General features: G+C 43.5%; 1 pseudogene; it reads right to left on the bottom strand.

Moving 5' to 3' along the window:
- Positions 1–10142: 10142 nt before the first annotated feature.
- Positions 10143–36622, bottom strand: LOC131409936 (guanylate cyclase soluble subunit beta-2-like; annotated as a pseudogene).
- Between the last annotated feature and the right edge of the window lie 28566 nt (positions 36623–65188).

Here is a 65188-nt window from a genome sequence, read left to right as displayed (position 1 = left end):
GTGTCTTTGTAATTGTACCAAAAGTAGGGGTTATCCTAACAAAAATAAAACTAAACAAGAAGGGGTTGGAGTTGCTAAAAAAAGAGGGATTACAGCAAAGGAAACATTTCCCTTCACCTATCAACAGGCGGACTGTGTTTATGACATGCTCCCGCTTCCAGACAGCACCATGATTTCTCTGTAACCAAGATGAATCATCTACTTTCTGGCTAACCTCTCACAAAGAATTTTGGAAGTAAACTCAACACTAGGAAATACTATTTCTCAGATCTCTTAGTTTCCCCTTTATCCAACACTTTTTCATGTTTTTCTTCCTTCTAATTTCTCTTCTCAAAAATTTCTCAACTTAGCTTTTCAATTGCTGATTCATTTCTCTTGCCTCCACAGCACACTTTTCTCTCTTCTAACCTGGCCATTTTTCATTTTCTCACTTGGATCTTAACTATGGTTGTCCTTCTCCTCCATCTCTACTTCCACTTCCCTTGCACTTCTATTAAAGTCATTTTCCTCTTTTTCTTTTCTCCCCTTGAGGAAAAATTCCGTGATCAACAGGGAGAAAAAGATGACTAGCTAGGACTGTGTTGGGAAGAGAGCTGAGACAGCATATTGAAAGCTGGACAGGCCAAATATGACTCCGTCAATCTGAGTCGATGCCGCCGGACAAGTCAAACAAGACCTGGTCAGCATAGAGTTGCAAGACTCTCTTGGAATTTCTACACATATATATTTGACATTTTACCCCAATCCAATTCCACAATCCAGATGGTGGAAGAATTTCCTTGTTTACTTGAGATGAATTCTCATCCATCATCTTTCACTCCCACAAGACCATTGCTCACAACCCCCAAGGACCATCTATTTGTACCATCATTTCGCTACAGTTAATGCTCATTATTGTGCACAGTTGGGAAATGTAGCGTTCTGGTTCATTAAGTTTTCTGATTAATTGAGAATTGCAATGCACATCTTCCATAGATTACTAATATCTGGACACCTGGAAAAATCTAAACACCAAAGCTAAATTGAACTAGGTTAATCTTTCTTGGAAAATTCAGAGGAAACTTCAGGACCCACAGAATATCACGGACATCACAGATGAGTTGTAAATGTGCAGAAGTACAAGAAAATTGGGGTTTCCATTTGATACAATGTAAATGTGGCTTTTGGTGTGTAGCAGTACAAGTCTTGTGGGAAACCAGTGTACTCCGTCAAGCACATCATGTCTTTTAAAAAATTTCCCTCCTCTGTTTTGAAATGTGTTTAAATGTGCAAAGGAAAGAAACTCATGACCCGCCAAGTTACAAAACAGTGTATGTATGACCATTCCAATCTGGTAAGAAAAAGTGTATAAGTAAGAGATACACACTCACCCTAACACACACAAGTCAGGGAAGATGGGCACCAAGATTTTAATAGTCTCTCTGAATGATGCAATTACAGGTGCTTTTACTTTCTTCTTTTGGTTTATCTGCACTTTCTGGTTTTAAAAAATAATAATAATTAAATATTCCTTCTACAATATAAATGAATAAACAAATAAATTCTTTTTAGTTGAGCAAACCAACACAGCCCAGTAAAAAATTAAAAGCAACACAAAAACCCACTTCAATATAGATTAAGAATTGATTAAATGAAAAGAATGGTTGCAGAAGAAATCTTCCCCTGTTTGGAAAACAACCATCACATGAGCCGGATTGCCAAATGTGTACTTGGGGGTGCCGGAGTGCAGGAGGGATGGCCACGTGGAGTTTTGGGAAATGCTGTTACCTTGAGGAAAATAGGTGGGATTTGGGTTGGTGCCTGGTTATCAGTGCTCTGGGAGTCTTAAAGGATATGATTTGGGGTTACAAGAAGAGATTCTTACATTTGCGATTAAAATAATTCCTTGTCTGCATTTCCGCATCTGTATCTGACCTCCTAGATAGAATAAGATCTGGGAAACCACATCTTGATTTCAATACTGATTCTCCATGACTGGGGCCGGGAGTTTGGCTTGAGGCTGAAATCAGACTCTCAGTCGAGTCTTCTCAGCTGTCCTCAAGGCTTCAGCCCGTCCTGGTGCTTCCCAGCACAGGGCCTGTTGTTGGGCGAACCGTCCCAACTGTACTTCTCAGCCTGCCCCCACCCTGGCCTTTACTCTATGTGGTCTCCACATGTGTGGAACACTTTATCTCCCTCCACTTGGTTCCATCTGGGTTAATTTTCCAATGACTCCACCTGCTCTGGAGGAAGGGCAGGCTGACCATACAAGAAGTGTGAACAGAGAAAGGAGCCACACGTTTTAGAAGTGATATTTTTGGAAGGGAACTCCACCAGTGAGAGAATTTTATCCTAGTAACAAAAAGGGTACAATGGAGTCTCCAGGTGTCAGGAGGGGTTGCCATTCCAGAATCACCCACCCCCCTCACCTTCTATATCTTTCCATGGGCAAAAGAGGCCACACCCTGAAGGGACTAGATCTCTAGCTTCTGGAAGCCCCTGCATTCTACAGAGATCAGAGCAGAGGCCACATCTTTGCTATGCCCGTTCCTGCCATCACCGGCACCTCCTCTTAGAGGTTTTCCGAGTCCTCCGTGTGTATCCAGCGTCACCTGTGCTCGCTTTCGGCTCTGTAACACCCTGCACTAGGTTGGGGTCCTGACTTCGGTGTGGATCTCCCTGCTGCCCACTGACCTACAGCTCCTGTGTGCAGCAGATCATTCTCATCTTTTTAAAACCTCCATAGTGCCTCTTACAGTTTTGTGCCAAGACCCACATATTTGTTAAGTGAATCAATTCCCAACAGTAGGGTCCCTGAGTGATTAAGTGGTTGGCATAACTGACATGTCTTCAGCACTTGACAGTTTTCTGATGATATATAGTATCTCATATATTCCTCAAAGTGACCCTGTAAAGCAGGTACTCTAGTACCTCTGCTTTCAGGATTAAAAAAAAAAAAAAAGCAAAGAGGACTTGCCCAAAGTGACACAGCTGGTTACTGGGTGCCAGGACCTGGACGTAGGCCCAGGAATTCTGATTTCAAGCTAATGCTCTTTCCACCATGATGGTGTTTCCCGAGCCTGGCGGCCGGTGAGAAAGCCCTGTGGAGATGGTTAACAAACCAGAGTCGAAGCCCCTCTCCGCCCCCTGACCTACTGAGTCACTCTCAGGGTGAGGCCCAGCCACCTGCGTTGTCAACCACAGATGATTCAGATGCACTCCTACCTGCTGCCCTCCCACGCCGACCAGCTCTGAGGCTACAGCCCAGCCAATGATATCAGGGCTGACAGTGACTTTAGAGGCTAGTCCTAACACTGAAAATCATATGCTCCTCTGTTAGTAACCTCCTTATTTCTAAAGAGTTCATTTATACCTCCCAGGGCACTGCTATAGAACACTGCTGTGTTAACAGCTCAACTTCTAGAAAGTCCAAGGTTAACAACAGCTGTGCCATTCATCAGCCCCAAGGAGAAAAGGTCAGGAAGGTTTAACAGCCAGGCTTATGAAGGCCTCAGAAAGGCTGTTGAAAGGCCTCGGGGCTGAGAAGAGGGGCCCAGGCTCCTATGCCTGGCTCCAAACCAGCTGGACCCCAGCTCGTTGGACACGCCTGGGAAAGGCGCTTGTGTTGTCAAGACTCGGCAAAGTGAGGGGCAAGGACCTGGCAATTAAGTGACCACAAACCTATCCAAGAATCACCCATCAGGGGATTGCAAATAGTGGGAAAGTTCTTCCTGTTGGGAAGATTGAGGCAAATTTGGAGGGATTGGGCAAACCCCCCAGCAGGCAGGACCACTAAACCCTAAACTCAGTCAAGAGAGAGACCCTCGCCACTAATGTTCTCCAGAGGAACAATCAGGAGTTGGTGTAAGGAGTCCTCCAAACTGACTTAACCTGCCTTGAACCCAGCCAGCAGACACCCTTGGACTGTGATTTATAAGGAAGGGTCACCTCCAGAGAGGAGCCTGGGCTACTTGCCTAAGTGCTGTATGCAGGTCAGCCTGGAACCCATTATTATAATCGCTGGGAGAATCAGCTAGGAGACAAGTTGGAGCAAGCCGAAATTTGAAAAACACATTAACAGTGGTCTGACAAGATGCCAGAAGAGCCTGCCAGCAGGGACAGCTGGAAGGCCAATTTTTTAGTCAATACTGAAAGGTGGTTGCTTAAATATCCGAGTCAACACACACTGATTTCTCTCCGGCTCAATACTCCCGTTTAATTGCACTGGGGAGTCTCTCCACTGACACAGCTAACACCCAAATACAGAGTAGAATGAAAGAAAAGCACGTTATTGAAGTGCAAATGAGGTCCTGGGTGCAGCCTGCAGGCCTGGGTCCTGCTGGAGTGTTTCCTATTGCCCTGGCAGATGTTGGCTGGGCCCCACAGTGATTCAATGAGGCCCCCTTTTTAAGAGAGCCGAAGGAAGGGGTGAGCATCACATCTCAGCTGGCCCTCAGAGAGGGGTCCATGTGGTGTGCTCCTTGCCACTGCAGCTCCATGTGCTGCCAGGGCTCTGAGATACTTTTCAGGAAAGATGGTCCTCACAGGGGGAGGGAGGCAGTGGGGAGCCTGCTTCCCACACCTGGAGCCAAATCAAATGGAAATGTGTGCCCCCAGAGAGGGAGATTAGTTTAGCAACCAAGTGATAACCGGGTGAGGTTGACGGCAGATGTGATCGATGAGGTGAGTCTTGAGTGTCCTCTGACTGCCTAGAGATTGGGAAGCAGGCAGATCTCTGAGTAGCAAGATCCAACAGCCTAATCTTCCAAGTCCTGACAGGTTTTGGCTACTGATGGAAACACTTTCCCATAAAGACGCCCACATAGGGGCCAGGTGGAATGGCCCCGGGGCTGGAGGTGAGAGTGCTCCTACAGTGGCCCTCTGCAGCCTTCACCCACCTCCAAGCTAAGCAGGACGTTATCAGGATGTAGCCGAAAACCTATGAGAACTGGGATCTAAACCACCATGAAAAGGCAGGCCTTAGGAGCAGGGGACATGAATCCTTCAAGGCTAAATTCTATGTCTGCTGCCAACCATCGGAGATAAGTAGCCTGAATCGCAGTAAACTCAAACTCAAATTACTTGGGGAAGTTGTTAAAAGCAATTTCTGATTCGGTAGGTCTGGGTTTGGGTAGCTAGAGTGAGGTCCAATGGCCCAGCTGGCTTGGTCCTCATTTCTCCAAGCTCCTGGCTCACATTACATAGTGTATCATTCACCTACAGTGTGTCAGCTACTCCTCATTAATACACCTACTAATCACATCCAACAATCAGATATCTGTTCAGATGGAGCCCAGAGAATCTGAGAGAAACATGGCTGGGCCATCGTGAAGCCAAGAAGCCCAAGTGCAGCAGGCTACCACTTGGGGAAACTAGAAAATTGTTTTGGTCTGTTACTCAAAGACGGCTCCGCAGGGACATGGTGTGCCCAAGACAAACAAGCCTGAAGATCAAGTCCTACTTCTTCTACTTCCCAGTTGTGGGACCTTAAATAAATTATACAACCTTTCTGAACTCTAAGTTTCCTACCTCTGTTATGGAGACAGTCATGTGACTGTTGTATCAAGTGAGATAATGTGGGTCAAATGCCCACCACAAAGTAGCTGTCCAACAAATACCAGTTCTCCACCTTTCCAGCTTTCCCACCCAAACTGGCCTCAGTTTCTCCTTCTCTAGTGGTTGGTGTTGGTTTTTGTCGAGGAAAGTAACAGTTAGATGGGTACTGAATTAGGGGCCCCGTTGCGAAACTTGTCTCCCACCTCTAAGCAAGATACCCAGCCCTGCCCAGCCCTGCCCAGCCCTGTTAGGTTTCTCCTGTGGAGGGACCCCCCATGCAGCAGAAGTTTGAAAAATGAATTTGTTCACCTCCCTGGAGCAATAGTTCTTAGGCCTCCCCTTCTGAGCTGTGTATAGAGCAGCCATTTAGGAATTCTAATGGCAGAGACCTTCTCCCTATGAATGTTCCTGTGGACTCCAGCAGCTCCTCATCTTGCCCCATACTTCATGCTCATACTTTTTGTGTGTGGATAGGGAAATTCAAGGCCAGACTGTCCAAAGCTCCTGCCCACCTCTCTGACCTCATCCCTTACTGCTCCCTTCCTCTTCCACCCCTCTCTAGACTCACTGGCCTTCTTATTCTTCTTTGAACTTGCCGAGCTTACATCTGCTTTAGGGCATGAAGCTGCCTGGAAGCCCCTGCCCAGATAGCCATGTGGCTGGCTCTTTCCCTTCGTACACAGTGCAGCTTAAATGCTCCCTCCCCAAAGAAGCCTTCCCTGGCCCTCTTCTCCATTATTCAGTCTTATTTTCTTCTTAACGTGTATTACTACCTCAAATGATCTTATTTATTTTGTTACATGTTGTCTGTCTTCCGCTACTAAACTGCAAGCTGTATGAAAGCAGGGACCACATGGTTTTAGTTCAACGAGCATCGAGCATCAACAGATCCTAACATAGTGCGTGGCCTTGACACTCTGTATTCTAGGAGCAGCAACAGTTTTCCAAGAAATGTTGTTGAATGAATCTATGAACATTACAATTTCATACCACAATAATATTAGATGACTATTCAGGGCTTGAACGTCATCAGAAACATGCAGATGTAGGAAGGTAGGTAATGGGGAGGGGAGGGAAATGCCTCTGGGTAATGGCAGAAAGTTTGCTGAGAGCTTCTCATGTTCCAGAATCCAATATTCCACCTGATGCCGGATCAGAGCAAGGGAAGTTTTGCTCTGTCTCCTCTCACCAGAACTGAACAGAAAGGTGCTGATCATTCCCTCAACCTCAGATTCTGGGGAATCTGAAAAGTCTTCAGGCATTGGGCCAGTGCCCAATGCCAAGGGCTCAAGTGACACTCAACTAAGAGATATAGTCCAATAAAAATAACAATGGCTAAGCTCTTTATTTAGATTATTAAACTGTTCTAACTCTTCAAATGGATTGTTTCATTTGTCTTAAGAAATTGTCTCAGTGACCAGGGATGGTTTTTAGAAAATCCTTGGGAGATGGTCCTCTGTAGCAGACATACACTACTCCTTGTCTCAAAAGCTTAACTCCATCTGGATCACCTAACATGGGGTTTCCAGAAAGGCAGAGAGTGGCAGTGGCTGCACAAAGCCAGAAAGGAGAGGGGGAGGGGGGTTGCTGCTCCAGTGATTCATCCTGCAGGCCCATCCCTGGTCCTTCACCACTCCTCTGTGACCCCATACTCAAAACCCAGCTGTGTCAGTCCTGAGAATGGCTCTGGAGGGAGCTGAATGGCTCACTAGGGCAGTCAAGATTAAGCATGAATTGAGAGAAACCTCTCATCCCCACCACCTTCAGGGACAAAGCAGAGAAGAGGGCCACTGGGCCTATGCTTTGTGGCAGTGTCAATGCTCTGTGGTCCCTATGAGGCACCATCTGACGGGAACAGTGAGGAGGTACCCAGCCCTCCTCATTAACAGGTGGCATGCTACCAAGGGCACCATGGTCCAGAGAAACTGCATTCTATGGGTATTAATAAGTTCTGAGTATTAGAGATTCTTTTGGGGGTGGTGCATACAGGTCTCTTTCAGAATGAAGGGCCCCCTGGGACACTTGGGGTGGGGAGGTGGGTGGATTGGGGAGCATTAAAAAAGAGTTTATTCAAAATACAGTGAGCAACGAGCAGAAGCATCCTGCCCTAGGGCCCCAAACTCCACCTGCGCTGTCCCTTTCTGGCTCTTTCCCATCCCCCGTGAGCCATACCTCTGAACCCACTGATTCTGTTCACATGCAACGCAGCACTGGGAGTCTTTGTAACCGGTCTGGTGTACTCGCCATCTGCTGCGTCACTCTTGGGGAGCAGCTGTCGGCTGTCCGCGTACCTCATGACTGCAACAGGTGTGCTGTCTTGACTTTCTTGAGCACTTGCTTCTGCAAAAAAGCATGAGGGGAAGGAAAAGTAAGAACATTCATGCAAGCAGGCTTCATGAGCGGCAGAAGTGGGGGCCTTTGATGTATCTGAACATCAGCGGCCCCTTGGGGCTCTCACCTGCAAGGGCACAGAAAGGACACAGCTGAGGTCCCCTCCCCCTGCATTGCTGCAGTCTTAAGACATAGTTCTTGGTGCTGGCTGCACGTTCGAATTGCCTCAAGTTCATCTTCTCAGTCTCCCTCCCTCGCCTCCCCCAAATCATCCAAAGAGCCAGTGTGTGTGCCCCATGAGAGACATTCTGAGGGAAGAGGCCAATTTAGGAAGAGCATTAGTGTGCTATTAGTGTTTCTGTATCTCTCTCCTCCATCCCTGGCGTTGAAAGACTCCATCTTGCTGTATGGGAGAAAGTCTCTTGGCCCCTGGAGGTTAACGGGGTCAGATTCTCAAGCCACTTCGACACTTACGGAGCAGTGTCAGCATGGGGTCTCCTATGAGGGATCCTGGCCTTCCTGTTCCTGCTGGAGCTGCCAGTGCTGCGCTCTGTGGGGATGGGAGGGCCAGGCACAGAGAGACAGACACCTCCTTCCCTAGAGCCTGACAGGTGAGGCTCCCCACAGGAAATCCTAGGCTGATGGAGAAAGAGGTGAGGGAAATGTAAAGAAGGATGAAAAGGAAAGAGGCCGAGACCCCCCTTCTAGGATCCACACACCAGGGTTGTGCCATTTCTCTGCACAGAGATACCTGGCCAAGGGGGTGGGGCTGGGGGCTGACATCAGCCCAGAGGAAGAGGTGGCTTTCCTCTAAGATAAGCCACGCCTGGGTGCTGCCTACCAAAGGGGTGCCTTTTCCAAGATTGCACAGGGACACTGTTTAGGGTCTGGGAGGGGCTATCTCCTCCCCCTCTTTCCACATCCTTTCTCCCTCCTCTTTCTCAGCATCCATATTGAGATCTTCAGTTGAGACACTTCCTCATTTTCTATTCTCGGTTGTTTATGTTTTGTTTTGTTTCCAGCTCAGAACTGAAAGTGGATTAGATGCTACTGACTCAGACCATGTTCCAGAATCCTGTTTCTCAAACTGGAATGTTTGGGAACCCCTTGCAGGGGGAATGGGAGAAAGTAGCATTGGCTTTGGGCTAGGCACACCTTCTGAGCAAGATTCTGCCCCGTTCTGGTGCTGAAGCCTCCCTCTCTGCCTTCCTCTCTCCCACAATCAAGTGACAAAACACCCTCCTCCCTCTTTACTTTGTCTATTTCTAACAAAGAAAAGGAAAAACTGTTTGTTTACCCCTCTCTAGCAACTCTCCGTACCGTGGGGAGGACATGGTGGGAGGAAGCGAATGATGGTGGGCAAGGCACCCAGATCCTAGAAATTCAGGGGAAAATCTCTAATGAGGGTGGCTCCTGGTCTTCATTAGCCAAAGCTATTTCTAGTTTTTCACTTAGATCTTCCCATCTCAGTGTCTCCATCAGTAAAATGTGGCCCAAAACAATTGCAGGTCTCGGGGATACTAAGGTAAGCTGATATTAGAACGAAAGCACGATGAAAACAATCTTCAAAGTTCTTCAAATACCCATCTCTTCATTGGGATAACCCCACTTTAAAAAATAGTAACCATAATTCACGTGTCCCAAAGAGACATCCTGCATGTATTAGCTATGTAAACATGGAACCTCTGGATTTAGAGATTTTCCTTTTCAGGCCTCTGGAGCAGCTAAAGATTAGCTCCTGTCAGAATGAATCCATTTCCTTCTCCAGTTTGCTTCAAGGGTTCAGAAAGGTTTGCCTCCTGCTACTAGGTTTCCCCCTCAGGTCAGCATTTCCCAGCATTAACCAGGGTGGTTGTTAAGGGGCCCTGACCACGTGGGGTGGATGGATCCGCCTTGCCGCTGACGGAGACCTTGTTGTTGGATTCCAGCTGCTGCTTTTTTTTGAGCCCTGTGCGCCAAATGGTGATCCCTGGTTCAGCTTAGCACTAGATTGTTTTACCCTAAACTCACTCATGTCATTCCTGGAGTTGAGTGAGTCATGGATTTTGTACTGATTCCCGGTTTTGGAAGCCGGCAAAAAATGAGGACGGTGGAAGGTTCCAGTGTGTGAGGAAAGCCTGTTCTGGAGCCTCCTTGGAGGCTGAGGAGCAGGGGGAGACTCTGAAATCATCCCCCTCGGCTGATGGAAAAAGCCCCTTTCTTGGACAGGGAAGAATCTTGAAAATGAATGCATGAGGGACCCTTTAGGCTGGATCCATCAGCCCAGCTCCAGGATGTCATAATATCCAGGAGGCAAGAAAAGAGCATTTAGGGCAAAATGGTTGAGCTGATCCCCGGGAGCTCTCACCGAATGGAAGGTAGCAGCTTGGTGGTGGGTGGGGATGACACCCGTGTTGACCCTGCAAACCCAAGGACCACTCTAAACACATCCAAAGTTGTTAGCGGAAAAAATATTCAACACTAATGACGAGGCTTCTCTTTTTCACCCAGCCTTGTGATCCAGCAGAGTTTGAGGTCTCCTCACGATCTCATCCTCTGAAGCATTCAAGTTCTGGATCAGAAAGTATGTGGTCATCTTCACTTTATCTTTCACTTCAATTTCACCCCTTTCAATTATTTCAAACCCTTGATTTTCCAGGGCTCTGCACAGAGAAAAAAATGCACCAGATATCCAAGACCAAAGGTTTGTAACTCGAGAGTTGGCTACAACGTTAAGGATGATGGGAGAGGAGAAGTCTGGGACCCAGGACACCCAGGAGGACAGGGGCTCCAAGACATCAGCCCGGGCCTGCTGAGGGGGCCAAAGAGGCATGAAGCTCAGACATTCTGAACAGGGTGCCAAAGGCAGAGGGAGAGCACAGGGGACCCACCAAAACCCTGTGCCCTGTCACCACATTTTCTCCTCCAACACAGCGCTCATCCCCATAGCCCTCACACTTCTACAACCACGTCCCCAATGCCTCTGCGTGCACCATCCCTGCATGATTCTGAAACAGCAGGCTCCTTGCATATCAGCCCGCTTCTTTCCATCTCCCCCAAGCTCCTGATATACCCTACAGTTGTCATCATGCTCATCCTAACTACCTAAGAATTTCCATGATTTCTGGCTGCCAAGGAACTGAAGAAGAAGAGTATAGGGACGGGACCATGAAAAGAGACAGAGCTATGGGTAATTATACAATGTTTACCTGTTTATTTATTTACTGGCAGCTGAGAGATGTTGGAGAAAAAACACAGAACCGTGCAGACTAGCAATGTTTCAAATTCATGGTCAGCTGCCTCAACCGGGTCTTGGCACTTCATCAGCCTTCCCTTGTCCTTGGCTGGTTCCATGGAGATTCCAGACCTTTGCCACACTCCTCGTGTTCCCCCATTTGGCACCTGCTCCCCCTACTCTCAAGCTGCTGACCGTGCCTCCTTCTTCGTGGCTTTATCTACAAAATTATAACCATTATAGGTGAGACCCTGCAACTTCTCACTCCATTGACCACACTCACCCTTTCCCCTAATCTCAGAGGATGAGATGTCTTGTTCAAGGACATCCCATTCATGCCCGCTTGCCCCCTCCTCAGGGCCTGGGCCCACCAGTCACCCCCTCCGCTTATCTTCAGCTTCCTCTCCATTTGCATCCTCCCCTCAGCCTACTAGCATGCTGAGGTCTCTTCCAACCGAAGTAGAAGCAAACAACTTCTCACTTGATTATCTCCTGCTTTAATCCCATACAAACACTCTCTTCCTTTTATCCTTCAACCCACAATCCAGTGTCTATGCCCACCGTTCTACCACAAGCGCTCTGACAACGTTCCAAAAAACTCTGGTGAATATTTTTCAGTCCTTGTTACTATATTTGACATTTTCGTTCAATTCTTCCTCCCTAACAATATTCACAAGGGTGCTTCTCACCCCAAACTCTTCTGGTTTTTTTCTGTTTCTTCCTCCTCTTACATGGGCTCCTCTTCCTCCCACCGCAACCTAAATGTTAGTTCTGTGCAGGATTCTGTTGTCTTTCCACTGTTCTTCTCACACTGCATCATTCTCCATGTGATTTCATCAACTCTGATGGCTTAATTACCACCTATATGTTGCTGACTCCAAGTCTAGATCCCCAACCAACAACTTGACTCCAAATTTCATCCATCCATTTAACAACACAACTTAGAGGCTCCACAATTCCTTTGAATTCAACATGTCCAGAACTCATCATCTGCCCGTATGAATGGAATCTCTCTTGTCTTATCTCAGTTGGCAATATCACCATTCAGGTCCTAGTCATCCAGGATGGAGACCTGGGAGACATTCAAAGCTCCTCCCTCTTTATCATCCCCCATTTCTAGTAATTACCAAGTTTAGCTGATTTTACTTTCCCCCAAATTTCCACTGACAAGTGTTCTGCTTCAAACCAAACTCCTAACAGTTCTTCTCTTTCCCATTTCCTGATTCTCAAATCTATCCTGACAGTATCTCTAGAGTGATCAGTGTCAGATAGGACCCTAACCTTGGCATTGTCTCTGATCTCACACTCCTTAGGCTCTCTTCCTCACCTACAGTGTAAGTCCTGGCCCTTCGATAGGGCACACACAGCTCTCACCACTTTCTGCTTCCTATTTTCTGCTCCAGCAAAGCTAAATTGTTTGTAGTTCTCTGCACTTATTCTACATCTGTGCTGTACTGCTTGTTTTTCACTCCCAATACCCCGGTTTTGGCTAAATCCTACTCTGGAACTCCTTGTTCAACATTTAGCTCAGGAATCTCCTCCTCCACAAAGAATTTCTTTCCTGAGTTAGGCACCCTTGCCCGGGCTCCTATAACACACACTATAGTTCCCTCAGCCACGAGAGTGCAGTGGTTAACTCAGTACAGATTCTGAGCCTGTCCTCCAGGTTGTATCCAGGCTCTTTCTTTCCTAGCCTGCTTGTGACCTGAGGCAAGTTATTAACCTGATTTTTTCTCACCTGTAGATAAGAATAAAAATAGTCTATCTTCACTGAGTTGTTGCAACAGTAAATGAATTAACATATGTAAAAGAGCTTAGAACAGAATGTGGCCTATTGTAAGTGCTCAAGAAATCATAAGTATTGTTGTTTTGTTTTTTGGGTTTTTTTGTGAGGAAGATCAGCCCTGAGCTAACATCTATGCCAATCCCCCTCTTTTTGCTGAGGAAGACTGGCCCTGGGCTAACATCCGTGCCAATCTTCCTCCACTTTATGTGGGACACCGCCATGGCATGGCCTGACAAGTGGTGTGTCAGTGCATGCCCGGGATCTGAACCCCGGGCCACCAGCAGCAGAGCATGCACACTTAACCACTACGCCACCGGGCTGGCCCCCATAAGTAATGTTTTACGCATATCTTTATCGTTGTACTTATCACGCTTTAAAAATAATGATCTGTGAATATTTCTTTCTTCTTCCACTAGACCAAGGGTCAGCAAACTTTTTTGTAAAAGACCAGATAGTAAATATTTTTAGCTTTGGGGCCCATACAGTCTCTGTCACAACCACTCAACTCTGCCATTGTAACATGGAAGCAGCCATAGATGATATATAAATAAAGAGCATGGCTGTGTTCTAGTAAAACTTTATTTACAAAATCAAACAGCAGACTGGATTTGGCCTGTGGGCTATAATTTGCCGATCCCTGCACTAGATCATATGCTCCTTAAGAGCAAAAACTATCTTATAGTAGAGGCTCGACAATATTTATTGTCTGACACAATGTCTTCTGGCAGCTAGTGTGGCGTAGAAGAAAAAAACACAGATTTCCTACACTACCCCCATCCCATGGCTGCTAGGCCCTCTGTAAGTTCTGGAAGGAGAAAGGACTAAGGAAGGCATGAATAAAGAAATGGCTACCTGTAGGCCGTGGGGCTGAGGTGCACTTAGTCGGGAAGCCCATGACTTTCCATCCTAGAAGCTGTGTTCACAGCATCACCAAACAAGCAGTACCATGGCATCTTGTCCCCCACGACACCTGCTAAGACTGGTCCCCTGTGGATCCCCACTCTGATCTGTACAGAGAAAACCTCACGGAAAAGGGACCAAGGAATGCTCTTGCTTTTATTTTTAAATTGAAGTATAATTTACATAAAATAAAAAAGACAGATCTTAAGTGTTCAGCTCCATGAGTTTCCACAAGGGCATTTATCCGTGTAGCCACCATTCAAATATAATATAGACTAGCTCCATTACCTCGCAAAATTATCTCGTGCCCCTTTCCAGTTCAGTTCCATCCCTCTCTGCAGAGGTAACCACTTTCTTATTTCTTTGACCAAAGGTTAATTTGCCTGTTCTAGAACTTCACATAAATGGAATCATATAGCATATGCTGTTTTGTATCAGGTTTCATTTATCCAAAATAATGTTTTTGAGATTCATCCATATTGTTGTACGTATCAGTTGTTAATTCTTTTATTGCTGAATACTATTCTATTATAAGAATATATCACAATTTATTTATCTGGTCTTCTCTTCATGAACATTTAGGTTATTTTCAGTTTGGAGCTGTTATGAACATTCTTGTACAGATCTTCTTGTAGACATACATTTTCATTTTTCTTAGGTAAATACCTAGAAGTGGAATTTCTGGGTCACAAGGTAGATGTATATTTAATGTTACAAAAAACCTTGCCCAACACTTCTCCAGTCTTTGAACCATTTTACATTCCTATCAGCAATGTGACACTTCCAGTTGTTCCACATTCTCACCACCATTTTGTCTTCTGGTGGGTGAGAAGTGATATCTCATTGTGGCTTTAATTTGCATTTCCCTGATGGCTAATGATTTAAGCACATTTTCATGCACGTATTGTCCATTCATATACCTTCTTTTGTGAAAAGTCTGTTCAAGTGTTTTGCTCATTTTAAAAATTGGGTTATCTTTTATTGTTAATATATAGGAGTTCTATATATATTTGGATATGTAATATATATGTACTACAAATATTTTTCCCCTTCTGTGAGTTTGTATATTCATTTTCTTTAATAGTAGAAATTTTAAATTTTGATGAATGTATTAGTTTGCTAGTGCTGCCATAACAAAACACCGAAAACTGAGTAGCTTAAACAACAGAAATTTACTTTCTCACAGTTCTGGAGGCTGGAAGTCCAGGATCAAGGTGTCAGCGGGGTTGGTTTCTCCTGAGGCTTCTCTCCTCAGCTTGCAGATGGTGGCCTTCTCGCTATGTCCTCACATGGCCTTTTCCCTGTGTGTGTGCATCCCTGGTATCTCTTCATGTATCCAAATTTCCTTTTCTTATAAGGACACCAGTCACATTGGATTAGAACCTACTCTAACAGCCTCATTTTAACTTAATCACCCCGTTAAAGGCCCTATCTACAAATATAGTCACGTTCTGAGGTACTAGGAGTTAAAGCATCAACATATGAATTTCAGGGGAGACATAATTTGGCTCATAATAATGAAGTTTATCAATTTTTTTCTTTCATGGTTAGTGCTTTTTGTGTCCTACCTAAGAAATCATTGCTTACTCCAAAGTCACGAAGCTATTCTCCTATATTTCCTTTCAAGAAGCTTTATGATCTAGCATTTATGTTTAGGTCTATGATACATAGCAAATTAATTTTTGTATATGGAGTGAGGTAGGCTTGAGGTACATTTTATTTTCCGTTTGGATATTCAATTGTAACAGAACCATGTCTCAAAAAGAGGTTCCTTCCTTCACCAAATTGATTTGGTGCCTTGGTCAAAAATCACAGTTGGCCTTTAATATGTAGTAAATTTCTGGATACTCTATATTGCTCCAATGATCTATTTGTTTATCTTTCTGCCAGTTCCACCCTGTCTTTATTACCATAGCTTTAGAATAAGTCTTGAAATTAGGTAGTATAAGTCATCCAATTTTGTTATTTTCCAAGATTTAAAATTAGATTTAAATAGTTTGTTTTTATTTCATTTTCCAATTTTTTGTCCTTAGTATGTAAAAATTCAACTAATTTTTATGTATTGTCCTTGTATCTTGTAACCTTGGTAAACTCTCTTATTAGATCCGATAGGTTACTATGGTTTGTTATGGTTTTCTAGTTGCACTATTATTTGGTCCGTGAATAATGACCATTTTTCTTCTTCCTTTCTAATCTTTATGTTTTACATTTATTTTTCTTGCTTTATTGCACTGAGTAGGGCTTAATATATTTGACTAGAAGTGCTTGTCTTTGCACTTATCCTGTTTTAATTTGCTAAGCTTTTGGATATGTGGGTTGATATCCTTCATCAATGCTGAAAATTCTGAACCATTGTCTCTTCAAATATTTCTTCTGACCCATTCTCACTCTATTCTCCTTCTAGGACTTCAGTTCCACATATAGTAGTCCATTTGATATTGTCCTACAGATCTAGGATGCTCTGTTCTATTTTTTCACCCTGTTTTCTTCTTTGTGTTTCAGTTTGGATATTTTCTATTGCTCTGTCTTCAAAATCTCTGATCTTTTCCTCTACTGTCTCTAGTCTTTTTCAAGCCCATAAAATGAATTTTTTATTTCTGATTCCTGATATCATGGTTTTCATTCCCATAAGATAGATAGATATATAGAAATAGATAGATAGACAGACAGATAAATAGATAGATAAAGATATAGTGCGTGTGTACTTCCTATCTGCTCAAACTTATTGTTCCCCTTTTCCAATAGATCCTTTAAAATATTTATCACAGTTATTTTAAAGAGTCTGTCTGATAATTCCAACATCTAGACCATCTTTGGACCTGCTTCTATTGACTATTTCTTTTCTTGGCTATACACTCACCACCATTTTCTTGTTTCCTCTTGAATATCATATTTTAAATTATTTAATTGTATTTGTGAAAGTTCAGTAGAGACTGAAGTAGATAATATTTACCCATCAGAAAAGTTCATAGCCCTTCTTCTGTCAGACTGCTAAAGTGAAGACCGAGTGAATTAATCTGTATTTGAATTGGGTCTGGGCTTTCTCCAGAGATATTGCTAGGTTCCAGTCAGCACTAATTTCGAATATTATGAAGGTTAGATCATGACTTTCTCTCCAGCTGGGTTTGGGATCTGAGTGCCAGCAAGTGTCTGAGAACCTCCTATGCTTTACAGCCAAGCCTCCAGTTTTCTGAAATGTGGGAGATCTCTTTCTGCTTTATAGACCAACAGTGAGATTTTTGAGAGTCTCCTTGCTCCTCAGTCCACCCTGGCTCTCTGTACCTTGGGAGATTTCTCTCTGCCCCCAGAATTAAAAGGGTCATTGTAGTGCTCTTGGTAAAAGCCAAGAGTACCTCAGAGGAATTTCTCTCAGTTCTTTTACTCTAATACTATCCTTCCATGGGCCACTGCCTTGCATTTGGGGAAGGCCCCATATACCTCAGGGACTGGGGAGCTCTCTCAGCTCTCCTCCCCTATTCCTAGGCTTTGGCTGAATAACCCCATGCACTTGGTGATGGCCTGTGCGAAAGAGTTGGTAGATGGGTACAGACTCTGTGGCTAGGACTTATCAAAGACAGGATCTTTTGGATTCTAACTTGTCATTCCAGCCCCAAGGTGGCCATTAAAAGTTCACTAAAATTTATACTGTTTTCTTCTTACCCTCACCTCTGATGGATTACTTCTTCTGCTGCTCTACTATGGATGAATGTAATTATGAGTGTCTTCTAGACAGCACACAGACTATAGGTCTCTTGAAAGGGCTTGTCACTTTCTAGAATTGAGTTCATTTATATTTCTTTGCTCTCTGACAGGCTTTTTAATAAACTACCAGTATGGGAACAAAAGTCGCTTGCAGCTTTCTATATTCTAACCAGACGTACTTGTCGTTTCATATTTTCATGCCAGATTTTATCCTCCCGGAAATAAGATTATAAATTCCTCTAGGAAAAGGAGCCTGTCATTTATTTCTCTGAATCCTTCAGATCACCTAGTAATACTGTCTCATGTATAGTAGGACCTCAGTGAATGTATATTAAAGGCTATATGAATGAAATAATAGAAGATCTCAAAGAGTACTAATTTTAAAACTGTAGAAATGGCAGCACAATTCTCTTAAGAGAGAAAATGTTTCCAGTCCTTTCCTCTACTTCCCTAAATAAACCCACATGATACACTGTTTCTGGTGGATATTTAATGATGCTCCTAACTACGTCCCTATTCTTATCTTAGAATTAATAACATTTTTTCCTGTTTTCTTCTTGGTAAATCCACCATGAAAGTTTCCAGGAATTCATTGTTTAATGTCGTTCTTATTAGTGTAGCATTATTTACATCTCTGTTGCTATGCCTCTTTCACACACACACACACACACACATATACTCTTTCCAATTACACAACAGTATATTTTCAATTATTTTTTCTTCAGTGGCTTACATTAGAGTCCTTTAACTGAAACACTTATCTCTTATCTGACCTTCTTATCTCTACTCTCTCATTAGCTCCCATCTTGATGTTTAATTTCTTACACTGGGGGTTTTACTCAACAGATGTATCTGTGTGTCTACAACAAGCCAAGTATTGTAGACATGTTGTTCCTGTGACTACCTCAAGCCAGCTTTTACTCAGAAGACTGCAGTGGACACAATAACCAGAACCTGCAGTATTTCTCAGCTTCCAAATCATTGTGGTGAGGGTGGGTATAGCACATTTTTAGAATCTCCTGCATAGGCGTTATAATTTGGAAAAATCATATTCCATCTTACAATGGCTTTATTTATTTTTGGTTGGCTATTTAGTCCACTTTGAAGATTGGACTGATAGGAGCAGAGAAGGGATTAGATTTTAAAAGGCAGAGACACTGCTCTAAGCTACCTTAAGATGGTTAGGTTCTGCTGAGCAGACAGAAGAGGGCATCTACTTTTCATCTCTAAATTTGTCCAACTTTCATAGTGTGAACAAACTTCCATACTTGGAAGAGCAGCATCCTGTGAGAAAGGCGAACAGATGTCTCACTAATGGCCACGTAGCGGAAGGCAAGCTATTCTGAATATCTTATGGCACCGTGGTGTCTAGCCTGCTGGCTAGAGGCAGTTTCACACCTCAGCCTGAGTTCTGAACCTGTCAGACGGCATGCTGGATACACAATTTCCCTAAGTGGGGAAAAGCTGGCTATTTAGTAAACCTGAACCACTTGTTGAAATGCTTGCACAAAAAAGCAGGAATTACAAAATTCTTGGCTTTTTCATTCAAGATTCAAATTTCATTTAAATTCAAGATGGGTTGAGCCCTACAAAGTAAATGAGGAGATGTGCTCAGCACTGTCCTAAGATACGGACAAAGGAAGTTTGCAGTGAATCACATGGAAATCTCGAGCTCTAAAGCCTCTTCCAAAATTTGAGAGAAGTTGGAACAATGATATCCTAATATCTCTATTACTTAGGAACATATGCAAGAGAGGAAAAGAGTTGGGAGAAATTACCCATTTTAATTACTGTAACATATCCAGTAATCATCAGAGCAGTCTAATAAACAGAATTCTCCTTTTTTGTGTGAGATGGTCAGTATTAAGCAAAGTACTCAGTTACTCTTTACCTGGATGGGCTCTCCAGTAACAGGATGCATCACTTATTTTGCAGAAATTCTCATCCCCAAGGCAAAATTAGCTGCTCTAGGAGCATGGCTTGCAATAGGTACTGGGACATCCCTACAACCATATGAGCATCTCCTATTGTTTCCACCTGGAAGGGAAAAAGAGGGGTATTCAGAGAGTTTCCTTAACGCATGAAACATATTACCAAATATTTTTGTCATTTTTCTGCACATTGTCAGAAGGACCATATTAAAGTTGGTGCTTATTTGCTAGGGGTATGAGGAGTGTGAGGAAGGAGGTGAGAAGAAAAATGGCTCAGAAAACAACGAAGAGAGAGAAAAAAGGCCTTCTGTTTTTGGTGGAAACATCCTAGAGAAGATGAGCTCCTAGGGTAGTCATATGATGCTATGTATTAGATGTATGTTATTTGCAATAGATGCCGCTGAAATTTAAGAAGGGAGAACCATTCCCTGGAGAAACAGTGTTTGCTCCTCAAAGGCCTCTTAGCCCTGGGTATTATCAAAAGATTCCTAAAAAACTAAAATTCCTGAAATACCTCCAATTCCCTTTTAGCTCTTCTTCTTCACCCCACTCCCATCCAGACCAAACCCCAGACCAGTGAACAGAGAGGCAAAGAAAGGCCTATAACCGAGTGCCTGCCCTGCCTGAGCGCACTGTAACAGACACCCCATGGTACACAAACACTTGCTTTGTAGACCTCGTGGAGACTGGGTAGTCTGTCAAACTTGGAGTACATTGAATTCAGCATGTTCACTATTTGGATAGGTTCACAGGCAGCACAGATGTTAGTGCATGTCACCACATCACTAGAAAGGATTGTGCAGGTTTTAAATTCTCCTGCAGAGAACAGAAACCAGGTATCAGTGATAGCCAAGGATATAGAATAATAATTCTATGAATTCTGAATTCAAGTGCCCCTTGGGAACCAAATCTGACTGTGCCTTGGGGATAAGGAGCCAGATGCCATTCACCACTCACCATTCATCCAACAGACATTTATTGAGTGTCTGCTGTGAGCTAGTCATCATGCTGGGAGAATCATATAACATTAAGCAGACAGGGCCCCCACTCTTCAGGAGTTCCCAGTCTAGAGGAGGAGACAGAGGAGTAAACAAATACTCACTAAGATGTGACAAGTGCTGTGGGATGACAGAAATGGGTCGGGTGGGCACTGGCTTACAGAGAAGCCCCTGGCCGGTGGGCCAAGGCAGAGCCTGAACTACAGGAGACCCAGGGCAGAGGCTGACAGAGACTGGTCACTGTCACGACAGTGGTGAATTCCCTATCTCTGCACAGGGGGCAAGCCACCATGTCATCCATATGTCCTGCTAACTCATCTGGCTGCTTCCACTCTTGCCCCCACTGTTGCTAATTTCCATATAGCAGCCAGATGATCTGTCTAAGTCAGATCTCTGCCTCCTCTGCCTCAAATTTTCTACGACTTCTATCACACTTAGAATAAAACACAAAATCCTTACCATTGCCTATAAGGGGCCCCCTCTGTTCACACCACCTCTGACCTCATGTCTCCACACTCCCTCTGGCTCACTCCACTCTGGCCACACTGGCCTCCTTGGGGTCTTTCCAGCATGTTAAGTGTCTCCTGCTGAGGGCCTCAGCACCTGCTGTTTCCTCTGCCTGACACATTCTTTTCTCAAATATCCACGAGGCTCTGTCTCTCACATCTCAAATGTCACCACCTCAGTGAGAACTGTCCTGACCACTCTATCTACAATAACAGTCCCTAGATCTCCATCCTCTTAGCCTGATTGCTGCCCTCCACCCCGTAAGACATTTGCGGCATGATATTTATATGAGATTGTTTATTTGGTTATTGTCTATCTCCCCATTGAAATATAAGCTCCATGAGATGGAAGGATGTTTTGATCTCTGCTGTATCCCCACCATCTAGAGCAAAGCCTGGCATGAAGTAGGTGCTCAATAACTACTTGTTGAACAACTGAATGGATGACTCTGAACACAGCTGGGTGCCTTCTGTATTATTAATACCTCTGGTAATAATCTCCCCTTTGTGTAACTTTCTCTTCCCTTTGGCTGGCTCACCATTCTCTCTTTATATTCTTCCTACTTTTCTGATCTCCTTGTTTCACTGGCTTTTTTCCCTTATTAAATAATAGATGTTCCCTAAGGTTCAATACCCAACCCTCTTCTCTTCTCACCTCATGCCCCCTAGGTGATCGTATTCATCATTTATGGAGTCTATGATTAACCACCACCCACACTGCAATAACTCCCAGATCGATAGCTCTATCCTAGAACTTTCCATTGAGCTCTCCCTACAATTCCTAACTACCTATTGGTCATGCTATGTGGAGTATTCCACAGGCATTTCAAACCCAACATTTCTGAAACTGACCTTACCACCCTGCCCTCAAGCCTGTTCTTTCTGGTTCTGTCTTAGGATAAAGCATCACATCTTTCTACACTAGAAACCTCACACTCATCACTGACTCCTATCTCTTACCTTCCCATCTTATCACTTATGAGATGCTGCTGATTCCTACTTGTGCTGCCTTAATTCAGGAGTTGACCATCACTCAACTGCACTTGAGTGCAGTTCACTACATGCATTCACTACACTGCAGCCAAAATCATATTTATAAAGCTAATCACATCCTTCCATTATAAGAAAAAAAAAACTTCAATGAATCCCTACATCTAAAATAAAAGACAATTTCCCTTTCCATGATCATTCAGATTCATCACTTATGACCGGAGCCTCATCCTATCCGTCCGGCCTCAACGGGTACCGCTTTGCCGTGTACACAGTGCACTGTGCACTGCACAGTGCACAGGGACAGTGCACTGCAATGTTTATCTTCATGCTGCCTCACCTTTGTTCTTGTCCTCCCCTTCTCCTGAAATCCTTTGCCTTCTTATTTTGCTGAAATTCAGGCTCAAAGCCCAACTCAAGAGCATACACTTTATATAAGCTTTCACAGCCTCACCCTGCCCCATCTCTTTCTCCTCTGACATTTATTATTAATTTCCCTGTCATCTGTGTTTCCGCAGCACCTTCTGTGGTAGAAAGAGTATGAATTTTGGAGTTAGATGGACTCTGATTGGTTTCCCAGCTTTTTACTCATAAACTAAAGTGAATGCAAATTTGCTCAGCTGTTATGGATAGGAACATCTCCCTCATAGAAATGTTCAGAAAATTAAATGAAATAGCGTATGTAAAATGTCTAACTCAGATCCTGGAACAATACTTGCTCCTTAATGCACATGAGTTTCCTTTCCTTTGTCCACCTCCACCCCCATTAATTTACTCTGTATATATCTGTCAAACCCACAAGACGATGGACTCCTGTGGGTCCCCAAGTCCTGGGACAGTACCCTGGCACTGAGTTCACCATGGCTGTCTGGTGAATGGACACTCACCATGACAAATGGAAAGTGAGTTCAGAGTAAACATGGCATTCTTCCCTCCAGAAATATTTTGCTCTCCCAAAATGGTCCTTAGAGGCACACATGATTTATTTAATGTGTGGGTGTATCATTTCCAGTTATAGTGAAGAACCCTATTCATGGTCACTGAGCAAAGAGGCCAATCTCAAGATACAGCTTTAAATTCTTAGAGGATGTAATATACGTGTGTGTACATGACAGGCATTTTTATTTAATCCATATTTCACTCCTGTATCATTTTTATTATTCTCAGTGTAGAGAGAAGAAAACTAAGGATATACAGCTTAAGTAATTAGCCAAAGAACATGTTGCTAACAAGAGCCAGAGCCAGAATCCAAACCCAGATTTGTCTGGTTTCAGAGCCTGTGGCCCTAACCACTAAGGTGCACTGCCTCCTGCTCAGAAGTCTCTGTGAAGGGAAAGGAATGCCTTACCTGCAGCGACCTTTTTGCCCTCCTTCAGCTGGTTGGCCACTTGTTCAGGCAGCATGGCATAAAGCAAGGTCTCTGTTTTCTTCTTTTCTATGGCCAAGTGCTTGGAGAGGATCCACAGCTCCTCCTTCTTCCTCTCCAGCTGGTTGGACAGCTCAATCTCAGCCAGTCGCTGCTGGTTCAGGAGGATGAGATCCCTGGTGGTGTCGTGAGGGGCGATGTCAGAAAGACGCATCTTGCGCTCCTCCAGCTCCTGCAGGCCGTGGAGCTTCGGGGAGCACATGTATCTCATGCACCGCATGGGCTCCATCCAGATCATCTGGCCTTCCCACCACGGAGAGAAACGTGACAATACAGCCTGTCACCAACAGGAGATGATATCGCTGGCCAGATCATCACCCACACAGTATGCCTTTCTATCCACTACACTGTCTCGGTCCTTCACTTTTAGCCACATTTCATGAAAGTTATCTATGCTTTCTGTCTCCACTCACTCATCACCCTCTCTCCCCACAACGGCTCTCTCCACAGCTGCTTTTCTTACTTTGAAGTGGCTCCCGTCCATGGTCTGTCTCCAAACTACCTCCTCCAACAGAAGCCTCTCAGCCTTCTCCTTACTCAGCCCTCCCGCCATTTGATGGTGTTATGTAGACTCTCCTCCCTGAAATCTTGCTTCTGGGCGCTTCCCTCACACTACTTTCTCCCTGAGATTTCTCCTTCTTCTTTCAATTACTCCTTTGGGGTTTTTTATTCATTCCTTAAACGCTGGTGTTCCCCAGGGTTCTGTCTTGATATTCTTCTCTTTTAGCATTCCACTACTGTATCCTATACCACGCTGACAAGGAATCTGAATTTCTAGAGGAAACCTTGCTTCCCGGACTTAGGATGCTTATTTCTTTAAAAATAGATATGTTCATTATTTTATTATAAAATTAATACACATTCATTGCAAAAAAGAAAAAAAGTGGAATAAAATAATAAAAATCACCCATAATCATACCACATAGATAATCATTGTTAATATTTTGGAGTGTATGTTTTTATTACCAAAAAGTGGGGTTATCTCGCATCTTATTTTTGTAATCTGAATTTTTCACTTAAAATATATAATAGATATTCTTCCATAGCATTAAATATAGATATGCATCACATTTTTGCTGGCTACATTGGTTATACTATATTATGTTTAAGCAATAAGCTAGCATTGATTATATTACATCTAATTTATCACTCCATAGACAACATTGCAATGAACAACCTTGAGGAAAGTGTATAATCATGGCTATTTTGTTAAAGGATCTATTCTTAGACATGGAATTACTTAGACAAAGACTATGGTCACTTTTAAGTCTTTTGATACATATTGCCAAATTGCCCTCCAGAATGATTGTGACAATTTACATTCCCATCAACAGTGACTTTTTTTAAATTACGTATTATGTATTTATACATGAATGTATACAATTGAACTCACCTTCAATCCTCTCAGCAAATCTTCTCTTTCTTTGTTAATTCTTTCATCACACTCGTACTTAGTCCCTAGGAGGAGCCAGGCACACTCTTTCAGACTTGGAGGATATAGCAGTGACTCAGACTGACAGAAGTTCCTGCCCTCAAGGAGATTACATCATGTCTTTTCTCAGTTCATCACACCCAGCTACCCAAGCAAGAAAGTTAATAATTATCCCAAATAGTCTTTCTATTCTTCAACCCCTACATCTGGTTACCAATTTCTGCCTTAATTATCCTGTGACTCTATGCCCTGGTCACCACCCCAGTGCCACTGCCTGAGTGCATTCAGCACTTTAAAGCTTCTCACCTGCTCTTCAGTGGCAGCCTCTACCTGGCCTCCCAGCCTCCACTTTCTCTGGTCCATCTATCACATGACTCCAGATTGATCAAGATCAAAACCTCTAATCTGTTCATGGTAGACACCTATAAATGTTTGTAATTGCACAACAGAGCTCAAATCCTCATCTTGCCAGCCTCATCTCCCATCACTCCACTCTACGACTCATTTGGGGTTCCTCTCGGATGTCACCACAGCTCTGCCTGTGTTTATGCCTAGCACACCTAATCGTCAGTCTAGTAGAAAAGACCGCTCAAAATGCGTGCCCCATTACATATACACATAAATTAACTCAAAATGGATCAAAGACCTAAATGTAAGAGTTAAAACTATAAAAACTCTCAGAAGAAAACATAGGAAAAAACCTTCATGACATTGAATTTGGCAATGATTTCTTAGATTTGACACCAAAAGCACAGGCAATAAAAGAAAAAATAGATAAATTAGATTACATCAAAATTTAAAACTTCTGTACATCAAAGGACACAATCAACAGAGTGAAAAGGCAACCCATAGAGTGAGAGAAAATATTTGCAAATCATATTTCTGAAAAGGGATTAGTATCTAGAATATAGGAAGAACTCCTACAAATCAACAACAACGAAAAAAACTGATTAAAAAATGAGCAAAGGACTTGAATAGACATTTCTCCAAAGAATATATACAAATGGCTAATAAGCACACAAAAAAAATGCTCAACATCACTAAAGATTAGGGAAATGAATATTAAAACCATAATGAGATATCACTTAAAACCCATTAGAATAGAAATTATCCAAAAAAAAAAACCAAAAAAAAACCCAGAAGATAACAAGTGTCCCAGAAAATGTGAAGAAATTGGGATACTTGAGCACTGCTGATAGGAATGTAAAATGGTATAGCAGCTTTGGAAAACAGTATGGCAATTCCTGAACAAATTAAAAATAGAATTACCATATGATCCCGCAATTCCACTTTTGGATATATACTAAAATGAATTGAAAGTAGGGACTTGAAGAGACATTTGTACACCCATAATTCACAATAGCCAAAAAGTAGAAGTAACTCAAAAATCCATCAACAGATGAATGGATAAGCAAAGGCAATGGAATAATATAATTATAATAATATAATAATAATTCAGCCTTAAAAAGGACGGAAATCCTGACACATGCTACCACATGGGTGAACCTTGAAGACATTATGCTAAGTAAAGTAGCCCATCACAAAAGGACAAAAATTGTATGATTCTACTAATATGAGGAAGCTAGAGTAGTCACACTCAGAGACAGAAAGTAGAAGGTGGTTGTCAGGGGCTGAGGGGAGAGGGAAATGGAGAGTTGTTGTTTACTGGGTACAGAGTTTCAGTTTTGCAAGATGAAAAATGTTCTGGAGATGGATGGTGATGATGGTTGTACAACAACCATTAAATAAGTGAATGTACTTAACACCACTGAACTGTGCATTCAAAAGTGGTTAAAATGATAAAAAGTTTAGGTTATGTAAATTTTACCACAATTGAAACAAAAATGAAAACAAAATGTGTGCCCTAGTAACAGTAGGTCACATGATCATGTTACTATCTAAAAGACAGACATTAAATTAATACAAATAGTACCACATACATTCTGAAAATTTTGGTAACAGAGACCAGAACTTTATAACTGTGCATATATATGTATACATACACATATATATTATATTTATAATATAATATATGTATAATTAGAGTTCATTTATGTCTAAACCAGGAATGGGTGGAAATAAAATATATTGTTTACAGATTGGGCCAAATGGAAATGTCAGAAAAAACAACTGATCTCAATGTAGTCCTTGCCCCACTTTTTATCCAACTTTTTTTTCTCTAAGGAAGATTTGTCCTGAGCTAACATCTGTTGCCAATCTTCCTCTTTTTGCTTGAGGAAGATTCGCCCTGAGCTAACATCTGTGCCAGTCTTCTGCTATTTTATATGTGGGTCACTGTCACAGCATGGCCACAGACGAGTGGTGTAGGTCCACGCCCAGGAACCAAACCCGGGCCACTGAAGCGGAGCACATCGAACTTAACCACTAGGCCATGGGGCCAGCCTTTTTATCCAACTTTTTTGAGGGAGGAAATTGGAAAACTTGCCTCTCTCCTTTCTGACCAGTCTCCCAAACAGCAGAGAGCAGTGGGGAAGGGGTGAGTTACTACCTCAGAGTTTGAGGGTGGGTAGACTTTTTCATGCTTCAGGCGTCATTTCCCTTTGTGCCTTCAGGACAAATTGACTGTTGGTAAATTTGCAGGTGCTGAAAATGTTGAAGGTAACTTGGGGATGAATGATGGAGAAATATTCATCCAATCGAATCTTCTGGGTTTGGAGTCCTGGGACATACTTCTGAATATCCACTCCAGCTTGCTTGACCCTCAGCTATCCACAGAGGACAGATGTAAGACTAGGGCATAGAGAGCAACCTGCACTGCAAACCTTCTCTTAGAAATGTCATTCTGGCCATGCCTTTTGACTCACTGGGGGGAAGGGGTCAGTAGTAGAACAAACACCAGAGAAGTAATAAATTTATTTTAAAAGACAAATCTGCAGCTAATCTCTGAAAGAGAAAAGAACAGTATGGGAATGCTCGAAAGTGTGTCTCTGACTAACCAGAAACAGAGGTTAAAGCTCTCAATTGAGCTAATAGTGTTTCCCTAGCTCTGTGAGGTCTCTCTGTCTTTCTGTCACTGTCTCTGTCTCTGTCTCTTTAGAATTAATTAATAAAGAAACTAGCAAGTTCTGTAACATTGGATCTGACACCCAGGCCTGGGTGAAGGAGTCCATCATGGAGGTGGAGAGACACCTGCTATCTCCATGGAACACACAGAAGGAAGAAGCAAAATGAGGATCCTTTACGTAAAACGTCCAATGCCAGCACAGGTTGTCCAGGAATACTTAACTTCACTAACCACGGGGACTTTGTTAGCCTGCAGAATCAACCTGACCTTATGGAATAAGCATCATTAAGTTTTCTCTCATTCTATGCCCAAAACTGAAAAAGAAAGGGAGGTTTTTAAGTAAATTAGAATTTAAAATAGTAGTAGTAGCAATAATAATAATAATATCCTCATGGCATTGGGGAAAAGCTGGGGTACATTGCTTTATAATTCCCTACTTGTTTCTTATAGGGGTGTTTATTTCCCCAGTTAGATCAATGCTTTGCAAGCAGAGATGACCCTTAAATGAGTAAATGTCATAGAATCTGTATCCAGCAGTCCACTGGTAGATGATGATTCAACATGTCTATGTGTTGAAATAAATATCAGAGAAAATCACGATGGCTGAAGGCATTTTAACTGATTTTTTTGGACCAAATTTACTTTGCCTAATTGCCCTTTAAACAAGTTTATAATCAATTTAGTTGACATATATTTTATCCAAGGAAATCGATAAGGACCCAACGTTATCCATTACCGGTCATCCTCACACCTCCCACAGAACAGTGGCATGAGTTGGCACAGACGTATCCCCCGACTCCAAGATGCGGAAAGTGAAGCTTGGTGGAACTGAGACATCCATGGTGGCCACAAGGATAACAAGTGGTCATGTTGAGAATTCCACCCTGCCACTGCTACTGACTGTGTTCTTTCTTCTCTTGGTGTAGTAAATTTAAGTGTCACTTCCTTTTTCTCTAATGGCAAACTTTCTCATGCACTCACTAATCCAAATCCCTTGGCACAGCTTCCTTCCATACCTATCAAGAAGATCCTGCATCCTGATTTCTAGAGGATGTCACAATGGAAAGGAAGTCAATGGTCCTGCCAGGCTAAATCCTGGTCCCTGAGCCCTGGTGACTTGAAAGCCCCCACCAGCCATAAAAGCCATGCACCATACTCCCTCCCTAGCCTATCCCCAACCCAAGCTACAGAGGGAAAGGGCCTCTTACTGATTCATCAAAAAAAAATGTGGAAAGGAAAAGCATTGCAGAACGTCTTCTCTTCAATCCAGAGCCGCTTGGGATAAATAGGCACAAAAGTGTCCATGAGATGCCCTGGATGTAGAAAAAGACAGTCTGTTCACAGGCCACTGGCGCCACCAACCTGGCCCAGAGCAGAGCTTGGGATAGCATCTTAAATGTTTCACAGGCAAAGTGCAGTTCTTGCTTTTCAGCATGGGCTCCCTCAGCATCTCCAGATGGCCACGGCAATTCTTCTTCCAAATTAAAACAAACAGAAAACTTGCTACCAGGTTGAGAAGCCCCCTGCCCCCTGCCAAGTTTCTGCCCGCCGCTGAAGAGTTTCTGGGCCAATTGAGTACGTCTCGCCATGAAAACAGAGTCGGCATTGAAACGGTGACAGCCAGACAATGAGCGAGCAGAGCAGAGTGTGCGCGCCCAGCCCAGCGTCAGGGACATTTGCCATGGAGCTTTTTAGATTGACAGTTTTGGGTGGCACGTGAAAATTTAACCAACAGCCCTATTTGGCAAGGGGTAGAGATTCGAAATGGAGCCTTTTTGATATGAAAATCTCCCAGACAAAGGATGTCAATTGCGTGTTTGACTCACTTGCCATGGCTTGAGGGACTTAATACGCAGCCTTTGAGCCCCTGCAGCGCTTCTCCCAGATGCATGTCATCATGACCCTTGGGGACATGATAAGGAGCGCTCTAGCTCTCTTCTCCCCATGGTTCGGAGCCTTTATTCTGACTCAGGTGTTAGGTGCTGATCATGAGACCAGCTCAGTGCAACAGGGGCACCTTCACTGTTAGTGTCATTGAGTGGATTCTGACTCCTAGTGACCCTGTGTACAGCAGAGTGGAACCCTTCCCAATCTTTTTGCACCATGCTCTCACCTTCTGGTGCTATATCAGACAATACTCTGCTGCTATTCATAGGGTTTTCATGGCCAACTTTTTTTGGAAGTGGTTTGCCAGGTCCTTTTTCCTAGTCTGCCTTAGTCTGGAAGCTCCACTGAAACCTGTCCACCATGAGTGACCCTGCTGGTATTTGAAATATCGGTGGCACAGCTTTCGGCATCACAGCCACATGCAGCCACCATAATATGACAACTGACAGTCGTGGGGTGTGATTCCCTGACGGGGAAATGAACCCAGGTCATGGTGGGTGGTGAGAGGGCCGAATGTTAGCCTCTAGACCACCATTAGAGAACCTACTGCCTTCATTTTTCAGGCATCTGAAAATTTCATCTGAAGATGGAGGACTTTTCGTCTGAGGATGGAGGACCTTGTCCAAGGTCACACAGCTCCTCAGGGACAGAGCCAGAAGTCTGCTTTCTTGGCTCTTGGTCCAGTGTCTTTTGCACTACTGGACACTATAGTTATTATCCACATACTTATAGGCCAGAAATGCATCCCAGTGCAGAAGGTCTGAGGAGCAATGAGGAGCTTCCTTGTCCTTGATAATATATCAGTACTCATCCTCATCCTCATTCTCTTCAACACATCACCAACTCCAGTCCTTTCTCTAGTGGCTCTCCCTGATTACGGGAAAGATTGTGTCTCCATGTCACCCAGCACAAATAGAAGGGGCAAAGGAAGGCGAAATAGAGTCTGACGTGTTAAAGTTAAAAACCATGCCTGCCAAGCCCAAGCTCTTCAGAAATCAGCGACATCATAATCATAGAGGACTTTGCCCATCTGTGTTCACCAAGCAGTCATTCTGCTCTGAAAGCCGAGGTCGGGAGAATAGCCCACTCACCTTTTCCAAACATGACTGTACTTCTCACAACCTCCCAGCAGGATTTCCTCACAGGGCAAAGAGTGACACTCAAATATTTCTCCTTCATCCTAAGGAAAGCTGCCTTCAGGGCCTGAAGATGGCAGGGAAAGAAGCATCCATGTCTGGTCATGTGACTGGAGATGCATAAGCCCCCTTTGCTGTGAGGCCAGAGGAACAGTGAGGGCTTGTGAAGTCAATTCTACCAAGACCTCGTAAGCCCCCAAATTTTTAACTAATTAATCCTCATGTTGTTTCTCTATCAAGGTAGCAAGAACTTTTTACAAAATCTCAAGAAGGGGCTGGCAGGAAAATCACACATGATCATCTCTTCCTGTGGTTGAAGATTCTACAGTGAACAGATCTGAAGTGGACTTTGAATGCTCTAAGATATAAACACCATGTGCTCCAGGAATCACAGACTTATCTGGATATTTGTACAAGCTATGTGACAGGAGAGCTGTGCGCCTAATATATGTGATACCTAAACAGATAATGCTCCCTTCACGAGTTGTAATTGAGGCAGCCAATCACAGGATCATGAGCTGACTCCAGACCCCTGACTGGCCTCAGCCGCAGAAGTAGGCACTAAGGACTTGAAAGGTCAATTTATTTTAGGAGGATTGCAAAATAAGCCACCAGACCCAAATTTCAGGCCCTTTATATTGATATTTTTATAGGTGAAAATCTTCCAGGCTAAGGTACACTCCAAAAAGCCTCTCAATGTATATCCAGCTTACCTTAACCCAGTGGTTATGAACTAGGAGTGATTTTGTCCTGTACCTCCACCCTGGGGACACTTAGCAATGCCTGGAGACATTTTTGATGGCCACAATTGGGGCTACTAGCATCTACTGGGTAGAGATCTAGAGGATGATGCTAAACATCCTATAATGCACAGGGCAGCCCATCACAACAAAGAATTATCTGGTCCAAAATGTGAATAGTGTGGAGATTGAGAAACCCTGCCTTGACTCCACTGTTAGAAGGTCCAGTTGATTCCCCCACTAGGAAGGATTATGCTTTTTGAAGACATAGCAAACCCAGTACCTCTCGGTCTCTCTGGATGTCCTGACTATCTTGTGACCTGTTTGTCTTTGCCCTTCTCATCTGTCTGGGAGACTTCTGCACAATCAGAAATACAACATGCTCCTTCTTCCCTGTCCTCTCCTCTTCCTTATTAATGTCAAGGATGTCCATGATCACTTCAAAGTTGAAGAAGTCTTTGGCCACAGCCGCAATGATACCTGCAATAAGCAGAAGGACACCTGGCAGTGAGGGATGGCAGAAGGCAGTTGTGTCAGTAAAAATCATAAAATAATCAAATTATACAACTTCTGATGACTATTCCAGAGTTCACCATGCCCAGGCCTGCATCAAGACAGGCAGCATATGAAACACTAATAAAATTAGAAAATAAAATAACTTACAGGCAGAGATTGAAGTTATACATGGCTGGATACCAAATACATCCCTGCCACTCTAATTTCTAGATCAGCACCTATTCATTTGTTTGTTTATTTCAGGAAGGCATTTAACCCATTAAACACACTCTGGAGATAAGGGAGGCAAAATTCAGTTGTAAAAGCATTAAAATGGTGTTTTATGTTCCTCTGGGAGTCGCCCAGGGTGATAAAATAAAGCATGGGAAAAGCACGAATGAAGAGGTTCGTCACAGCACTGTGTATAATAGCAAAAGAGTAGTATCAACTAAAAGTTCAACAACAGGGGACTAGCTAATTACAATATGGAGTATCACTCAGCTATTGAAGATGGTGGTTTTAAGGTCTATGCGAAAACGTGGAAGGATGCTTTTTCTACAATGCTGAATACCAAAAAAAAGTCAATATAAACTAATATATGCAGAATTATCACAACTATGTAAAAATCCACATAATTTTAAATGTTGAAATAAAAATGAAATTATTCCTTCTTTTGGCACTCTGGAAGCTTCTTTTAAAGGTTCAGAACTTCGGGAGTAATGGTCAAGATGGCAAAGAGTCAGACTACAGAAGAGATGGAGCTCTAACTTCCCACCCACAACTGGCTGTTAGCCATCCTGGAGAATTTGTGGAGAAAGCTATCCTTACTCCAGAGGCCTCACAGCTCTGGAACTGGTTAAGCCATCCCCATACCTGGTACAATGTGGCACAGACCACTTCTATCAAAGTAGTAATGGAGAAGCATTTTCCCATCTGCTCCTCTCTCCATAGGAAATGATGGTCCGTTCCTCTCCTAATTAAAAGACACAATATGTTTTTCCCAGTGAATGCAAGTTGCTTAAATTATGTTTTGGAGGCTTTGTGAAACAACAGTACTTATCCGCTACATCACACAGAACTATATCCCAAACGCCCCTCCAATCACAGATAAATAAAATCTCCCATGGTTTCAGCCCCTGAAAATAGTAAGGAATTTCATATGGTACCTAACTCCCTAGCCAACTCTATGTGGCAAGTATTATCTCCACTTTAAAGAGAAGGAAACCGAGGCTCAGGGAATTTAAGACCAGATTAATGGTGGAACGACATTTTGACGCCCAAACGAGCCTTTCCACCATGCTGTGCTGCTTCTACCCACACTCCAAGGGGTGGCTGACTGCTGTGCTCAGCCTGTGACGAAGTGACCACGAGCAACTTCACTCTCAGAAGGATCAGGGGCTCAGAGGAATGTGCAAGTGGATAAGAGTTAATTCCTTCTTCTGTAAGCATAATTCCATCCGTGGTATAAAGTTGCACATTTGGAAAATCAAGGATACATCAGAAGAGATCATCTTTCTCCAGGAATAAATGTTGACAATTCAAGTAGGCACCATCTCATGGTAGACGCATGCCAGGAAATAAGGATGAAGACTTTGCCTGGGGGAATCTCTAAGAGAAGGAATTTTCTCCCCTGCTTGATTCATAGGCAGCTTGGCACCCTGACTTTTGGTCTGAGTGAGGGAAGAGATTAAGGATGTGGGTTCCTTCCCAGATCTGCACTCTCTTCCAAGGGGAGGGAACAGTTGCTAGTTAAAATGAGATTTGTTGGAGTTTTTAAAAAATATTTATTTTATCTTTCCAAAAGCATATACATAGAGAATGCATATGTTTGTATATACGTGTGTTTACATCTTGACTGAATCTACAGAAGATTAGAGGCAGCACATACAAAAAAGCATATGATACAGGAAATTAAAAGTTGTTTTAAAAAATTATATCTCAATCCTACATAGCAAAAATAGAATAACAGAGTATAGAAGGGCTAAAATGAACATCCACACACTCCTGCTGCCATCTCCACCCTTACTCCTTGCCCGCAGCCTAGGCCACTTCCAGAGACACTTCTCAAAGCGTGTGCTTTTAATTCTTCTGGTCAGTGTCTCCAACTCTCTAAGTAATATGATTATTTTATTTTCAAGAAATATTTTATTTCTTGATGAAAATAGGGCTTTATAAAAGCAGAGAATCAGGGCAAAGGGAAAACAGTGAGCAGCAGAACAGAGCATAGTCTGTGGAGATAGGCAGCCCTGGGGTCGAGTCCTAGCTCAGCCACCACAACCTGGGCCATTTGACTCTTGTGGACCTCAGTTTCTCCATCTGTATAGTGGGAAAAGTAAGAGTAGCTAATCTTAGGGGTGTTAAGAAGATAATTCAATGTTTATAAATTACTTAGCCTAACACCTGCCTCATAATTAGCATCCAATGAAACTTAGCTAAAAACAAACAAGATTAAAGGCACAGCTATAACCAGAAAAGTATGCTTTAAAGCACTGCCAAGCTACTAGAGACAGACATAAAGGAAAAGTCAGCATTATCTTATTTTATTTTTGCCTAAAGAGACAATCTATAATATTTTACCCAGTATAAAGCACTATATAGCTATTGGGTATCACTGCATGTATTTTATTTCAACTTTCATACTATAACATTTATATATTTTATTTATCTCATTATATGCAAAATGTTCTCACTTACCCTGGAGACATTCTATTCTATCGCTTCTCCAGCATTGGTTTTGGCAGATGAAGGAATGACTATCAGAAGAAGGGTGGCAGGAGTGGGATAAAAACAATGGACTTCGAACTTCAGAAACTCGATTCCTTTCACTCTTCTTCATAAAAGTGACAGTAAGACAGTAAAAGGAATACGTGGAACCTAAAAGATATTCCAGAATATTTTTTGATTTAATGAACAAATGGAAGAACATTAATATCTTCTCTAGAACTGTGTCTTAAATATTAGCCAAATTTTCAGATGAAAGATTTGACTTTAAAATTATTATGGAAAAGTATCGAAGGGGCCTACCTGTATTTCTCAATTCTCCTAATTGTAGTGCTTTAGCTAAGAAATTTGAAAGGGAGTTGCTATATGAATTACTTTTAAAACTAGCCATATTGAACAGAGAGAAAAGGAAGAGAAGGAAGTTATTATTTATGAAATGCCTTTTCTGTACTGATTACAGTGCTAGAGACTTTTATATGTTATTTCTTTTAATCCACACATCGCTATGAGGGATGATTTTTTTTCCTATTTATTCCTTTTTGTCTGTGTGTGCGTCCAATGCCTAAAAAAGTGCTTGGCACATAGTAGGTACTCAATACATATTTATTAAATAAATAACTGAAAAAATGGAAGTCCAGAGAGGGTAAATAACTTGTTTGGGATCACACAGCTAAAAAGTCACAGAGCTGGTCAGACAGCAGGGTAGGCCCACCTGACCCATAACCAGGGCTCTTTCCACTCCCTCTATGCTTGAGTAGTTCACATGATAACAACAGGACAGACCCGCCAACTCATCCTACTTGAAGTCAGTTAGGTTTCCAAGCCTCTTATTTCTTATCTGAAAACTGGAGAAAATCATAGTTTTCTAATTTAACACCTATAAGGGTGCACTATGGTTCATGATGTTCTTTAACACACGTAATTCCATTTTATCTTCATGATAACCCTTCAAAGGTGGTTATGAGCAATAAATATAGAAATGGCAAAAAAAAAAGAGCTTAGTGAACTATACATGGCCCTAGAAATAAATAGAAACTGTTTTATTAAAATAATAGATTATTATTATGATACGTGTAAATGTCACTTTGTCTTTTCAATAAAGCGTTCTCTTTTTTAAAAAAGAAAAAGGAGTCTAGGCATTTGAATTTCCAATGATCTCTACAAATAAGAAAACCAAGGAATGAACTCCAGAAGGACATATCCCAATAGGGAAATTAGCTTCTTAACACCTCAGCCAGTCACCCCGTGGGTTAATCAGAATTGGATGGTTTCCGATTCCGGCTCTCGGCCCTGTCAAGTCTTTCCTTCTGATACGTGAATAAATGAATCTCGCTGCAGAAGCTATTTATCAGCTCCATCCAGGCCAGGAAACCTGAGGAGAGATTTTGCAAATCCACTGAAATCTGTTTCCCAGCCTTTGTTCCCATCGTGATCAGTCTTCTAGATTTCATTTCAAACCCACACCAGCCCCTATCAGAATAGGCCGTCCTCCATCACAAAGCCGACCTCTCCAGCTTGTTGTCAGCCAGTTTATAAAAATGGCCAACAGGTATTTATTTTCCATTCCTTTCCCCAGAGAACTCCTCGGCCCACTAACACCATGTACCAAGGATTCCTCAGGCCCTTTGCAACTGCACCCCTCACGGGGGAGGCGGGAGGTGGCCCAGAACAGCTACAGGCATTTGCTTCCACTCGGGTCATCAAGATCAGACTCAGCCTTACCTGATAAGAGAGTGTGAGGTAACTGTGGAGGGCATCCAGGTTTTCAATAAACTCCGTGAGATTTCCTCCCAGTGTCCATAACATCCTGTCATAGCCAGACATCTTAACAGAATTTAAAGAAATATTCTCCAAAGAGTTTCAGAACGGCATCCTTCCATGGACACACCTACGGAATTCAAGAAGACCCCTGAAATGAACGCATCTGCCAAGTGCGTGTTCTCATCTGGGCAGTTTTCGTTTATTTCCAAAGGGTTCACATCCTGCCTGTGTGAGATGTTACCAAACTTCTCTAGGGCTTGACTTTCCTCCTCAGTAAAATGCCAATAAGAATGTCTAAGTCGTGGGGCCGTCGTGAGGAGCCCAGTGCAGGCCTGGCACCTGGTAGGTGCTCATTAAACATGCATCCCCCCAACCCTACTCCGGTCTTTTCTGAGACCCCTGTGGCAAAAAGTTTCTCTACAGTCCACAAGGGGGTGGGAAACTGTCACATCCCCGTGACGTCCAAATCTCAATATCCCAGGTCACACGGAATTCTTTCTTCCTAAGTGTTGCATTTTTCTTTTCTTAACTGTATGATAATTCTGACTTCATGTTTTCTGTGCTAGACATAAAGTAGCTGCTTGATAAAAACCTGGGATAAATTTGTGACGTTAGTGGGGCTGCTGTCCTGTCTGCACTGTTGGAATAGACAGCGTACCATCATTTGTTTTATGGAGAGACAGCCAGTGTTTTTAAAGAACACTCTAGGGGCTGGCCCAGTGGCATAGCGGTTAGGTTTGTGTGCTCTGCTTTGGTGGCCCAGGGTTTGTGGGTTCAGATCCTGGGTGTGGACCTATGCATCACTTATCAAGCCATGCTGTGGCAGCATCCTATATAAAGTAGAGGAAGATGGGAATGGATGTTAGCCTAGGGCCAGTCTTTGTCAGCAAAAAGAGGAGGATTGGCAATAGATCTTAGCTCAGGCCTAATCTTCCTCACAAAAAAAAAAAAAAGAGTATTTTATAGTTCCTGAAACACGCATTAATCAACATTGTTTTACTCAATGCTTGCCAAAACCTTGTAAGATAGATAATCTTATTATCTTGTCATCTTTTTTACAGGTTAGCCCACTGAGGCTGAGAATCATCTTTGTGAATAGACCCAGATCACACAAAGTGGCAGATGCTCTAACTCTAAATTCACTGCTTTTTGCACCGTATCCCACAGCTTCTGGAGCAGCAGTCAGAGAAACAAGGATCTATCCTGAGGTGGGGGCTGCTTACGGGTTTTTCATTGTTGACATAGGAGACAGGGCAGCCATGGATGCTGGTGGCCTGGCGCATCCGTGACATAACATTCTCTTATTTACTGTGGTGTTGTGACTCATGGCAAGTCCTGGGGGCTGGGAGAAGGTCTGGAATGCCCACCTCTGGGATTCACAATCACCAGAATCCTTGGCTGGATCCTCGGATCCTACAGTGCTCTGGCTGGGACTGGAATTCATAGCAAGGGGCTTTCCAGGTCGCTTGAGCTATCTATGACCCATTCCTAAAGGGGTGGCAGGGGATCCAAGGAGGTCTAGGTACTTTCCAGCCTCTACTTGCTTCCTAAGATGGTCTGAGCAGCAGATTCTCTATAGCACATTGTCCACAGCCAGACTGTTGGGCAGACAATTGTTCTGTAATTTGAGCAGGAGAGAATCCCCACTGAGTAGGTCTGGCCTTGTCAGAGATGAGTTATACATATGTCCCAAAAATGTGTTACCCAGATCTTCTGGATCTAGATGAAGCTTGGAAGGGTATGGTGGGAGGTGGTAACGGCCTGTGTTAATTGTCTCTGTTGAGTTCTCTGCTTGTAGGTCCATCCCTAGCTGGATGCAGGCAAGCTTGTCTATAACAGCAATCAAGAGCCACCTGCTAACCCCCTAGGGAACTGAAATAGTCCACTGAAGTCCTTTCCAATGCTTATGAGTCCCTGGGAGGAGAACTCCTGAAAAGTACATGAACAGGTGTGGAATTGTTCCTTCCTCTTTCTTCCTTCCACCCCTCCTTTCTCACTAAATCTAGCTTGCTCAAGCTGAGAAAAAACAGCTGTTCTGTGTGTCCCATAGGCTGGAGCTCTGGGCAGGTGCATCCTGTGACCTTCCAGGAAAGCACAGATCCCAGGAGCCCCTCTCTCCCAGGGTACTTTCTAGGGAGGGCTGGGCTGTGTGCAATCCAAGCAAAGTTATAGTCAAGTGACAGTGGCCGCCTTGTGTAGAAAGACTGCCCGCTTGACTTTTCTTTTAAATCTGTAAACCTACAAAAAATCCACGAAGTTGCTCGTTCCAGAACCTGGTTACTTTGTTTCTGGGCACCCAGCTCCGTTAATAGGAAAGGATGGCTGGCTCAGAGACAACGGTTGCTTGAACATGGATCTTGGGTTTGGGTGTGGTGTTTTGCATCCGTGCTGGGTTTGGGGCTTCTTCTAGGATTCTTGGTTGAGAATGCTTGTCTAGCAGACGACAAAAGTCACTTTTTAAAACCAACATCTGTATTGAGTTGATATATAGTTCACCTCAGTGAACTTAACATTCTATGAATTTTCTAAGTCACAGAGAGTCAGGGATATATGGGAAATGGCAAGAAAATGCAAGAGAGAACCAAACAGAAGTGGTGGGGGCCTTAACAGAGCTTTTGATAGTGCAAAGAAGAATCTATAGTATGCTTAGTATTCTTTCATGTAACAGAAATATATAGCTATCTGCTTATTTGTGCAAAATTAAACACCAAAAGGATAAACCAGGGACTGTTGAGATTAGTTACCTACAGGCATTGGTGGGAACGAGGTGGAAAGGTTAGAAAAATTGTGGAGTGAGGGAAACTGACCCTGCTCTGAGCGTACTTTTTGAACAATTCTGGTTTAGGGAATCGTGTTAATGACTCATATACTTAAAATAAAGAGAATAAATAAAACCAATACGGACAGTGAAAACCCTCAGATGGAATATAAACCGAAACAGATCAACAGAACAGTATTTCAACAGAACAGTTTTGAATAACCTAATTACCCGGGAAAAAAGTTAACCCAGTAACATTTGAACATAGCATTTCGATAGCTTTGTCCTCAGGCTAAAGACAAAAAGAACTTTAAACAAATATTTAACTGCAGTTAGCAGGCTTCCTTTTCACAGCGGTGTGGGTTAGCAATTCTGAAACGACTTTCTGAACGTTCGAGGATTAAGCATATAAGTAAATATATTGTGCATAATGGGAACCAGATTTCTCTGTGTGAGAATGAAGTTACAGTTATGGAAAGGGGAGGAACAGAATGAAGTCTGTGGCGTAGATTAGGAAATCTACCATAATAAGACCACAAAACCCATCGTGGTTTTAGACAGACAAATGAATGGAGAGAGAGAAAGAGGAGTGCGTGCGTATGTGTGCGCGCGCGCGAGCGCTTGGGGTTCCTTGGGGAAATGGCAGATTCCAAGGCTGGAGCAGGGAAAGGATAAGAGGAGTTTATAACATTGTCATGCCAGAAAGGAAAGAAGTGATCAAAGAACGATAGGGAAGTATCAAAAGGGGCTAGTTTGGAGGGGCTCCCACTGGCTAAATCTTGAAGAATTTGAATATCAAAATAAATAATGAGGGTAAAGGATTTCAACCTATTAAAAAACAAGAATCAAGAGTTCACATAATAGGAGAGCGGGGAAAATTCTTTCTTGTAGTAGAAATCCAACTAATAAATGTATAAGGAATGATATACTTAGAAAAATCACAATTTGGCCACCATCATAGTTGTTGATTCAGGCAAGAATCAGCAATGAATTAGGAAAGAATCACTAAAATTAGGGAAGGAGGAGTTTGAGAAGCAACAAGATGTTTACGTAATCTGAAAGTATCTTCTCACAAGATACTAATTACAAAGGGAAAAAGAGTAACTTTACAGTGTAGAAACCTGGCAGATTCCACCTTAACCAAGTGATCAAAGTTAACACTAATAATGGGACAAATCAACATAACATGCCTCCTGATATGATGACCTGGGAAGAACAAAACATCACTTCTATGGTCTTTCTGCCAAGAAAGAATAACCTGAATTGAATCATGAGGAAATACTGGATAATCCTGAATTGAGGGGCATTCTACGAAATGGCTGACCAGAACTTTCCAAAGATATCAATGTTATAAAACGCAAAGAAAGACCCAGAGACTGTTTCAGACTACAAAAGACTGAAGAGTCATGACAACTGACATGACCCAGGATTTTTTTTGTTTTAAAGGAAATCATCGGGACAACTGGAAAAATCTCAATAAAGTCTGAAGATTAGATAATAGCAGTATATCAATGTTCATTTCCTGAGTTTGATAGTTGTATTGTAGTTATGTAAGAGAATTTTTAGGGATAAAGAGAAATCATGTCTGCAACATACCAACAATTCAGGAAAAAAATTATAGATATAGATACAGAGAGAAGGATAGAGCCAATATGGTAAAATGTTAACATTTGGGAAATATGGATGAAGAGTATGGGAATTCTTTGTACTATTCTTGCAAAGCTTCTGTGAGTTTGAAATTATGTAAAAGTAAAAAGGTTTTGCTATTGTCCTGAAAAGACCTTAAGAAATCTAATATAATAAGACCACAAAGACCACATTTATCCATGGCCAGTGAGATACAGCTGGATCCTGGGCCTCTGAAATACTATGAGTTTTGCTGGGTATAATCAGGGCACTATGATTATGTTTTAAAATGTCTTTATCTTGTTAGAGATTCATACTGAAATATTTATGAGTAAAATTAGGGGAAACCAGAGATTTGCTTTAAGACATTCCAGCAAAAACAAAACCAGAAAAAGGGTGGAGGGACCGGAGAGATGAAATAAGATTGGCAAAATGTTAATAACTATTGAAGCTGAGTGAAGGATATGTGGGCTTCAGTACACAATTCTCTCTACTTTTGTGTAGGTGTGACAAAATCTATTTAAAAGTGTCTTTTTTTTTTTTTTTTTAAATAGAAGACTTTGTTGGCAGGAAAATAATAGTCACAAAGTGTCTATGCTTAGTTTTCCAGGAGAGGTGTGGAGGCTTCTAAGAAGCTTTTTGATTGGAATGATGTATAAACTCAAACTTTCTGGCTTAACAAGCTTGGCTCTTTGGCATCACCAGGAAATGTTTACTTCTTGCTGGGTGACAGCTCAAGGGACTGGAAAGAGCAGAAGTGGGCTGTCCAGGGCAGGGGACAGGATGCCTGCTGAACCCTGAGCGAGGGTGGCCAGCAGAGGGATGATGCAGAGCCACAGCCGCCTATGCTGGGCCTCCTGGTCTGCTCAGGGCTGAACTGCCCCAGACCCCTGCCCACATCCCATCAGCCAGATACAGGGGACAAGAGCTATTCTTCAAGGTGGCCCCCCTGAGGCACCCAGAAAAGCACGTGTTCTTCCACAACACAGGGAAGTATATGCAGTACATTTTAGAAAGTTTTCCATTGAAAATGGGTAATTTTTTTTCAAGGCTTTGGTATCCAAATGAATAAGCTTCGGATATCTGGAAAGAGCCATTCATCTAGAGTGCTTTCCTTCTCAAACCGTATCACTTAAGTCAGGCATGAGATGATGGATGGCAAACTCTTTTGTGAGTAGGAGAGAGAGGAGTTTAAGAAAAGGAGAGAAACAGCTAACCATGTTGGCACCATCAGTTGCCAGGAGGAAACAGATTCTGAATTGCGAAGGTTGGGTTCCAGTGTAGCAAGAAGTTTCTCGGGGCATAGAGAAAAAGGGGCTGGGAAATTAAGGCAGCTCAGGTGGCAGGTCCTCTGCAGTGAGGAAGACTTTGGAACAGAGAAGTCAGCCCAACCAGGGGTATACAGGGTGGGGTCAGGGGAGGGGGACGGGACAAGGGGACTGCTTTGTTGAGTACCCACTCCGTGTTAGGGACTCTGCTCACATTATTGGATTTCATCTGTAGGACAACCCTCTGAGGTAGGTGCTGTAGGTATCACTGCTGTTTACCAACAGGAATTTGACTCAGGTTGCATTTTCAGGAGATGATACAGCCAGGGGCTCACCCAGGCCTGTCTAATTCCAAAGCCCTTGCTAGAGCCTCGCACCCACCCAGCCAACTGCTCCTCCAGTCTGCGGGCTTCAGCACGTGCCTCTGAATCAGGACACTTGAGTTCAAGCCTCCATTTTCAGTGGGTCTCATGGCCTGCGTTACTTGACCCACCTCAGCAAGTCATGGTAAAGATCAAATATTATAATGCCTGATTTCAGGACTTTACAACTTTTATGTTGTGACTCTTATTTTTAAAGAGGTGGGTGCAGAGAAGGCTTGTTGGCATTTGCTGAGAGCTAACTGTTGAAAGGCGTTTTACTCTTGGTTTCTTAGCAAGCAAAGTCTAGACGGACACAGCTGTGCCAAATGGCTGTTGTGTGTTGTTTTGAATTTTGTCACTTCAGATCACTAATAACCCACTTACACTCTAAGTAGGCACTTATTCATATACAGAACAATTCCTTATGCAATGCTCAACCCGCCATCTGGTCCCATCCTGAATTATGCTAATTAGAAAGCACAGAGCTATGCAGTGGCAGAGTGGTCTGGAAAAGTCCCAACAATTGCTTAAAGGTAGAGAGATTGCATTCTGGAGCCCACTGGGAAGGCAGAGCACTGACTAGTGGTAACTGAGTGTGCTTTTCTCTTTGTCTAAGAGAGGAGTTTGTCTCAAATGACCAGTGTATTTTGTTACACAGTGAGATGTCCTTCCTGCAGGCTTCCTTCTGGCAGGGCCTCACTCTCTCTGACTCAGAGGAGATATATATATGCACAGAGAGAGAGAGAGAGAGAGAGAGAGAGAGAGAAACCACTCTGCCCATGCTTCCCGGGGCCATCCTGACTCCAAGACACATGCATGTGTTTAGTTGATTTTGCATCCCAACTTTTTAATTGAAGAATGCACTCACCATACTTCTACACCCTTTCAGGTATAAGCCAAGATGTATTATTGTGATAAACAGCAAGAAGCTAGACAGAAAGAAATCACAGTTATATACTTTGGCTTTTGGTAGAAAACCCCACATATTGGTCTGTAAACTCGTTGCTGCCTCTAAACGTACTGATTGGTTTGGAACTGTGAATGCATTAGGGCAAGTGTGTGATGGCAGCTTTCTGTTACATACAGTTACAAAAATGGCCTGGGTGTGATCTGAGACGTATGCAGTACTTCTTTCTGGAGATCTAAAAACTTAGAGTTCCGGTACTAGTTTGTTAGGGCTGCTATAACAAAATATTATAGACTAGTGGCTTAACAACAAAAATTAATTTTCTCACAATTCCGGAGGCTAGAAGTCCAAAATTAAGGTGCCAGCATGGTCAGGTTCTAGCGAGAGCTCTCTTCCTGGCTTCTCACTGTGCCCTCACATGGCGGGGGGAGAGAGAGAGAGAAAGAGAACAAGTGAGCTCCTGGGTGCCTCTTCCTATAAGGGCACTAATCCCATCATAAGGGTTCCACCCTAATGACCTCATCTAAACCTAATTATCTTCCAAAAGCCCCATATCCAAATACCATCACATTGGAGGTTAGGGCTATAAAATATGAATTGGGGGGGCACAAATCAGTCCATAGTAGTTCTTAAGTAAAAAGAGATTTAGAAAATCTTGAAAAAGGTCTGTTAAAGATCCATTCTCTAGAGCATGAGATAACAAAACTTTTTCTATACAGGGTAGATAGTAAATATTTTCAGTTTTGCAGGTCATATGGTCTCTGTTCCGATTACTCAACTCTGCCGTTATAGCACAAAAGCAGCCATAAACAATATGTAAATGAATGGGCATAGCTGTGTTCCAATAAAACTTTACTTACAAAAATAGTCAGGGGCCCAGATTTGGCCCATGGGCTGTTTGTAGTTTGCCAACTACTGCTCAGAGGGCTCAGAATATTATTTTATACCACAGCCATTTAAGGCGAACAGCAAAGCTTGTCTCTACTTTTAAGAGACAACAGGCAGAGCTACAAAACATAGAAATCCCCCTGACTCCCTTTCAGATTCACCCTTCCGTTCACATTTGCTGAGCACCGGCTATGTGCCATGCATGTTGCCAAGTACCTTACATTTGTTATCTGACTTAATTCCCTCCTTCCCATGACCCTTTGAAGTAAGTGTTATTCATTTTTGAGGAGGAGATCAACTCTCCACGAAATTCTATCACTGGCCCAAGGTCACACAGCTGGCATCACAGAAGTGAATCCAACCCCTGGTGCTTATTCTAGAATGAGGGCAAGACGCCCTTTGGCAGAGGGCTTGGAACCAAACAGAGACTGCATGATACAGCCATGATAGCCTCCTGCTGCTGGGGTCTCTTGAAATAAAATCAAGAAGATTCTGAAGGAGGCCTTTATTCCACCACGCAGTCCAAGCTTTTTTACTCTTTTATTTTCTAAGCTCTGTCAAAACTCCAGCTTTTCAGGTCAAATCTAGTCACCTTTCAGTAGAGAATTCCCAGCCAATGATTTTTATTCTTTCTGTGGAGGCAAAGTACCTGGATGCTCCTCCTACTCAGCTGGAAGAAAGGAGGCAGTTGTAACATGCAGACCTGCCTGTGGGCCAGCAGCCCTCCCTCAGAGTCACAGACCTGGAGAGAACTGTCAACTGGAGTGCGGCACTAGGCCCTGCATATGTGAGGTAGTGCAAACTAGAATAAGGGAGGGGTCTGCCTGTTTGATTTGAAAAGCATATTTAATATCATTATCATATGTTTGACAATACTAAAAAGGAATGTTTAAGATGATAGATCTCTTGGCAGGTGTGTTAAACAAGGAGACTAGGAGGTGTCACTCTGCTGCAGGAGTGCTGCTATGCGTGGAGCAGGAAGGCGGCTGCTTAGGCAGAGCCGAGTCTAGAAGGCAAGTCTCCAGGCTCCCAGCCCCCTGGGGGCAGCACAGTGCTATAAAAAGCACACATCCTGGGGTCAGACTCCTACAGAGAAATCCCCACTCCCCCTGCTCTTTGATAGCCCAAGCTCCTGGCATCAGCTGTCGGGGAGACAAAGAGGTCTAGGAGGTCCCCAAACAGGCTGGACAGGGTAGGGGTAGGGTTTGCAGGTGCCACTGACACTGCCTAGGTCCTGGCCCACCTTTTTCCTAGAAATTCTCTCTGTGAGCCTCTTTGAAAAGGGAGTGGGTAAGGAGATGCCCAGCTGTGATTGCTGGGAGGCCACCAGAGCCCTGTCTGCTAATCACCCACATCCTCCTTGAAAGGGTCACTGCAGAGGGAGGCTAAGCACTGGCTTCAAAGGGCACCAGGAGATGTTGCTGCTCTTGGAGCCCAAGTTCCAGGACCTGAAGGAGCAAACAAATATTTCTCTCTCTGCGCCTTATTTCCAGTCTAGAAGCAACCTTGTCGAGTTCTGTTAGGAGGTATGAGTGGCAAGTGACCAAGGACCAACACACGTCTGGTTGAAAGTTAAGGACCAGTTCGTGCTCCAGATTCCTCCTAACTCCAATCGCCATCATCCTGCCAGATCTCGTTGGCGCCTCTGGCCCCTGTTTGACTCCATGGCTCCAAGACAGACCAGAGCAGCCAGATAACACAGGGCAGCAGGTGGCCTGGAGTTGGCAGGGACAGCAGTGACTGCCCCTTGCTGGAGAGAATCTGCTCCTCACACACGCTCAGCTCCCTAAGACTCAATGACTTGCCCTTCCAGGCTTTGCAGAGACTTGGGGCTTCTCCCAGATGCAGATGCCCCGAAGGTTTTCTGCATCCAGGAGATGACCAGGAACATGAGAAGAGATGCAGATGTCAAACTGCCATGTGAAAATCAAGGGAAAAGCTTTCTTTTCTATCAGATCCAGGTGCATGGGGTTAAAGCTGGCACATTTTTTTTAAATGAGAGAACTTCTCTGAAATTCAAAGGAAAGGGGAACAAGCTCGATGCCTCACCTGACACAGGCATATTACGCATCACTGCTGCTTCCTGGAGAAGTCAACGGTCCCTACAGGATTACCTTAGCCAGCTACCCGGGTGTGTTCCCACGCACACCTGCGTGGCTGGTTATTGCATGCCTGGGGCTGGCTTTAACCTGCAACCACCTCAGGAAGAGCTCCCGAGGACAGCAGCTCAATTGCTGGGCCCTCAGAGACACTGTGAAAACCAGCTGGGAACCACAGCCCGTGCCGCCTGATCCTCTGTGGGCTGCGCAGGAACCAGCTGAAAGGCCCTGAGCTCCCAGGCCTCACACACACACTGCCTACAATCCTGCCCCAGGGTCTCAAGTGCCAGATGAGGATGCTGATGCAGTGTCTGCCTGCAATAATCCCTAAATGCCATCTCAGAGTGACCCAAAGCCACACTGCCTGTGGGGAATGAGCAAAGAAAGTTCAACTGGGACCAAAAGAGGGATGTCGTCAAAGAACCTAGAAGTACCAGAGGGGCTTCCTCTGCTTCCTGCACACAGCCCCCTAGAGCCTGGGACAGCGGAGGCCGCCTGCCCCTCCTGCATCTCCAGGCCCCAGCTCACTGCCTGCTCAGTGTTGGTGAGAAGGAAGATTAAAGGAAAGGACGGTGTACTGGGCTGAATAGTGTCCCCCCCAAATCCATGTCCACCGGGAACCTCCAAATGTCACCTTATTTGGAAACGGGGTCTTCGCAAATATAACTAGTTAAATGAAGATGAGGTCCTACTGGGTCAGGGTGGGCCCTAAATCCAATGATGCGTACTTATAAGAAGGCTGTGTGAAGACACACAGGGAAGAAGGCCATGTGAAGACGCAGGCAGAGATGGGGGTGATGCAGCGACAAGCCAAGGATTGCCAGCAACCAGTAGAAGCTAGGAGAGAGGCATGGGACAGATTCTCCTTCAGAGCCTCCAGAAGGAATTAACCCTGCTGACACCTTGATGTTGGACTTCTGGCCTCCACTGTGAGGAGATAAAACTGTCAAAGAATAAGTTTATGTTCTTCGAAGCCATGTGATTTGTGGTACTTTGTTATGGCAGCCCTAGGAAATTAATATGGAGGGAAGGAAGGAAATATTTTTTGAGAGCTTATTGTATGCCAGATACCACATTCGATATTTTCACATACATTATCTCATTTAATCCTCAAAACAACTCTGACGGGTAGATATTATTATTATTCTCATAATTTGACCAATAAGAAAACTATGACTGAGTAAGTAACTTGTCCTGGGTCATTCTAGAGGCAAAGCTAAATTCTCTCTTTGTCCTGTAGCTCTTCCTCCTGGGGCCCAGGGAGTGATCAAGAGTTAATATAATAAACCATCCTTTGCTGATACATCCATGGAAGAAATCATCCTGGGAGTACACGTTCATTGTAAGTGGGACCATCCACATGTGGTCCCCCCATTATGACCCTGTCCACGGCATTTTAATGTCTGGGCAGATGGAAGATGTCCCATGGCAGAGAAGATGGGGGAGAAGGGCCCTCAGCACCCCACAAAGTATACCACGTCCATTTCCAGATAAACGTGAGTGTGGTTGGCATAAGGGAATTCTCAATGCTGTTCTTCCTGACACCCAAAGGTAATCGTGATGATCCATTTCAAAGGTGTGATAGCCCCTGTCAAAGCCAACAGCAAGGCCAAACATGATGTGGTGGTGCAGATGATGAAACTAAAAGTGATACATAATTTGTGTCTGTAACAAGCCCAAGACTACTCAAATGGAAAGGATGGAATACTAGTTTAGGGTGGGCCCTAAATCCAATATGACTGGGGTCCTTTTAAGAAGAGGGAAATTTGGACATAGAGACATAGACACACAGGGAGAAGATGGCCATGTGAAGATAGAAGCCAAGATTGGAGGTGTGCCGCCACAAGGAACACTTGGGACCACCAGAACCTGGAAGAGGAAGGATTCTTCCCTAGAGCCTTCAGAAGGAGCACGGCCCTGCCCGCAACTTGATTTCAGACTTCTGGCCCCCTGAACTCTGAGAGAATAAGTTCTGTCGTTTTAAGCCACCCAGTTTGTGGTACAGTCAATCTTCATTATTCACAGATTCTGTATTTGCAAATTTACCTACTTGCTAAAGTATATTTGTAACCCCAAAATCAATACTCACAGAGCTTTCAGTCATTCATGGACATGTGCAGAGCAGCGACAAATCTGAGTCGCCCAACATGATGTTTCTAGCTAAGGTCAAACAAGGAAAGGCTCTAGGTTCTTGTTTCAGTTCTCATACTATAAACAAGTGTCCTTTTTGCCATCTATTTAGTGCTATGTTTTTGCATTTTTGTATGTTGGTGATTCTGCTGTTTAAAACGCCCCCTGGGGCCGGCCCCGTGGCTTAGCAGTTGAGTGCGTGCGCTCCGCTGCTGGCAGCCCTGGTTCAGATCCCGGGCACGCATCGAGGCACCGCTTGTCTGGCCATGCTGAGGCTGTGTCCCACATACAGCAACTAGAAGGATGTGCAACTATGACATACAACTATCTACTGGGGCTTTGGGGAGAAAAAGGGGAAAAAAAAGGAGGAGGATTGGCAATAGACGTAGCTCAGGGCCAGTCTTCCTCAGCAAAAAGAAGAGGATTGGCATGGATGTTAACTCAGGGCTGACCTTCCTCACACACACACACAAAAAGTCTTTAAAATGCCCCCAGGCACAGTGCTGAAGTGCTGCCTAGTGTTCCTCGGTGCAAGGTTGTGATGGGCCTTACAGAGAAAATACATGTGTTACATAAGCTTCATTCAGGCATGAGTTGTAGTGCTGTTGGCCATGAGTTCAATGTCAATGAATAACAATATATGTTAAATAAGGTGTCTTTACAGAAATACACACAAAACAAGGTTACGTATTTATGAAAATGTTGTGACCGGAGGCTCTCAGGAACCTAGCCCTGTGTTTCCCCTAGGAGTGATTGCCCAGTATTTGCTAATTCAGTGTTCATGGTGACTTTACAGAACAGCACTACCACAAATAATGAGAATTGATCATACTTTGTCACGGCAGCCCTAGGAAACCAAAACAAGCTCCTTTCCTACTTACCCAGGACCCTGCCGCCCTCTTGGATGAGCTTAATAGTGATGATGTCGTCACACGCTGTGTGAGTCATGAAGGCATCTTGCACATCTGCAGAAGCTCTGAAAGATAAATCAAGATGCAATGGAGACCCAGCAACTGGAGCTTTGCCCCAAGAATATATCCACTGACCCAGCGAGATATAATATAGCAAGAACACTCCTGATCATAAGGAATGGGAAGCTTTGGAGTGTCTGGGTGTCAACAACTCCAGGAAGCCTTCCCTGGACCCCAGTGAGGGCCAAGAGCTCCCGTCTCAAGTACCCACAGTAGGCTACATGTTTTCCCAACTTATGTCAAGATTATTGTTCTTATCCCCTAGACGGGGCTCCTTCAGCACGGACATTGTGACTTACTTTTGTCTTTGAACCCCTAGCAAGTGGCACTATGCTTGGCACATGTTAAGAACCTAATACACGGTAGTGAACTTAGAACTCAGTGGTTGTGGAGCCTCGTTCTCTGAAGGAGGGAAAGCATCTGCTTGGGTATCTCACATTTTGCAATGCGATGGCTGTGTTGGACTTTAGTCTTGCAACAGCTAACCAAACCTAGTGAAAAGAGGCTTAACCTGGGATTTAGGAAGGCTTGCACTCTTGGCTTGGTCCTTGCGTGAACCTGTTAGCAATTCAGCCAATTCAGGGTGAAGGAGGCTGGTCAGGGAATGCTTCCCTAAGAAAGGGAGGTTTAACTGAGACTGAAGGATGGTTAGGCAAAGAAGATCATTCTGGACAGAGAGAATAGGCTCTGAGGGAGCAGAGAGCATGTTTGAAGAACATAGAAGAGAACTGTACAGCACATGTGAGTTTATCCCAGAACACATCATAGAATCTTGGAATCGGGAAAGGCATAAAATTTGCTAATTGTCCAATTTCCCACCCTATACTATCTCTGACTGCTGATCTTCCAGTTTCTTCTTGAATGCTTTCAGTGACAAGAAGCTCACTCCTCTGCAAGGCAATGCATTGCACTTACAGATTGCTCTCTTTGATAGAAAGTTCTTTCTTATGTTAAACTGAAGCCTACTTTTGGGCCCTAATAATACCTTTTGTTTATTGAGCATCTGCTTTTGGCCAAAGAGATAACAGATTATTTCTGATGATCCCTTTTACTATTGAGAAAATTGATGCTCAGAGAGATTAACTGTCTTGCCAGGATCACCCAGTTGACAAGTGAAGGATCTGGGCACTGAGCTCCGAAGCCCACATAGCTCCTGCCTCTTGCCAAGTAGTTTCACTCACTGGCAGACTGGGCTGGTCCCTCCTTCAGATACCAGCCCTGTAACATCTGAAGATCCTTATTCATTTCCAAATCTTATTTTTTTTCTGGGATGAACACCCCTTTATCTTTGTGGAATTCATCTTCCTCACTGTAAAATGGGGTAGTAATACCTGTCCCCCATTTCTGACAGGAGTGTGGATGCCGGTAAACGAGGATAACTGAAGTGAAAGATCTTGGAGAAAATGCGAACCCCACACATATGCCAAGAGGAGCTGTAATAATAATGAGAACATAATGGGGGAGTGGCCAGGGCTGGGGGTCAGGAGACTGGTTCCAGGCCTGTCCCTGACACAAATGAGCTCCGAGGGAAAATCACTTCCCCTCTTTGGGCCTCAGGAGTAAGGGAGGTGGTTGGTGAGATCAGGGTTCCTCAACCTTTTTTTAAATCTGTATGCCCCTCCCCATGCACACACATTCACGGGGGATTCCCAAACAGCCACGGGGCCTGGTCCCTGTAGTTGAACATCAGTGAACTAGAGGCTCTCTAAGTTTCCCTCCACTTGTAAGATTTCCTGTTTGGGTCCACGTCTATGCAGTGGTCTCTAAGCATCATCAGATGCAGCTGTTCAGAGAAGTTAGCTGTGGGGCCTGGGGCAGATGAGGGATCTAAATCGCCATCACTCACTTAAGTAGGTGCTTTCTGCCATGTTGGCATCACCCTCCACCCATCTCCCCAGGGCCTGTGGGTCTTTGTGAAAACTTGTGCAGTCCTTCTGTTTTTGCCCATGAGCAAAACTGAACATGATGGGCAAGACCTAAATTTAAACTTGACACGTTGTCCTAATTTGTTCTGAAGGCCCCAGAAGGACTATGTCATCTCCAGGACCCTTGGAAATGTAAGAAACTCTGTGGCACTCCCCAGGCCTCTGATGGGACCACCCATTCATCCCCATCTGGGTCTGGCAGCCTCTTCTTTCTTGTAGGCTGAAGTGATAATAATTTAGTGTCAAAGATTTATTTGGTTTGTATATATGTTGCACGTTTCTGGGATGCCAGACATGCCCAGACTGTTATGATTACACAGGAATTGTCAGCCTTGTTTATTGATCTCCATGCTCTTGCATATAACACTTCCCACAGAATCAGTGCACACTTGCATATATAGTCATTCAAACTGCTTTAGTGAAACAATATGTTCACCAGGAATAAAATAAATAAAACAATTCATATCTTTCTAATGAGATGGCAAAGCCTCTGATAAGAAGAAAGGGAGGAGAGAAAAATGGCCACCAGAAAACATTTTGAAGAGGTCGAGGGGAGGAAAAGCAACAAATGTGAGACATGAAGTAAGAGTTCAATGTTTCCAGCTCACACACAGAGGAGTGCATTTCACATAACAAGAAAAACGCCAACCGCGTTAAGTGGCCATCTAACACATATAACACATAAGTGATCTGACGAATCAACATTTAACTGGAATGGTCAGCCGTTAAATGTATGTTCCTCTTTAGTTGGTTCCAACTTGTGATACCCAAAATATCTGGGCAGAAAACCAGGGCCAGGCTGCCTGTTCCAGAATAACTTGGGAAGCAAAATAAACATACAGATTCCCTGGCCCTGGAGGTAGTGTCTGAAAATCCATATTTTTTTAACCACTTGTCTCGGATGACTCTCCAGGTTTGGAAACCACTGCTCAGAAATACTTTCTAGGATTCAGTCTGGCAAGGTAACAGAATACAAATTATGGATCTTACATTGTTCAACACTACTAAACTGATGTCATGGTTTCTAAGAGTCCGGAGTGAGCCATAAAGCCCACAGGAACAATAAATAGCACTTTGTAGCAAGTTTCAGGCCAAGAAAATGGGATTAATTCTAAGGCATGCGAAATCGTTCTTTCAAGAGCTCCCTCATGGTAGGTGAGGAATTCATACAACACATTGTGTGTAATCATGTGACTCGAGGTGTAGTTGGGGAAGGCGAGGCCCTGAGAGTCAAATGGCTTGTCCTGGGGTCATGACCATCTGGTATTTGGAAGAAGCACCAGCCTGTCATTCTAGCCAGTCCTCCAGCCAGCTTCTCTAGCTCCCCAAGGCTTTTATAAGTCCAAACTTTTTGGGTTGACACATACAGTCCTCCATGATGTAGCCTCTGAACCTGCCCCTCTCACCTCCAGCCATCTCCCCCACCCATTCCTCCAGCTCCTCAAAGTTCCTGCCTTGCCCGTTCCTTCCTCCCTACCTTCCCACAGACTCTCCCTCCACAGGAAGGGCCCTCGCTCCCTCTTATCTGGCTAACTTCTGTTCCTCCTTCCCACCTCAGCCTAAGAATCACTGACTCTGCTTGTTCCGAGCAGCAGCCAGATGCAGGCATCCCTCCTCTGAGCCGGGGGCCTCCCGCTATTTACCTGTCTCGGCACTGGCTGCACGTGTAAGCTTTGATTCACCTGTCCGCATGCTTCCTAGACTATAGAGTCCCAAAGGGCAGGAAAATGTCATTTGATTTCATCTCATCAATACCTGCCATTGTACCTGGCACACGATAGAGTCCTGATGCGTATTTATGAGAGAATTTAGGAGACGTGAGAGACCTAACTTGACAGAGGCTTTCATATTCACTGTGTGTGAGTCAGGAGACCTGGGAGCAGATCCTGGCTCTACCACAATAGAGCTAGATGACTTGGAACAAATCTCACTGTGCCTCCATTTCTTCATCTTTACAAGGATAGTATTGGGTTAGGTCGACGTTTCCATGGAGATTTGGATGTACAACTCTCCCCTCCCCTCCCCTCTACTTTCCCTAGCCAATGCATGATATGATTCACTGAGAAAGATTCTAGCACATAAACTAGCAGTTCTCAAGGTGTGTTCCATGGAACCTCCGGGGGTCCCTAAGATGCTTCTAGGGGTCCATGAAGTCAAATCATTTTCATAATAAAATCAAGACATTATTTGCCTTTTTTACTGGTTGATATTTGCACTAATGGTGCAAAAGCATTGGTGGGTAAAAGTGTTGGTGCCTCAGCATGAATCAAGGCATTGGCACTAATCTGTACTAAGTAGTCATTGTATTCTTCACTGCCACACACTCACAGTAAAAAAAACAAAACAAAAACAAAAACCAGTTTCACTTCAAGTCATCCTTAATCAAGCAGTAAAAATTGTCAGTTTTATTAAATCTTGGCCCTGAGTACACATCTTTTGCACATTCTGTGTGATGAAGCAGGAAGTACACGTCCCCATAAAGCCCTCGTGCTGTGGACAGAAGTGGGGATGGTCACCTCAAGGAAAAGCACTTTTACGATTGTTTTTGTGAGCTGAATTAGCCACTTTCTTCCTGGAACATCATTTCTACATGAAAGAACCCCTGACAGACGAACAACGGTTACTCAGACTTGGATATTTGGCAGACATTTTCTTAAAAAAAGAACAAAGTTAGCTTGTCATTTCAAGGAAAATAACTGACAGAATTTGTTGCCAACGATAAAACTCAAGCTTTCAAGTGAAAATTGGAAGTTTGGAAAACTTGCATCTGCTACTGTGAGCTCATGAGCTTCCCGATGCTTAGAGGCTTTGATGAGATGGTGGTGATATTGACAAATGTGATTTTGATATTGGATGATGTATAGTATGAGGTCAACATTCATAAGATCTGCATAACTCAGTGAGCTAATATTTTCCAAATGACTAATGTATAATAGTAGAAAATGATGGGAAAAGATTTATTTCAAAGTGTAACACAGGCCGCGGGATTTTCACATAGAGTATGAAGGAGGTCATTGCTGTGGCTTCACACTCAACATTGTAACTGATCTTTGGGAAACTATCACTTGCGGAGCTTTTGTGAGGTTTAAAAGAATCTCCACAATTATCTGAGAAGAGCATTAAAATACTTCCTCCTTCTATATTTTCTTCATATAGTTCAACCAAAAGCACGGATCACAACAGATAGAGCAGAAGATAGAATCCAGCTATCTTCTAGTGGGTCAAACATTAAAGAGATCTGCAAAAATGTAAAAACAATGACATTTCATTCTTCTCATTAATTTTTTTATTTGGATAATACAGTTATTTTTCATGAAAATTGTTATTCATGCTGACATAGGTTTATTATTGTTATTTTTAGACGAATTAATAAATGTTTAAGTTTCTCAGTTTTAATTTTTAACATAGTAAATACCAATAGGTAAACAAAAGCTCCTTGGGGTTTTCAATAATTTTCAAGAATAAAGAGGCTTCCTAAGACCAAAATGTTTGAGAACTTCTCATTTAAACCCAGAGTGAATCAGATTTGCTTTAGAAGCCAGTGAAGCTGAGGCTTCTGGGAGGGAAGCAGCCCTGCCTGGCCCCCTGTAGCTTGGAGCCATCCCCAGCCTGAGAGAGTGGTACCCTCTATGCCCTGATGGTGGTCCTGAGTGCCTGAGGGAGGGACTGCAGGCCACCCAGCCCCATGGCCACCTCCCCCTGGTAGACTCAACAAGCATCCAGATCTTAATGTGACCCCTCCCCAAAAAGGCATCCAAAGGAGAGGCCACAATTCTCTGATTGGGGCACACCTCATCCCAGAGAACTTGCAGGAAGGTGGGGGAGGGAGGGAGACATGTAGAGGGAGATCAAGGGCTGGCGTCATCCTAGGACTTGCCACCAGGAAAGAGGAAATTCCTTAAGAAACTGCTGAAAAAGTTATAGATGTGCAGAAAGAAATTTGTCTAAGCTATCAAGAAAAATAGAATATAATAAAAACAATTTTCAACCACCATGTTAGAGGAATATTTATTCTATTCTCTTTATGGAAAATGGTCTTATTAAATCATTGTCATATGAACAGGCAAACCAAAAGCAGCCAAAGATACAGGGAAAAATACTACAAAAGTCGGTTAATAGTTAATTAACGATGATAATAATAAATACATGTTACCTGTCATGTTTATGTTATCTGCCAGCTTTAAAATTTTTTTTCTCGTTCTAAATAAGTAGTCACTTTTATAGGTAAATTTTTATTTGTAATTTTATATTCTTTTTTAAAGGAGGCCCTCCAAATTATATAAGCTTCAAGCCTCAAAATACGTTTCTCCTTCTGCTAAATTGATCTTCCATATATTCCCACTTCACAAAAATATTTCTCAAGCTTTACTTTCAACGGTCTTTATTAGAAAAACAATTTATATTTTATATATATAATAATATCACAATATTAAATATATTTTTAAAATTTCCTAAGCCCTTGGGTATTCTGATCTGATCTTTTGGGGAGTTGCAATAGCCTAACCAAGTTGATTTCTCAGGGCCCTTCTAGTTCTGATGACCTATGATTTTAGGCAGCCAGACGAATCAGCAAACACATTCGTGGCCAGGAATGGCGTAGGAGTGGGGAGACAGGCAGCATTCCTCAATAAAAGTTAAAAAATAGAAACTCAGCTTTCAGTTACTTTTTAATTGGACTTTATTTATGGGAAAAGTAAAGAACTTGGAGGGAGTGGGTGCTCTCGGTCTCTAAGGAAGGGGTAAGAGGCGTGGTGAGTAATAATAGAATAGAAGAGGTATAGGAGAAGAGGGTGAATGGGAGCCATCCTGACTGTTTCCGGCTCAAATAGTTTTTCAATGTATTTGAAGGGATGCTTTTCAAGATGTCAGAATGTTAGGAGCATTTCTTATTTAGTAAGAACAAAAATCCCAAGAATGTATAGGCAGGGATCCTTGTACTTTTCAGGTCATAGAGCTCTTGGAGATTCTGACGAATACCAGGGACCCTCTCCCCAGAAAATATACGTGGACACATGTACACATTTTCATAGATGATTTCAGAGGTTCTCAGACCCTCTCAAGCCCATCCATGCACCTCTGGTTAAGAAGCCCTGACACAGAGAAAAGCCATATAATCCCATCCACCTCCCTCCTAAACGGATTGGTTTCGGCTTGGTAGTCATCCATCCATTTACCATTCATTTATTCATCTTCCATTCATACGTACATAAATCATCCAACCATTCACACCTTCCTCATGTATTTGTTTATATAGTGGAAGACATGCCAATCATGGTGGCTCTACTCATAACCTCTTCTTTGGGACCCTACCCTCCAAAGTCCACCTGATTGGGCTAGGTAAGGGCACGTGACCAAAGTCAGCCCATCAAATCCTCTGTCTCAGGCATCTGCAATGAAGGCACTGAGAAACTGAGCCAATCGCATGATGGTGATCTCTTGAATTTTGAAAAGGCATATAGAAAAGTTTGGGAGAACTAGAAATTAACCACTTGCAGAGAGAGCCAGGAAAATGGGGTAAATATGAAGAGAGACATAGAAATGGAGAGAGGCCTACTGCTCTTCCCTTCCCTCTCAGGTTTCTCTGAACTTCCTACATTTGAGCTCGGTGAGTCCCCTGAACCCTTCTACTAACTCCTTTAAATTTTAGCTCATATAGTGAACTGCTGATCCTTGAAAGCGGAATCCTGGACTAAGGTCCTCACCCAAAGTGCCAGGCGCTTCACCTATGCTAGTCATCTCAATCCTCACAAGTGGATGAGGTGAGTACCATTATTATCCCCATTTACCAGTGAAGACTCCAAGGCTCAGAGACCTCGGAGACCCATTGCACTTACAATAAACTTTCAGATCCTTACCGTCTTCCACACACCTATATACTCTGATCCTTAACGACTTCTCCACTTTCATCTCCTACCAGACTCTCACTCATAGTACTCCAGTCACATTGAATTTTCTTCTGGGTCTCAAGTTCCCCAAACTCAGTCCCTCCTCAGGACCTTTGCACTGCTGTTCTCTCAGCCTGCAACAAACATACTTCCCTGAGTCAAAGCTGGCTCCTTCCTGCCTTGCAGCTCAAATATCACCTTTGCAGAGAGGCCTTTTCCGACCACCTCAAGGAAACCGGCATCTTCTCTCCCTAGTCACTATCAAGTACCCTATATTTTATAGCACTTAGCACAATCTGAAAGACTTTTTTTACTTGTTTATTGTCTGCCCACCACATGTTCCCAGAGAACAGAGCTCTTGTCTGTTCCCCTCACACTCTTCCCAGTGCCGGGAATTCTGTTTGGCACACACTAGGAAGTAAAGAAATACTTGTTGAAGAAATAAACTTGCCCAAGTCAAACAGCTAGTTAATGATCCAGGCAAAACGCAAAGGTTTATCTGACGCCAGAGGCCTTACTCTTCTCAACCTATTAGTTACTTCTCATTGTTAAGTCTTGATAAAGGTTTTAGCCAGGAGGTTATAAAAGAGTGGTTCATAATTAGAAATCTATAAACCTAGATTATATGAGAGGGAAATAAACAATGCAGGCAAAGGAGGAGAAACATCTGTTTCCGATTATTTCATATAAAATAAAATTTATGTCAGAAAGTCTGGAGACATACTTCATTTTACCTAATCGTTTCTTCTTAAAATTTGTGTAGAAATTGATGGGTTTTTCTTTTTCAGCTAAAATTCTATTTTAAAAGCACCAGGGAACTTGTTATTTACATGTAGCCTGAAGCAAATCCTTTTACACAGCAAATAATATTGCCTTAATTTGCGTTTTATAAGTTGAGTTTTCTGCACCACAGGTTTTTTTTTTGTTGTTTTTTAACGAGTTCTAATATGATGCAATTTTCATAGCTGGTTGAGCTTGTTAGGTCGGCTTTGCCTTTGGTTTAAAGATGCATTTCCAATGCAATCACATAGGTGTCTGGTGCTCTCTATACAAACATGTCCTCTGAGATTCAATTAAGCAGAGAATTGGTACTTCAGATTAAAGAGGTAAAACCCAGAGGCACAGACTCAGAATATGGCCCCACTGGGTTCTCTGATCCCAGACATGTTTCTCTGATTCCCTTGCACCCTTTCACACGCCTTGTTCAAACATCCTTATCACCTTGGGTTCCTGTGGATTCCAGGGCTTTCTATTTGTTTGGGAATGCTATGCGAACGGCCCCTCTAGGGGCCAGAAGAGAAATGGACCATTCCTTTCAGTGAGGTCACACCAAGAACACAAAAATGTTAAAAGCTTCTTCCATCTACTTACACATGGAAAGCTGTTCTTTCCTGGATTTGCAAAGATATGTTGAATGTCTCCGCCAGTCATGGTCCCAGTAGCCGGTCATGCTCCATCTGCTTCGTAATGTAGAGGAGGGCAAGAGGCCGTCTTTAAATAGCCCGACGAGGGTAAAACACCTCGTCGTTTTACCTCCACTCAGGGCTAAGTGCTCGGGCTATTGCTGGTTATTTCCATGATTTCACTTGACCTCTCTGGGCCTCAGTTTTTTCACCTGTAAAATGAGGAGATCTGGGCCAGATGATGTGTCAAGGGCCCACCAGTCCAAGCTTTCTCTGATCATAATTATTCAGCATTCCTCCCTGAAATATTTGGAAATGAGTATTCTTTACCTCTAAGAGGCCAAAGCTCCTTTTTCCCACCCAAATTTGTGGCACTCTAAGTGAATTAACCCAGAGATGGTGTGGAAATGGCTCGGCGCTGCCTTTCCCTAGAATAAGAGGGTCAGGGCACATATGTGTGACAGTTGGCTGCTGTGACTTGGTGTGGAGCAGGGCCGAGGTGTGGGGCCTGCTCGGCTCCTTGGTTTAGCCTCATGCTTACAAGCCTCCACCCCCAGCTCTGATTATTCTATTTGTGAAATGGGGGTAGGAAGGGGAGAAGGAAAGTTTGCACTAAGCATTTTAAGTTGTTTTTACATTACAAAAGCAATGAAGACATATAGAAAATTTGGGAAATAGATATTAGAAAAAAAAGTCAGTCATCCAGCATTTCATCTTTCTAATTCAATTACTATTAATTATTATTTTGGTCTTTCTCTATTTTTATTTGTATGATTTTCCCAGTAGCTATGTAAGTTATGTCTTGTTTGGGGGGAATTTTTTGTTTTTTTTAACTTAATATTGTCATAAAATTTTACAGGTTGCTTCATGATCTTTGCAATCATCACAGATAATGATGCATATTTCTTTTGCCATTCCATTTGTCTGTTGGTTTGTTCTTGGATATTAAAGACAATTTTTTCTTTTATTATTTATAAATATATGGCTACATTACATCTTTTTGCATATATATATCTATATATATACACACACACATATATGTTGTATATAGGTATGCGTGTTTCTAAGGGAATATATTCTCAAGAATAGAAATACTACTTCACAGGATTTCATCATTTTCATAGCTTTTGCTACTTGTTGTCAAATTGCTTTCCAAAAGGGCTGCACTAATTTACAATGCCATCAGCAATTACCCATTTTGCTGCATCTTAACCAGAACTGGTTATTGTCATTTAAATTTTTTGGAGATTTAATAGGCAAAGTCGTGCCTAATTGTTTTCATTTGCATGTCATTGATTAACTGAGGAAGCTAATCATTTTTCCATATTTTTAAATTCCTCCCTCTTCATAGGACCAGGAGATTTTTAGAGACCCTTCTAGCCCCATCCTCCAACATTTCAAGGCTGGGAGCCCCTAAGAAAGCAGAGGGAGAGCATAAGATTACAGGAATCAGACCTGAGACTATAAGGAGATGTAAATGACAGTGTTAAGCGTTTACCAGACGGATGCAGAGAGGAAAAACTGTAATAGTTAACTAAAGATACCTAAGGAGGGATTCTGGCTAAACCTAAAAGGGATATTCTCCCTTCTGTGGGATTTCGGCAGCTCCATTTATGTGCAATGGAAATAATGCAGTTGCTTTCTCTTCTGCCATTAAAAAGAGCAAATAAGAATTCATTCCTGAAATAAAAGGTAGAATAGTGTTGGTATTATTCACATGGGGACCTTGTTTTAAGGCTGGTTTTAGGAATTGAGCCTGATACCTTTCAAGACAGATATGAGATAGCAGGTTTTTTCTATATCTAGTTGGTATGTTTAAGGTACTTGCATTGATCTCTTTAGTAACAACTGGCTTAATCAAAAGATTAATGAAAACCTGTCGCCTTGAAACCACTGGAGGCTTACGAGCTGCAAGAGGGACACTTCATCTTTCCTCCAATATACTTACTTCAGTTGTTCCCGTGTCTCCTCACCAAATTTCTCTATCACCAGAGATTGCACACAGGTGTTGATAATTCCATACTAGAACACAAAAGGAGAGGGAAAACGCGGGTAATGAAGCCTGAAACCCCCAGTCACCGACATCTGAATGGTCTCAGAAAAAGTGCAAGGACATCCTCTTGGGGAAACGAATGATACCTTTTCCCTGTTTCTTGTGAGTTTACTTGTTTAATGGCTGTGCTCATTCCTGACTCAGGGAAAAGTCATTGCCACAGAGAAAACACATGTGCTAAACTTGAAATCAGATTAGAATTAGAAGAGGTTCATTGTAATCATCTCCGAATTAGGGAATTGTTGGGTTAGAACAAAGAGTTGAAAAAACACAACAGTGGCAAAGGGGGTGTTTAGAGGTGGGGGTGAGGAAGGGCACTCACCAAATGTCAATTCCAAAAAGGCAGCAAAAGGACAATTTTCTTTATAAAAATGAATCTAGGGATGGGTGTGTTTATGTCCTCTACAAAAAAAGTGGAGGAAAATAAGGAAAAAACCGAGAAGAAAGCACTAGGATTAGCAAAAAGAACTTTCTACTACGTTTGCTCATTAATCTGTGATTTCCTTTCTTTCCTCCTTCAGATTAAAAAAAATCTAAAAATAAAAAAAGAGAGTCCATAAACGCCTCTGCTTAGTGAAGGGCGGTACGAGCCGTCCAGGTCACCCCCCTCCCCACAGCGCGGGACTCCGAACCTGGGGGCTTGCGGCGATTGCATTCTGTTTGAAAGCACCAAAGGAGCTCAGTTTTAAAAAGATATCTTCATAAAGTGAGGACTCCTTCCGTCTCACCAATATCAGCCTCAAGGTTTATCTTATAAGTTTGGATTTTCATAGATGGCGATTTCTTAAAGCGGAAGAGCCAAAGGCCAATGGGAAAGAGAGAGATCTAAACCCTACCAGCTCTTTTCTGAGAACACAACGGATTTCCAGTTCCCCTGAGGGCAGGTTGTCTTCCCTTCCTCCTCTTTTCCTGGCTTTACCCGCCCCACGTGGGACCCATTTACAAGATGGCACCCTAGCCTGGTGTTCAAAGCACTCTCTAGAACTGTCTTAATTTACTTTTCCATTGTCGCCTACTCCCGCTGCCTTAGGCTCACCCAGGATGCCTCCATCCTTCTCCAAACACAGATGGCACTTCTCTGATACTGTGTCCTCCTCCCTTTCTTTCAATTGAAGTATAATTGACATACAGTATCGTATTAGTTTCAGGTGTCCATCATAGTGATTCCATACTCCTTTGCTCCGTCAGCCTGTGGCAAGTCTCAGCTCCACTGCTACTGTGTCTCTGGAATCTTCTCTACTCCCTCCACTGGACACTGGCTGGCCTGCCCTGTGTCTCGGACTCACTTTTCCACCTCTATGTGTCCTCATCACCACAGGATCGTTTTGTTAAAATATCACATGCACACACATATTTTCTATCTATCATCTATCTATCTATCATCTATCATCTACCTCTCTCTCTCTCTCTATCTGTCTCTATCTCTGTCCACACATGCACCCATACTCACACACATAAAAACATATGAGTATGTATGTATGTGTATATACATATATATTATTTTTACACATAAAATTTTTTCCCGCTCCTCTGCTAAATTACAAGCTCCTCAGGGTCAGGAAGTAGCTGTAATTTATCTATATTTTGACTAAAGTGCCAAGACAGTGCCTGACACATAGCAGGTACTTAGTAAATTCTTATTCAATAAATAAATACTCACTTGAAGCCTCAAGTCTGAACTCACGAAAATCTTTCAATACCTCCAGACATTTAAAACCAATCAACGATAACAAAGATAGCAATTGTTTATCCCGGCAATTTTTGCAGACGAGCACCGAGTCAGATGAAAACATCATGGCCACGGCCAAAGCCCCGAGTGACTAGTGACACCCTCCTAGTGTGTGACAAAGGAAACCGAGGCACAGGGGACCCAGCAGTCTGCTGCTGGGTTATGACCACATGGGATAACGTACCTCAGTTTGATGGATTTAGGGTCAGTGAGAGATGCGGTCCAGCACTCGGTCTATGGTGTTCACAGGCCCCAAAGCTGGTGGCATAGCTAATTGTTGGGGGGCCCCGAGCATACAGGTCAGAGAGCAGCCCCCTCACCCTCTGCTGATGATCAATATGCTTTCTCCTGGGTGCTGAGATCAGGGGACTTTCTCTGCCCCTGGAGAGAGCAAAAAGAAGCAACTGATGGGCTGGTCCTGCATAATTGGTCCAGCGCATGCCAGGGGCCTTTTGTGTTAGCTTCTCACACACCAGGTCACAGGGATTCTCCCTAAGACACGCCGTACACACTGCAGGGCCTGGGTGAGATGAGCAAGAATGACCAACCCCCAGGCTCTCTAACACTTGGGAACTAGCGCTGTTAAACCAGTTAGATCATCAAGCAGGTAGGGACTCTCATTGGTGGGTGGCACCCAAATCTTTGGGGGACCACTTGAGTAGCAGCTGTGGTACCCCTGAGGAACACCAGTCTTCAAAAAAAACAACGTGTTTCTGTTTTTAAAAAGTCCCAAAATGTTAAAGGTTAGCTAAATCTTTCTCTTGTAAAGATGACTTTGCACATTTCCTTATCCAATCCTTCTCACTGTGTCTGCCATCCATTGGGGGATGGGACTCCATAATGTAAGACAGCCTCAGTGAGCTCAGAGAGGGGATATGGCTTCGAGGAAATAACCTGGGCTCTGGAGCCAGACAGGTTTCTGTCTCTGTGCCTTAAAGCTGTGTGGCTTTGGGTAAATGACCTAACCTCTCTGAGCCCAGTCTGCTCATGAGCTAAATTGGAAATACTAGTGCTTACTCTGTTGCACTCTGTTGGAGGACTGTTGTTGGGGTCACAGAGTAGCAGTTCTGGAGTCAGACTACGCGGGTTGATTGCTGACCCCACATATTACAGCTGTTTGACCCTGGCCCTTCACTAACTCACATGCATCTTCCTTATTTCATCTGGAAAATGGGGATGAGAATGGTCCCTTCCTCACAAGATTGTGTGAAGGATTAAATGAGATCATAGGTATGAGACACTTGGCACAGGGCAAGTGCTCAGGAAATGACAGCTATTCTTCTTAGATAATGTGCATTTTCATTAATAGGTGCCCAACTATTAAGAGGATGCTGAGGGCTGCTTACCATGTTGCCGCAGCAGAGCAGTCGCAGTGGAGCAACGAGCTCCTGATGGCCCTGTCAGCCCGCAGTCATTCAGGAGAACCCCTGGCGTCTGCACAAGGCTGTCTTGTAGAGGTCGGGGCGGTCCAGTGGGAAATCAGGAGCTGATCACCGGCCTCCAGGCAAGGAGCTAACTGTTGAGCCTTTAGTTGCCCTGGGAGTAAAAAGTAAGGCGCCCTCACGTGGGACCTGCTGCCAGGCGCCCCAGGGATGCACATGGTCAGTGCTAAACCCTCAGGGGTTCAACCTGAAACCCGAACTTCTCCCCGAGGTACAGCACCACCCTGCCAGTGTGCAGCCCCAGGGCCTGGAGCCAGCAGAGACCCGCAGAGCACTGGGGGAGCTGGCGGCCCCACCAGTCTGCTACCCTTGTGTAGGAGAAGGCGGGGAGGATGAGCACCTCCTGATCATGCTGGACCCTGGGGCTTGTCGTCGCTTCCCACTTAACCTCGCTGCAAATTCAGAAGCTCACTGTGCTCCCTCTCCCACTGGATTCCTCCTCAGAGAGGTTGGCGTCTGAATCTCCGTGAAGCATTCTTTCCTAGGTTGGCTCAAGGGTGAGGCCAGGATTCCGGGAACCCGGCAGGCTTTTAAAAAGTCATTCGTCCTTTCATTTGACAGATGGCTGTTGGTCACCTACCTGTGTGATGGCACCATGATGAGCACCTGGGGAGTGTAGAGGCTGAGGGTGTCGGCTGTGCGCCCAAGTGGCCGGTCACAGGGCACCTGGCCCCAGAGCACTCCTAGAACCCTGACCTTGACTTTGAGGATGCCCCTGGGATCCGGCTGGAAGACTGCCTTGTAGATGAGATTGCCTACGGAGGGGTCTTTTTAGTTTTTCTTTAATTAAACCTCCTTGGATGTGGTCCAAGAATGGCCCGCCTTGACCAGAACTTGACTCTATAATATTATTATGTGAAATTCCTCGGTGCCTTAAAGCCTTCCCTTCTACCCCCTCACAGCTCCATTTCAGGCTCTGGTAGGCTATTTGCTGGAGGTCTATTTCCTGACTATTGTGATCAGAGGCCAGAAACCCAGCCACTAACCAGGTCCCACGCATGTTGTCTGCAGCAGTTCCGACAGACGTGCCAGCTTTGATGTAAGAACAAAAGTAAAAATAAATAAATACAATAAAATCCGGGGGTTAGGTAAGCCCTCGAGACTGCAGTGCTCTGCGGAGACGTAGGACAGCCACATGGCTGTGACTCATTGGCAAGGCAGCATCCCGTGGACCTGATAATGCTGGAGACGGAGGTGTTCCCCTGAAATGAACGTCCACACACCTG

Source organism: Diceros bicornis, chromosome 9 (assembly GCF_020826845.1).
Source record: "Diceros bicornis minor isolate mBicDic1 chromosome 9, mDicBic1.mat.cur, whole genome shotgun sequence".
NCBI classification, from domain to species: domain Eukaryota; kingdom Metazoa; phylum Chordata; class Mammalia; order Perissodactyla; family Rhinocerotidae; genus Diceros; species Diceros bicornis.
This window is presented reverse-complemented; position numbering and strand designations above follow the sequence as displayed.